Genomic DNA, 70,677 nt, shown 5'->3' with positions numbered 1-70,677 from the left:
TGTAATCCTGGCACTGGGAGGCTGAGGCCAGAAGATCACTTGAGCTCAGTAGTTCAAGACCACCCTGAGCTAAACCAAAGGAAGCTCGTCTCTACAAAAAAATAGAAAAATTAGCCGGGTGTGGTGGCACACCTGTAGTCTTAGCTACTTGGAAGGCTGAGGCAAGAGGATCGCTTGAGCCCAGGAGTTTTAGGTTGCAATGAGCTGTGATGGTGCCACTGCACTCTACCCAGGGTAACAGAGGGTGACTCTGTGTCAAAAAACAAAAAGACAAAAGAAAAAGACAAGAAAAGAAATTGGTAAGAGATACAGAAGTTATTCTGAAGTTACTGTCCCTTTAGGGCTTATAAAGTGTGTATGAAAACCTTTCTCTCCAAATCAGGCTGGACCCAAGACTTTTCTAACCCTCATCCTGTGGAATACACTACCTGTCAATAAAACCTCCAGAACATTCTGCTCTCTCAGTCTTAATTTTTGTCATGCTATGTACAATGCTAGAAGCCACAGCCATGGAAGGACGGATCTTGGTATCATAACATGATCAAGAAACACACATTTAATGAGCAGATATTATGTGCCAGGAACTAGGGTGTCCAGGCTCTCCTGAGTTCCTGGTCTTTCAGGCTCTGTACACCCCACTACCCAGGACAGGCTAAGGCCTCGGTGAGGTGTGCAGTCTCTCACACCCCCACACGACCCAGAACCCCTGTACACAGAGAGAGTCTCAGAAAGGGCAGCAGAAACCCCATCTCTGACAGAGGACTGAGGGCACCCAGCCGAAGGAAGATGAAAAGGAAGAGTCCCACACACCGCCCCTACCTGCACACATGCACACATCCCCCACCTCAGATTGAGGACAGGTGGCCACCCCATTAAATGAAGAGATGAAAGAAACCAAAGTGTCCCCCACGCAGCTTTCAGACCCAGGGACGGCCCTGGCACAGAAGTCCACCCGCTCCGAGTGTTTGACCCCATGGGTGCTCACCCCCTGCCAGGCACTGAGCAAGCCCTCTCCAGGCACCTCATTTGTCCTCACCACACCCTCCGCTAGGGCCCACTGCAGCCTGACTGCAGTCTGGGGGACAACTTAACAAGGCATCTCTTGTGCTAGTGGATTAGAACAAGGTGTCACCTGGGAGGACATGTGGCTTAGCGATGAGCATGTGGCTTGTGATTTCTATGTTTAAAAAGTGCCCCCGGCTAGGCATGGTGGCTCACGCCTCTAATCCTAGCCCTCTGGGAGGCCAAGGAGGGTGGATTGCTTGAGCTCAGGAGTTCAGAGACCAGCCTGAGCAAGAGCAAGACCCTGTCTCTAAAAATAGCCAGGCATTGTGGCAGGTGCCTACAGTTCCAGCTACTCAGGAAGCTGAGACAAGAGAATCGCTTGAGCCCAAGTGTTGGAGGCTGTGTGAGCTGTGACATCACAGCACTCTGCCCAGTGTAAGACAGTGGGACTGTCTCAAAAAACAAAAGGTGCCCATTGGGCCCCTGGCCTGAGCCGTGAGCAGCACCCTGACTTTGAGGACTCCGTTGCCACCTCACTGAGGTCACAGCTGTTGAGTCAGCAGCTGTGAGATGTGAACCCAGGTCTCCAAAGTGAAGGCTCCTACAAACTGTGCTCTCCAGCCTCCAAATCCACAGGCAGATATGTATTTCCGAGTGTGCAGGGATACTTACACACCAAGCTGGAGGGTGCTCAGGACCTGCCTGGTCTCGTGAGCAGGCTTGACCCTCCCTTGAGGCATCCCCCAATCTGAGAGGGCACATCCCTGCCCACAGGAGCCCCAGAGAGGAGGGCCAGTGTGCCCGCTGAAGCACCAGTCTGAGAGGGGGGTTGAGCCCTGTCCTAAGAGAGCCCAGTCTGAGGGAAAAGACTTGGCCTGGGCGTCAGAGAGCACAATCTGAGGGAGGAGAAAAGGCCCTGTCCTCAGACAGCCAGGTCTGAGAGAGAAGCATGACCCTGTCCTCAGACAGCCAGGTCTGAGAGAGAAGCATGACCCTGTCCTCAGACAGCCAGGTCTGAGCGGACACATGGTCCTGTCCTCAGGGAGCCTAGTCTGAGGGAAAAGACGTGGCCTGGTCATCAGAGAGCACAATCTGAAGGAGGAGCAATGGCCCTGTCCTCAGAGAGCCAGGTCTGAGGGGGAAACATGGCCCTGTCCTCAGGGAGCCAAGTCTGGTGGGGGATGGGGAGGGGGATGTGGTCCTATCCTCTGGGAACCCCGTCTGATGGCCTGTGACTGGGAACTGGACACCACCCTACTCCAGGTTCTCCATTCCGAAGACAGCGATGAGACAAACATGAGGGGAGAGGCCCTGACAGTTAACCTCAGCGCCTCCTCCCCAACAGACTGCAGAAAAAGAGCCCCTGTGCTGCCCAGACTATGGCCAGTCTGCATGTCATCAGCCCTGGAGCCTCAGGAGCGAGAGCCAGGCGGAGGGCGGAGTCAGGAATGGCTGTCACTCCGCTGAGCAGCTCCCCAGGGAACATTTTACAACTTCACCTATTCTGTGTCGCCTGCTTGACGAGCATCCAAAGCAATTTCAGGACTATATTTCATTGTCACATTTATTCACAAGGGGTGTCACTCAGGCTCAGGAGTCGGCTGCTCCTGGCTTTGTGTTACACTCACACACACAGGCACATGCTCCCTGGCACCCACACACACAGAGGACACCCAGAGGCACACAGTCCTGTACATGTCATGGACATGCAGACTTAGGGCCCATGAATCAATGCCACTACATTTCACACCTCCATGGACAGCATTCACATCAATTGTTACTCATATATATGGTCATCAGCGTGCACAGAACAAGGTACACAGTGTCCCTTGTTGTACACACACGTGCATACACACACACAGAGGTGTACACCCTCAGTCACACACAGATAGCTGGACAGCCAGAGTCCTCACACCAAGGCCACCACAAGCAGACCCTGCCCGGGCAGAAGACATCACACTCCTGGGCTCCTGGAGTCCGCAGGCTCAGGGGTCAAGGAGCAGGAGAGCAGGAAGCTTCCAGAAGCTGCTTCTCTCCTGTGAGGTTCTGTGGCTGAGAAGGCCCCACTACCCAACCCAAACACACACACACACACACACACACACACACACACACACATGCGCACGCCCAGTAGGAATCTCTATAGCTGCCGAGTGGAAGCCGAACCATTAGCACTAATTACCACCCTTGCTGGGAGAGGGATTTAATTAACTCTCCACTGGGATGGGAGCGGAGCCAGTGCGCAGGGCGTGGCTGTGGCTGGGCCTCTTCCTCCCTGTGTCTTCTCAGGTGTACCGGGAGAGGGAAGGGTTTTCACTGAGGGAGCAGGAGGGGTCCCAGGTCTGGATTTCTGGATGTTCCCTGACACTTGTCACGCACACTCAGATGTATGCACCCACATACAGAGACACACCAGGAGGCATCCCATATACACGTGACCCCACGCTTACAAACAGGTGATAGACAGATAAGAAAGAGAGAGAGATGGATTTGAGTGGGTGGGTGGGGCCTGGGTTCATGAACCTGCAGTCAAGTGCACAGGGACACACATGGCTGTGTATTACACACGGTCCCACACAGGGACACCTCAGGCTCAGTCTGCACATTCTCTCTCCCTCTCCCTTCCTTCTTCCCTTTCTTTTTCCAGTGAAGGAAAGCTTTATAGACCAGTGGATGACGCCGGGTGCCGTGGCTCACGCCTGTAATCCTATCACTCTGGGAGGCCGTGGTGGGTGGATTGCTTGAGCTCAGGAGACCAGCCTGAGCAAGAGAGAGACTCTAAAAACTAGCCGGGCATTGTGGTGGGTGCCTGTTGTCTCAGCTACTTGGGAGGCTGAGGAAAAGAGAATCTCTTGAGCCCAAGAGTTCGAGGTTGCTGTGAGCTATGATGTCAGAGCACTCAACCCCAGGGTGACTGAGTGAGACTCTGTCTCCCAAAAATAACAAAGAAAGAAAGAAAAGGAAGGAAAGGAAGGAAGTGACTAGTATGTGAGAAGTAACCTTTGGAGTTCAACTGCTTGCATTTGAACAGCTCTGCCAATTTCCCAGCTATGTGAACTTGGACATGTTTCTTAAGCTTTCTGTTCCTAAGTTCATCTACAATAGGAAGAAAATGGTGCCCACATAGAGGGTTGGTGTAAGGAATAAAAGAGATGAAAAGTCTTCAAGATACATGGAAGGTGCTTTTATGCATACTTGGTACATAGTAAAGCCTCCATACACCCCATATCAGTGGTTCTCAACCTTCCTAATGCTTCGACCTTTTAATACAGTTCCTCATGTCCTGGTGACCCCCAACCATAAAATTATTTTCGTTGCTACTTCATAACTGTAATTTTGCTACTGTTATGAATCGTAATGTAAATATCTGATATGCAGATATTTAGGCGACCCCTATGAAATGGTTGTTCGACCCCCAAAGAGGTCTCGACCCACAGGTTCAGAACCGCTGCCCTATATGATGGCCGAGGTGGATATTTCTCCTATGGGGAACAATTTGGAGGTCCCAGAAATATCCAGAAAAGGCACATGTCCCAAGGGAAGGAGCTTCGGACCTCACTTCCCTCCCCAGCACTCCCTAATCTCTCTGTCATATACAGACTCCCTGGAGACCAGGTCCTGCACAGGGTCCCCATGTGGAATGGGAGGTCCCCTGGGAATCCCAGGGAGCCTGGGAATCAGGCAGAGAAACCTGAAGGCGAAGATGGGCTGAGCTGGACCCCCAGGGGTAAGCCTGGGAGAGCCAGCCCCGGGGCCCTGGAGCCCCCAGCTCCAAACAATCATATATGTTTTCAATTTTCTCAAAGATTATATATTTTTTTCCTCCAGACATTCATCTTGTGATTTTTGACAAGGATAAACTGAAAAAATAATAGAATCAAGATGGGAAAGAGATATTCATTCAGCCTGCACAGATGTGGTGCCAGCACCAGCCCTCTATCCCACCCTAACCCCAAGGCGAGGGGAGCTGAGGAACAAGGGTTCAGGCCAGAGCAGGAAGTAGGGATGGGATGGGGGGTGGCTTGAAGGCCCTGGGACACCACAAGGTGGTGTGGGAAGAGCTGGGGTCAAAGCCAGGGCACCATAGCCTTGTCTTCCTATGTGACCTTGGCTGACTTGCATCTCTCCTGGAAACTCATTTTCTCCACCTGCAAAATGGGGTAATAATTCCTCAGTTGTCTACCCCAAAGTTTGGATGGGAGATTTAAATGAGCTGCACATGGAGGATTCTGTGAGCAGCGACCCCCTCCCACACAAGGCAGCGTCTATAACCTGAGCCGACTCCTCAGGGCTAGGTCTAACCAATGACCTTCTTTATTTCTTCCGCACTTGACTCATGTCTCCCTGACTCCAGCACACCCCACACTTAGGACCTTCAAATTCCACTGGATAGATTTCCACAGCACCAGCACTCTGTCTAGCTTAGAAAAACTGCCAAGACAGTCACTCTTGTTCTGAAAGGCCATCAAAGAAAGCAAAACCACAGACTCCCAATCATCTATTTTAGAGCCCACTGCAATTTATTTGTTTACTCTTGTTGTGGCCCCAGTAAGATCAAGGACTGCTTGACCAAAGACTATTATTTTCCAGTAAACAAAATCTTCTTTTTCCAATGCCCCTTTCACTGAGAGGAAGCTGCCTAATAAATAAAACAGACATTAGCGTCTAGAATTCAAGTACTGGCTCTGTCACTTACTGGCTTGTGGCCTTGAGCAAGTTTCCTAACTTCTCTGAGCCCCAATCTCCACAGGGTTCAGAATCCTCCCTTGCCTGCCTTTGGGCTGCTGCGAGGACAATGTGGAAGCCCTGAATAAACTGAGATAATCCCTGCAGATTTGAGAAATGCCCATCCCCCAGGGGGCACATGGGCAGCTCCAGCCTCCCCACCAAGGGTGAGACTTTATCTCCCAGGAGCAGCCGGGAGGTGATTTGAAGGAGAAGAGAAGAGCTAATTGCTCACTCTCTGCCCAGAGTAATTGGTGGTAATCCCGAAGCCCAGCCTATCACCTCAGTCCCAGCTGTGGGGACGCCATGGCCTCATCATCCGTCATTAGGCGGGCTCTCCTGGCGGCTCAATTGTAGAACATGATTTTAATAACCCTGGCAGGAGGGGATCATTTTTCTTTTGTCACTTTACTCTGATTCTGTTGGAGAGAGACAGAGACACAAAAAGAGAGAAAGACAGGCTGACAGAGCCCCCAGAGACTAACAGTAAAAGAGGAAACCAGGGACAGTCAGGGAAGGGGATTTATCGACACACCCAAAGGAGAAACTCAAAGGAAGGAGAGCGGAGAGCAAGGGAGAAGCAGAATGGGCAGAGAGCAGCTAGGATGGCCTCTCGGCCTGGCATGGGGCAGAAGGGGATGCCGGGTTCCTCTCTTGGCCCAGTGGTTCCCACCACCACTCCCCCGTTGTGGCCTCATCCTCCACACCGCTGGCAGATGTGAAAAATGTCCCAAGGTTGGGATGGAAGAGGGTTCCAGATTTGGGACTCTGCCTAAGAAGAGTAATGCCTCCAGGACATGGCTACAGTCCAGTGCAGGGGTTAAGAACTTACTTGTGAGTCAAACAGACATGGGCTACAGAGTGACCTTGCTGGCCTTCCTTGACCTGGTGTTCTCATCTGTACAATGGGTACCTACTTCATATGGTTGTTAGAGAGCACATGACCTGATGGCTGTGCCGCACCCAACACAAAGCACAGCACTAGAAATAAATAGGAACTGAAATGTCCAAAACAGAAAACAGACAGCCTGAGCAGTCAAGAGGACTCTCCGGGTAGCAAGGGACCAGGACAAGGGACGCGCTATGAATTTGTGTTCAGACTTCTCAAGGCCTGGCTCTGCCAGCTCTGGGAGGCACCCTACTGCATCAGATACCACCGGCAGAAAGAGGACCACAGAGGGACCTTGGCAGAACCCTCGGGGACTGCAGCCCAGCCCCCAGCACCGGCAAAGCAGAATTGCAGAGACAGCCCCTGAGGAGGGCAAAGCTGGGGCACAGCGCCACCTGCTGGCCATTGGCGGGGACGAGACAAGACACCTGCAGGAACTGTGGTTTCTCAGCTCTGGAAAGGACCAGCTTTGGGGCGCTTGCCCAGGAAGGAACCCCACTGGGTCTTGAGGAGTTCGGGGAGGAGGGGGGCATCCGTAAAGAAGGAGAGAAGGCCAGTCCAAGACTTAGAAAGGCTTTATTAGCAGAGTAAGGAGAGTAAAAGCAGAGTAGAGTCTGACCAGCTCAGCTCTCACAGTTTCAAGAGGCTTTTATTACCCCTTATCAGTAGGATTGAATGTGAGAGGGGATTCCCAGAAGGAGTCATTCCTTCTGCAGAGGGACTAATTTTTGCACTCAGGACAAATGTAGGAGTTACTCCCTTAATTGGCCACCAGTGGGGACCAGAGTAAAAGTTACTGTTCTGTTATTTCCCTTGAAGCATGGAGGGCGGTAGGCAGTGAAGATGGGGTTTGCTGTGATCATGCAGTTTGGTTTCTGACCTGCTCCTTCCCACCAGCTGTCTCCCAAAATGGCTGCACTCCTGTTGGGGTGGTGAGGATTTCTTTCCCACAGGTCCCTGGGTCCTTCTCCCTGCCTCAGCACTCACAAAAACCTCCTGGACAGGACCAGGGGAAGGTGGGAACCAAGCTCATAGGGCAAGTCACAGCTCTCCACGGCTGTGAGTCTCTCTCACAGTTCTTCCTTTCAAGCCCCAGGGTGTGAGCCTGTCACTGGAAAAAGAACATCTTCAACTCACATCTAGAAGATCTTTCTGTGGATTGGGGTCCCATAGAAGAGGGATTACCAGTTACTTTTTTTTTTTTTTGAGACAGTCTTATTATGTCACCCTCAGTAGAGTGCCATGGCATCACAGCTCACAGCAATATCAAACTCTTGGGCTCAAGCGATTCTCTTGCCTCAGCCTCCCAAGTAGCTGGGACTAGCCTGGCTATTTTTGTTGTTGTTATTGTTGTTGTTGTTCAGCAGGCCCTGGCCAGGTTCAAACCCACCAGCCTCAGGGTATGTGGCTGGTGCCCTAACCACTAAGCTATGGGCACCAAGCCAAGGATTACCCAGTTTCTGTCATGGGAGATCCACAGTCTGGTTGGGGAGAAGAGGCTGAATGAAGACAAGAGTTGGGGCAGGTGGTGTTGTGAGGTCCAAGGGCCCAGAGCACAAAGCAAAGGTCCACCAGTGAGGAAGAGCCTGGGCCGTGAGGCAGCACATGGGGCAGCTGTAGTGCCACAGGGAAGAGGAACCCCATCACGAGTCATTCACTCAGGAAGACTCAGTTCCTCTGAAGAACTGTGGACCTGTGGACGGGGTTGTTCCCAGCACTATCTGTGACTGTAAATGTCACCCCCTCTCTAGGCTTCGGTGTTTCCTAATCTGTGAAATGGATGTGATAGCATGAGGTGGAGGCCCAGGTTTGTATCCTGAGCCTGGGGCTTTGTAGCCCAATAGTCCACCACTGAATTCTGCTTTCTCATGTCCAGGAGGAAGCCGAGCCATTCTGAGACCTGCTGGTAATTCCTCTTTCCCAGGAATGGTGGGCAAGCCCAGAAGGAAGCTCAGAACCTGGGCTTGGGGATGTGGCAGCACAAGAGCAGGTGCTGATGACCATCAGAGCCAGGGCTTGGTCAGTGGGAAGGAGCAGACCAACACGTCACGCGTCAGAAAGGAAAGGCTCAGGGCCTGCAGACCAGTGGGCTCTAGTCCCCATGACTGAGGCGCATAAATGATCCTACTCTGTTAGACTGGGTAGGGTGTCCCAAAGCTCTAGCAAGTGTTTAGGACCAGCCCAATGGATGGCATGTGGCCAACTAATGCCTCTGTCCTCAGACTCAGGCTAGTGGGAGGTCTCATCCCTATCAGACTGGGCCCCAGAGCCCCACAGGCTCACCCACACCCATCCCCCTTGTATGGGGACAGTCTGACACCCAGGAGAGAATAGGAGGCAACTTTTGCCCCCCAATTGTCCCAACCCAGAACCTGCTCATTCAGCCTCTCCTGGGAACCTTACCATCCTTTTCTACCCAGGGAAAAGAAAATATGTCCCATGCCATGGGCCTCTGGTCACAATCAGTATACATATCCATGTCCTGTTGATTCTCTCTCCTCTCTCTCTCTTTTTTTTTTTTTTTGAGACGGAGTCTCACTATGTCACCTTCAGTAGAGTGCCATAGTATCACAGCTCACAGCAACCTCAAACTCTTGGACTTAAGCAATCCTCTTGCCTCAGCTTACCAAGTCCCTGGGACTACTGGCACCCTCCACAACGCCCAGCTATTTTTTTTGTTGCAGTGTCATTGTTGTTTGGCAGACCCAGGCTGGGTTCGAACCCCCAGCCCCAGTGTATGTGGCTGGTGCCCTAGCTGCTGAGCAACAGGTGCCAAGCCTCTCTCATCTCTTAAATCTATGTTTTTCTCCTATCCCTGTGGCCTGGGCCACCCACAATAGCCTCCCCATGGTGTCCTCTGCTTCCCTCCACACCACTAGAAAGGTACCCTCCAACTTCTGTGCCCCTTTCCAGCCACAAAGGACAACTCCAGGAGCTCCTCTGTCACCTATCCCAGGCCACCAGGTCCCTATAGTCCCACTAGGGTTTAGGGTATCCTGGAGTATCGCACACTCATGGTGTGTTTGCAAGGCAAGGCCAGCACCCGCACTAGGGAGCTGGGAGCAGGCTGCCCCAACAAGACAGCCCGGACATGGCGCTGGGTTGGTCCACTAGTCCCGCATCGAACAGCCCAAGAGCCATGCCCTGCTATGGACCCGCTGTGAGGAATCAGGCCCGAGAGTCCCAGCCCAGGATCCAGCCCCGACCCCTGTTCTCCCCACTGGCTTCTCCTCCAGTTTCTCCCACGTTGGCCACAGACTCGTTTACCTGCCGATCCTTCCTTGCTTTTCCTTACTCTATGCAGCCAGGGCTGTGGTCTTCTGGCTGGATTTGGCCAGTAAGAGGCACTGGCAGGAGCTGGGAGGATGGGAGGAAGGGAGGAGCCAGGGCGTTTCTCAGCCCACCTCAGGCAGCACCTCCAGCACCCACTGTGTCTTCCTATCAGGCCCCCATGCGCCTGACGCCCTTGCATTCAGTTCCGGTTCCAGGGGTTCCAGAAGCCCAGCCCTCTCCCTGTGTACCTCCTGCTGAGAATGGCAGTTCTTAGCTGTTCATGGCCTCTGGGCTTGCCTCACAGTCCCCAAGTTGGCTTATCAGCCTCGTCTATTACCAGCATAGCCAATTCTCTGCATTAAATCCGTCTGTTGAAATACTCTGATGGTCTCCATCATCCTGGATGGCTCTTCCCTCTGTAGGGCTGCCCCACACAAAACCTGCTTCTGCTGTTTTTCTCACAAAAATACTTAAAAGAGAGAATTTAAAGGACCATCAGAGACCCCCACACACACTGTTCCCACTCCTCCCAACATGCTATGTACCCGTGCGCACACACACACACATGCACACGCACACACACTCACTCCCAGAGTCCTGAGGAGACCCTTCATCCTGGTCCCCTCCACAGAGAAGAAGGAATATCCTTTCATCTGCTGACTTGCCAGTACCACCCACACCCCCAGGATAGGCGAAGGGGCTTTGGAAAAAGAGGGGAAAATGCTCTCACCCCGTTACACTCACTGCGAGTAAAATCTAGCACCTTGCAAGGAACACTGGCTACACTTCCCACAGGCCCCTAGAGGGCAGAGGGACAAGTGCAGCCTGGATGCCACTGTTCCTGTTCTCAGCTGACTCTTCCCAGGACAATCACTGCCGCCTGAAAAAGAGGACTTGGCAGTGTGACCCCTCTCCCCAGAGGCCATGGGAAAGAGCGAAACCCTGGTGGGCTGATTTGACTCCCTCATCTGGAAGGTTTTCTTCCACACCCTCCACTGTGAGAAAAGACCCTTCCCTACCAGGTGTGAGTTCCCTCATTTTCCCAGGCCACCTGCTCGGTAATTCTGCTCAGAAGGGTTAAGACCAGCACCATAGGCAGGAAGGGCCCGGCATAAGAAGTCCCTGCTCCCATGGCACAGTCCTGACTCTCGCTGGCCTCCTGCTCCATTAGGGGCTGGGGTCACAAGCTCAAGTTTTATCTAGGGGTGCCCCCATTGTCAATCACAATGGGCCCCATCCACCCTGAGCTACACAGGGGCACGTGCTCATCCCCTGGGCAGTCTGTCACTTTTCCTGAGGCTTGCCCCAAGCTTCCCTGCTCCCCCTCTACCTGCCCCTTGAACACAGGTAAAATCCCAAGTCCCCCTACCATGAGGTAAGGGGCAGTTTCCAGTGCCGAGCTGCTTTATGCTTCCTGGGCAGCCCCAGGTTCATTGTCAACACTCATTGTCCTTCTTGCAGTGACTGGCATCACCTTGTCCCATTGAGATTGTAACAAAGCACCCTCGAAGACAACTAGCTCAGTCCCTTTACTGACCTCTGAGGGTGGCAGTCTGGCTAACCCACTCCACACTGAATGATGGATGGCAACAGCCCCCAGGAGTGGCAGAATAGTACAGAAGGTAGGAGCTCAAACCTTACAGCTGCCTGGGTGCTAATCCTGGCTCAGTCACTTATTTACCGTAACCTCGAGTCTGTCCTGAAGCTCTCTAGCTCATCTGTAAGCAGGGATGCCGCTAGTAGCTGCTTCACAGCCTGTTACAAGAGTAAATGAGTCAATACAAGACAAGCCCCTAGTTGGAATAGTGAAAGCACATAGCAAGCACTATGTGAACATTACCTAAATCAAAAAGGTTGCACATTGGTTCCACCATCCATTTATCCAGATTCCATTAAATTCCCCCCATTGACACATGTGCCTTCCCTCTGAATAAAACCCTCACAACCCAGCCTCCCTTGCAGCTAGATCTGCCCATGTCACCATGCCCCTGGCTGTGAGTGTTTTGTGGCAATTTCTGAGGCCTTACTTAAAAGAAATCTGGAGCCTGCCTTTTACACCCCTTCTGCATCCTGTCTTCCAACCTGTTTCCTAGAACAAGGACTTGCATTCTAGGCCAGTCCTAGAAGAGGCCACCCCCTGAGGATGAGGAGTCTGTGAATACTCCAGAGCCCCTCACCAGCCCTGGACTGTTTGTTATAGACTTCTGCAGGACAGAGAAAGAAGATTTTATGTTGTTTAAGCCAAAAAAAAGATTTCCCAGCTTCCTCATAGACAGAAATAGTGGCCTTGGACTTGGGCATTCCAGCTGGCAAAGTATTTCTCACAGTCAACAATCTTCAAAATTCTCCCAGTTCAGGTCAAGGCCAGCAGGGAACCCACCTGCTGAAGAGTGACTCACTCATATCACTGGGACCACTGGTGATGCTTTCTTTCCCCTGTAGGGCAAGCCCGGGCATTGTAGGCAAGTGGTCTGTCCAAGTGGTTTTGATTCTCACAGACAAAAAATGGAAGTAGATGAACTTGCAAGGCTCACGCTCTCAAAGGATCTCAGGTGTTTCTCATGTGGGCCTCTTCCATTAGAAGCCAGGTTCCTTCCCATTTGTATTTGACATCCTCAGCCACCTGAGACCAGAAAAACAGAGGCTGAATGAACTAGCTGGAGTTCTGTCCCTCTTCAGATGGTCAAAGTCATCTTGTAGAACTTGTAAAGTCAAAAGGACAGTATTTGAGGGTAACCCCAGTGTTCCCATCACCTTCAGCAGTTTGTCATTAATGATTTTATCTCCCCATTGCTCACGACATGGCAGTGACCTTAGGAGGGCCCTCCCTTTGATCTGCACTCTCAAACAGGTCCCTCCTTGACCTGCCTCGGGACAGAGGTAAGGATGAGGGGCCTGGAACCATGTGAGCAGTTGCTGTATGGCCACCCCTGAAACTCTCACCCTTTCAAGAGGTCCATTTACGCTGGTGATCCCGTGAGGGTCTATGAACAAGGCCAGCAGGACAGGGCAGCTGCATCTCCATTCCTGCACCTATTCTGGTATTTTTTAAAGCCCAGGAACATGCTGGACTTAAGAGCTAAACTAGTTCCAGGGTTCCCAGCACATGATGGGACAGCCCTCTTCTGTGTTGTGAGACCTTGCCCACCCATCCTTCCAGTCCTCACTTGAATGGAAACTTCTCAGTCGACTTGTGTCAAGTCCCTTCTTCTTAAGTGGTTTAGACTCCCCAGAGGACAGTCCCAGCGGTGCTGCCGAGATACTCATACCCTAAGGATATCAGTGGCCACTCAGCAGGCCAACTGTGAGGGAGGAGCTCTGTGTCCATCACGGGTGCCAGGCTGCTAGCACACCTGAAGCAGGTGAGAGGCTGGAGGCCTCTGTTACCTGGACCCATCCAAATGACCATGAACGAGCCAGACGCAGTGGCGCTGGCTGAGTCACAGCTACTCGGGAGGCTGAGACAGGAGGATCACTTGAGTCCAGGAGTTCTGGGCTGTAGTGCACTATGCCGATCAGGTGCCCACACTAAATTCGGCATCATGTGCTGACCTCACGGGAGCGGGGGAGCCACCAGGTTGCCTAAGGAGGGTGAACCGGCCCAGGTCGGAAATGGAGCAGGTCAAATGACCATGAACGTGCAAAGTCTTGCTGCAGCTCTTTATCCTGCCCATTAATATCCCCAACCTCCTCACCTGTGTCAGGCAGGGTCTTTGATCACTAGAAGACGGGGGCAGGGAACGGGGATGGCACTATTCATGCTGTGCTAGGGGTTGGGAGTGGACTAATTAGGATGATGGCTGGGAGCCTGAGAGATGGTCCATGCTCTCAACTGGAACCGTGGGAAAGGATACAGTTTGTGGCAGGAGATGCAACCGCCTAGTGACTCAAGGGTTTACACGGGGTGGGTCGGGCTACTGTCCCCATAATCCTACCCAGGAATCTAATGGGAAGTCATGAAAAGTGAACTACAAGCTCTCTCCTGCCAGTGAGTCCCCCTAAAACAGGCGATCTCATTTCTGGATAACAAAGAAACTTCTGTCATATAAACTCAGAGTTGGCCCAGTAGAGAGACCCCAGTACCAAGACCCACCCTCGAATAAATCATTTCCCCTGTCTCCCCTCCCATGACGTTTCCTCCTACATTCCCTCCTAATATGACAGACTTTGGGGGGGATGTGGAAGGTATTTTCTTTTTTCTCCTTCACCTCCCAGTCTGTTGCTTGTCTTTAAACTCTGTTGATGGTATCATTCTTCATATTGAACACTTTTATTTTTATGAGGTCAAGACCAATAGTGCTTTCCTTTATGGTTTCTGAGTTTTGTGCCTTGTTTAGAAAGGCCTTCTCCGACCCAAGGAGACATTTTTCAAGAAGCATCATTCCGGGTCCAGAGGAGGCATTTGAACCCTGTCTGGGGCAGACAGGCTCCCACGACAGTACAGGGGGGCTGCCGCAGGACCTTCTGGAGGCTGAGGGGACATCTCAGGCAGCCAGCAGTGATGATTTAGTGATTGTAGCAAAGTGACTATGCATTTTTCCTTTCAAGGAATGTTTTATTGTGGAAAAATCCCAGATAGAAGGGTAGCAAGAGGGTCCTGAGCTCTTGTTTTCCCTGCCCCCACAATTCTCTGGGTGGATCTGGGGCTGACGTCCTCTTTAGTTGCACACCCTGCCCCACGTCCCCCCCAGGCCTTTCTGCGGTGCAGCAGCTCACAATTGCCTTGCTGCTCACATCCACTCTGACACCCAGCTCCTTTTCTCCTCCCTTTGTGTCCCACCCTAGAGAACCCAGTCTCTGCCCCCCCACAAGGACCTTTCTGATTGTTCTGTTTCTCACGTGTCACCTGTTGGAAAAATTCTGCCTTCTCAGCACCACGGTTGGGCCCAGAGAGACTCCTGCCCCAATGCTTGATGTCTCAAAGTCTCTCCACCCCCGGTGCTGCCAGACAGAGCAGTGTCTGCTGCTGGTTTTCCTGGACACCCCCACCATCAGACCATGAGGAGCTCACAGCACCGGGGGGCCATCGGAAGACTTGGGCGTGGAAGTGAGCACCTCTGGCTGTCCCAGCAGGCAATGGCAATACAGTGGGGCTGAGGACTCTTGAAGCAGGAGCAGAAAGACACGGGCCCGGCCCTCTCTATCAGTCCTCACCCCCCCACCCCAATGCCAGTGATCCTTCTCAATGAGCCAGCTGTGGGTTCCCAGTCCTCCATCTCGAGGCTGGGCCAGGGTTGCAAGGGACCTACTCTGGGCTACATGTTTGAGGGGAAAGGGGCTGCTTGGGGCCACATCTCAAACTGCCCTTGAAACAAATCAGTAGTCCCTAGCACCCACAGCTTCGCTGTTCCCTCTGAGCACAGCACGCACCATTCCCCATGTCTTCTCCCACCTCTGAAATCACCTCCACCAGAAGCTTCTCTACCAAAAGCCAGCTCTGCCCCAAATCCTCTGGACACCTAGGGACTTAGCCTATGGCACCTGATGCTTGATTTCCCCTGAAACTGAGGACCCAATGAGACTGTAGGCTGCCCCCAAGGACAGAGGCTGTCTTCCACTTTTCTATGTTTCTGCTCCCTCAACTACACCCCCTCCACCATCACCCCCATATATCTTAGCCACACCAAACAAGCCATTGGTGCAGCCACAGGAAAACCAAACCCAAGACAAGATGAGGGGTGTCTCTGGGAAGGGTTCCATCAGTAGGAACCCCTTCCTCCCCTAGAAAGACTGGCTCACAGGAGGGCTGATGGGCACAGGCTAGGAGGGGCAACTCCCTGCACTTTGTCTACCAAGAACCCCAGACCTCTTCCTCCCTGTTTCCCCTCCCTCCCCTGCCTCGAGAAGTCAGCACCTGTGGCCCCAGATTCCACCCCCTAATGGGCCCAGAAATAGCTCCTGCCTAGGTCACCTGCTCCTGACCAAAGGCTTCCTCTTCATTTTTATCCTCCTTGGCTTCTCTTCAGAATTCTATGAACTTACTTTACAAAGTAAAGAAGAGGCTGAAACTAGTCACCAGTTCCCTGGTACATTAGCTGAAGAGTTGGGGTTCCACTAGACACATGCATGAGAGCCCTAAGTAAGCAGGTAGAACTGGGGTCTACATAAGGCAGTTTGGGTCCAGAACCCCAGCTCTCACCACCATCCCACAAGGCCTCAATTAACCACGCCATTGTCATGGTTTAGAAAGCCATCTGTGCTTCATCTTTTTCCCAAAAGGACATGAGATACTTTTATAATAGGAAAGATTAATTCATTCAATAAATTCTTATTGCTCAAGAGAGAAAAAAAAAAGCAATCTTAAGGGTTGCCATAGATGCTGTGATTGATCCTGAAATCTGAGCTTCCTGGCAGCCAGGGCAAAAAATGAAACACTAAGTTCTGAAACTTTTACTATCAGAAAAGAGGAAACAAGATCATTTCCTCCACAGGGACAAATATTTCCAGGAACCAATTCTGAAAGAGGCTTCTCATATGGGGCCTCATGTTGGGATGGTGTGACATAATAAAATCTAAATCTTCTCAACAATTTGACAGCAAGAGCAGATGGAGGGTTACTAGTGTAAGAAGAAAGCAGGTACCATGTCATGAAATCTTGGAGACAACAGACTTGGAGGCCCCAGCATGTAGATTGCTTATTGGCTGGGATTCAGAAAAGCTAGAATTTTCCCCACATGTCCCAGCTGTTGGATGGATTTTGTCTTTTGAGGACAGACAACTGTAGTCGATCTTCCAACAGGTTTCAGAGTTCTGCAGCATAAGGGTATGACAGCCCACTAAGCAACAGAAGGGCAGTTCTGTTCTGAAAGTTGAAATTTCCAGGATGCATTCATTTATCAGGTATCTGTAAGTGTCATTTTTGTGCCAGGCCTTGCACCAGGTGGAGTGAGGACCAATAAGATAAATTACACAGGGTTCCTAACCTCAAAGAATTCAATCAGCAACAGGGATGGAAAGAAATAGATTTTTCTGAGCACCTACTATGTGTCAAGCACTGAGCTGAGTGCTGTGCATCTAGCATCTCATTTAATTTTTTTTTTCTTTTTGAGACAAAGTCTCACTCTGTCACCCAGGCTAGAGTGCTACGGCATCAGTCTAGCTAACAGCAACCTCAAACTCCTGAGTTCAAGTGATCCTCCTAAGAAGCTAGGACTTGGCACCCACCACCATACCCAACTAATTTTTCTATTTTTAGTAGAGATAGGATTGCACTCTTGCTCAAGTGGTTTTGAACTCCTGACCTCAAGTCATCCTCCCACCTCAGCCTCCCAGAGTGCTAGGATTACAGGCATGAGCCACCACACCCAGCCCTCATTTAATGTGTTTAACTAACCTATATAATAAGTATTATTAATGCTAACCAGAGCATAAGACCAGGCAGCAAATGAATCCTTTCTAGAGGACAGCACCCCCAACTTAGGCACTCAGGATTCCCAAAGAATGTACAATCTTCCTTGGTGTCTATGGAGGGTTCATTCAAGACCCCCTTAGGATAGCAAATCTAAAGATGCTCAAGACCCTGATATAAAATGGCATAGTATTTAACCTACACACTCCTTCCTATATACTTTAAATAATCCCCAGACTATTTGCAACACCTAATAGAATGTCTACACATCCCTTTATTTGCATCAAACCAGTATTTGGCAAGCAGCAAATTCAAGTTTTGCATTTTGGAATTTTTTTCCCTAAAAATTTTCTCCCATCCAAGTACTAACCAGGCCCGACTCTGCTTAGCTTCCGAGATCAGACGAGATCGGGCGCATTCAGGGTGGTATGGCCGTAGACTCTCTGAAAATTTTCTACCTACAGTTGGTTGAATCCTTGAATCCAAAAGTCACAGATACAGAGGACCAACTGTACATATAAACCCATAATTTAAAAAAAATAACATCACTCCTCAGCCTTTTGGCTAAGATCAAGTGTAAAAAAAAAATAGCCAGGCATAGTGGCATGCTATAGTCCTAGCTGTGGTCCTAGCTGCTCAGAAGGCTGAGGCAGGAGGATTGCCTGGGCCAAGGAGCTCAAGGTTATAGTGAGTTATGGTCGTGCCACTGCACTGTAGCCTGGTAACATAGTGAGACCCCCATCTCTAAAAAAGAAATGTTTTTAAATCATCAGGTCAAACATACCAGGAGGTCACTGCAGCAGAAAGAACAAACAATAGATTTAGATCCCTAAGGATGTCAAAAATTATAATTATTATAATTACAGTATGTGAAATAACGATAGTTGAACATTTTAAAGAAATAAAAAAATGAAATCACAAAAGTGATTATGTAACAAGAGATTAAAAAAAAGACTAGACAGATGTGAAAAAGAACAACATACAACTTTTAAAAATGAAAATAACAGTTGAAACTGAAAATTCAACAAATGGGTTAAACAGCATACTAGACACAATTGATAATACAGAGTGAGCTGGAAGATCGATCTGAAAAAAATTACACACATTTCAGCACAGAGACAAGCAAATGGAAAACAAGAAAGACAGGTTAGGAGCTGTGGTGAATAAAATCAAAGTCCCAGAAAGAAGATAGAGAGAGGAAGAGGGAGAGGCGATATTTGAAAAGATAATGACTAAGAATTTTCCAGAACTGATGAAAGGCACAACTTCATAGACACTGGAAGCATAATATATATTTAGCAAGGTAAATAAAAGGAAATCCATAATTAGTCAGCATGTTGAAACTGCATAACGCCAAAGACAAAGATCTTAAAAGCAGCCACATAGGAAAGACATAACACCCACAAAGGAAGGGTAATTAGATGCCAGCCTACCTCTCAAAAACGACAGTGAAAGCTAGAAAACAGGGAATATCTTCAAAGTTCTGAGAGAGAATAATTGTCAGCCCAGAACTGTGAACTTAGCAAAACTGTCTTCCAAGGCTGATGGTGAAATGGCAATATCTAGATTTTTTTCAGATCAAGAAAAACAAAAAGTATTTGCCAACAACAAGTCATTACTAAAGGAACAGCTGAAGAACGTGTTCTAAGGAAAAGGGAAATTATCCTCGAAGGCAGGACTGGTATGCAAGAAAGAATAAATAAGCAAAGAAACTAATAAACCGGTAAATAAATCTACACGAAATTGTATAAAATAATGACAACGTGGGGGGACAGAAAGGAAAGAACCCAAATACTGCTCCAAAAAAAAGTGTGTAAATCTGTCGAAGATCAAAGTTAAGGGTTCAAAGGCCCTTATCTTATTTGGGAGACCTTAGACTTCTTTAGGTACACAGGATAGAATTTCAAAAGCAAACATCGGAAATAGAGAAGTAAGGTGTGTAAATTCCAAATCAATAAAGGAGGCAGGAAAGGAGAGAGTAAGAAAATAGACAAACTCAATAAATCCAAAGGGAAGAAGAGCAAGTAAGTAGAAGAATAGGAGGAAAAATGGGATAGGAAAGATAATAAAAATAAGTCACGATGTATCCATCATCACAATACACTTTAAAGGTCTAACTGTGCCATTTGCAAGGCATATGGTGAGATTGGATTCTTTTTAAATCTAACTCATCACTGTAACACATTTAAAACATAAGGAAATAGGTTAAAAGACCATACAAACCCTAACCAAAAAAAAAGCTGGGGTTGGGCACCGTGGGTTATACTTGTACTCCCAGCACTTTGGGAGACTGAGGCAAGAAGATCATTTGAATCCAGGAATTTGAGATTAGCTTTGGAAACATAGTGAGACCCCATCATTACAAAAAATTAAAATTAAAAAATTGGCCAGGCGATTATTAGCTACGAAGATGGCAGCCGAGTAACAGCTTCCTTGCATCTGGGCACCGTGAGTCTGGGGAGATAGGACTCCAGGCATCTCTGGCTGGTGGGATCTGCCTATCATCACCCCGAGAGGATACAGGGAGTCAGCAAGAGACTTCTGGACCCCAAGAGGAGGTCTAAAACAGTGGAAAACCGGCAAGTGGTCACGTGTGTTCAATCCATCTAAACCCGCCGGCAACTGTAAGTTCAGTAGCAGCGAGACTGCAAACCAGAAAGGCCTTACCTGTGAACTGTTTTGGTGTCTTTGGACTTGGCACTCAGCTGAACTGCCTTGGGGAGAGCCTGAGCGGGAGGGCGGAGAACTTTGGCCTTTGTCTAGGGCCCCAGTCTGAGCCACTGAGCCAGACGGAGCTAATAGTGTTTGGCTCTGGGTCACAGGCAGCCATTGTGAGTGATCTTCCCCAGCAAGCTCCGCCCTCAGGGTCGCAGAGCTGGAATTGGGTGGGAGCTGGTAACCCAGCGACCAAGTAGTCTAAGGGCAGGATCTGAGCCACCTTGCAGCCCTAACCCTCGGGGGCAGAGGGAGACCAGTTTTGCCACACAGGGTAAGTGGATAGCCACTTCAGCAGTGATTCCAGCGACAAGCACTTCCCTAGGAAAGCTTCTGCTCAGCAAGTGAACAAGCTCAAAGTGCCTTTTAAGTGGGCTGAAGAGAGATTTAGGGTGTCTACCTGCTGGGGTTTGAGAAACTAGCAGCCTCCAGTCGTATCAGAACTGTGATTAACATCTCATACCTCAGAAGACCACGTGTTGCCCAGACAATATTCAATAACATATACATACTGCTTTGTTTTTGGTTGTGGTTATTTTTTTTTTTTTTTTGGTTTGGTTGTTTTTTTGTTTATTTTGTTGTTGTTGATTTTTGTTTTGTTTTTTAAGTTCAACCTTTTCCATACAGATCCTTTTTCTTTCTCAATTTTTCTAGTTTAATTATAATTTCCCATTGCTGCCTATTTCAATAATTAGAACTTCATTTTTGTTAGTGTTTCTACCGCTATTATTTGGTTTTTCCAGCCAATTTTATCCCGTAAAGTTTTCTGTTTGCTTGTTTTGGTTTGATTTATAGCATTTTTGTCTTTCCTCTCTACTTGGTGGAGGTGGGGTACTGTGTCTGATCAGGTTAGCAAAGAGCTGCTGACCTCAAGGGAACCACCCAACTGGGCACCCCCAGAAGGTGGTTTTTTTTTTAAGGTTATATCAAAGTACACCTACTGTACACCTATATTGCTCTGTCTCCCTCTTTCTGTGCCTCTCTTCTTTTTGTCAATATTCCTTTTACCCATCCCCTCTCCTTTCTCTATTTTTCTTTTATTTTTTCTTATCACTCGGTCCTCCTTTCTTTCATCCCTTTTTTGCTCTTCAACCTTCTCACCCTTCTGGTCCTGTAACCCTTAGTCCACAGGCACGAGAACTTAAAGAGCAAGAGGAAGTAAAAGGAAAATTAGGGCAAGGAAACAGATAAACGAAATCACTCATGAGGAAGAATCAGCAGAAAACTTCAGGCAACATGAAGAACCAGTCCAGAACAACCCCGCCAAGGGACCATGAGGTAGCTACTGCAGAGGATTCCACCTATACAGAAATGTTAGGAATGACAGAAAGGGAATTTAGAATACACATGTTCAAAACAATGAAAGAAATGATGGAAACAATGAAGGAAACTGCTAATAAAGTGGAAAATAACCAAAAGGAAATTCAAAAACAGAATCAAATAAGAGATGAACGATATGAAGAATATAAAAAGGATATAGCAGAGCTGAAGGAAATGAAACAGTCAATCAGGGAAATTAAAGATGCAATGGAAAGTATCAGCAACAGGTTAGACCATGCAGAAGAAAGAATTTCAGAGGTAGAAGACAAAGTTTTTGAGATAACTCAGATAGTAAAAGAGGCAGAAAAGAAGAGAGAGAAAGCAGAACGTTCACTGTCAGAATTATGGGACTTTATGAAGCGTTCCAACATACGAGTTATAGGAATTCCAGAAGGGGAAGAAGAATGCCCCAGAGGAATGGAAGCCATACTAGAGAATATTATAAAAGAAAATTTCCCAAATATCACCAAAGATTCTGACACACTGCTTTCAGAGAGCTATCGGACCCCGGATCGCTTCAACTCTAACCGAACTTCTCCAAAACACATTGTGATGAACCTGTCCAAAGTCAAGACAAAAGAAAAGATTCTGCAAGCTGCCAGGAGTAAGCGCCAGTTGACCTACAGGGGCAAAGCAATCAGAGTGACCACAGACTTCTCTAATGAAACTTTCCAAGCAAGAAGACAATCGTCATCTACCTTTAATCTACTTAAACAGAACAATTTCCAGCCCAGAATTCTGTACCCTGCTAAGCTAAGCTTAAAAATTGACGGAGAAATCAAATCATTTACGGATATACAAACATTGAGGAAATTCGCCACAACAAGACCAGCTCTACAGGAAATACTTCAACCTGTTCTGCACACTGACCACCACAATGGATCAGCAGCAAAGTAAGAACTCAGAAATTAAAGGACAGAACCTAACCTCCACACTGATGCAAAAGATAAAACTAAGCAATGGACTCTCACCAAATAAGACGAATAGAATACTACCACACTTATCAATTACCTCAATAAATGTTAATGGCTTGAATTCCCCACTGAAGAGACATAGATTGGTTGACTGGATTAAAAAACACAAGCCATCCATTTGCTGTCTGCAAGAAACACACCTGGCTTCAAAAGACAAATTAAAGCTCCGAGTCAAGGGTTGGAAGACAATTTTTCAGGCAAATGGAATTCAGAAGAAAAGAGGAGTTGCAATCTTATTTTCAGATACATGTGGATTTAAAGCAACTAAAGTCAAAAAAGACAAAGATGGTCACTTTATATTGGTCAAGGGAAAAATACAACAAGAAGACATTTCAATTCTAAATATCTATGCACCCAATTTAAATGCTCCCAGATTCTTCAAACAGACCTTACTCACTCTGAGCAATATGATATCTGATAATACCATAATAACAGGGGACCTTAACACTCCTCTTACAGAGCTGGACAGATCCTCTAAACAGAAATTAAACAATGATATAAGAGATTTAAATGAGACCCTAGAACAACTGTGCTTGATAGACGCATATAGAACACTCCATCCCAAAGATAAAGAATATACATTCTTCTCATCACCCCATGGAACATTCTCCAAAATTGATCATATCCTGGGACACAAAACAAATATCAACAGAATCAAAAGAATTGAAATTTTACCTTGTATCTTCTCAGACCATAAGGCACTAAAGGTGGAACTCAACTCTAACAAAAATGCTCGACCCCACCCAAAGGCATGGAAATTAAACAATCTTCTGTTGAATAACAGATGGGTGAAGGAAGAAATAAAACAGGAAATCATTAACTTCCTTGAGCATAACACCAATGAAGACACAAGCTACCAAAACCTGTGGGATACTGCAAAAGCAGTTTTGAGAGGAAAATTCATCGCTTTAGATGCCTATATTCGAAAAACAGAAAGAGAGCACATCAACAATCTCACAAGAGATCTTATGGAATTGGAAAAAGAAGAACAATCTAAGCCTAAACTCAGTAGAAGAAAAGAAATATCCAAAATCAAATCAGAGATCAATGAAATTGAAAACAAAAGAATCATTCAGAAAATTAATGAAACAGGAGTTGGTTTCTGGAAAAAATAAATAAAATAGATAAACCATTGGCCAGACTAATGAGGAATAGAAAAGTAAAATCTCTAGTAACCTCAATCAGAAATGATAAAGGGGAAATAACAACAGATCCCACAGAGATACAAGAGATCATCTCTGAATACTACCAGAAACTCTATGCCCAGAAATTTGACAATGTGAAAGAAATGGATCAATATTTGGAATCACACCCTCTCCCTAGACTCAGCCAGGAAGAAATAGAGCTCCTGAACAGACCAATTTCAAGCACTGAGATCAAAGAAACAATAAAAAAGCTTCCAACCAAAAAATGCCCTGGTCCAGATGGCTTCACTCCAGAATTCTATCAAACCTTCAAGGAAGAGCTTCTTCCTGTACTGCAGAAATTATTCCAAAAAATTGAGGAAGAAGGAATCTTCCCCAACACATTCTATGAAGCAAACATCACCCTGATACCAAAACCAGGAAAAGACCCAAACAAAAAGGAGAATTTCAGACCAATCTCACTCATGAATATAGACGCAAAAATTCTCAACAAAATCCTAGCCAATAGATTACAGCTTATCATCAAAAAAGTCATTCATCATAATCAAGTAGGCTTCATCCCAGGGATGCAAGTCTGGTTTTACATACGCAAGTCTATAAACGTTATCCACCATATTAACAGAGGCAAAAATAAAGATCACATGATCCTTTCAATAGATGCAGAAAAAGCATTTCATAAAATCCAAGCATCCTTTTCTAATTAGAACACTGAAGAGTATAGGCATAGGTTGCACATTTCTAAAACTGATTGAAGCTATCTATGACAAACCCACAGCCAATATTTTACTGAATGGAGTAAAACTGAAAGCTTTTCCTCTTAGAACTGGAACCAGACAAGGTTGTCCTCTGTCACCTTTACTATTCAACGTAGTGCTGGAAGTTCTAGCCAATACAATTAGGCAAGACAAGGAAATAAAGGGAATCCAAATGGGAGCAGAGGAGGTCAAACTCTCCCTCTTTGCTGATGACATGATCTTAGAGAACCCCAAAGACTCAACCACAAGACTCCTAGAAGTCATCAAAAAATACAGTAATGTTTCAGGATATAAAATCAACGTCCACAAGTCAGTAGCCTTTGTGTACACCAATAACAGTCAAGATGAGAAGCTAATTAAGGACACAACTCCCTTCACCATAGTCTCAAAGAAAATGAAATACCTAGGAATATACCTAACGAAGGAGGTGAAGGACCTCTATAAAGAAAACTATGAAATCCTCAGAAAGGAAATAGCAGAGGATATTAACAAATGGAAGAACATACCATGCTCATGGATGGGAAGAATCAACATTGTTAAAATGTCTATACTTCCCAAAGCAATCTACCTATTCAATGCCATTCCTATCAAAATACCAACATCGTACTTTCAAGATTTGGAAAAAATGATTCTGCATTTTGTATGGAACCGGAAAAAACCCCGTATAGCTAAGGCAGTTCTCTGTAACAAAAATAAAGCGGGGGCATCAGCATACCTGATTTTAGTCTGTACTACAAAGCCATAGTGCTCAAGACAGCATGGTACTGGCACAAAAACAGAGACATAGACACTTGGAATCGAATTGAAAACCAAGAAATGAAACTAACATTTTACAACCACCTAATCTTTGATAAATCAAACAAGAACATACCTTGGGGGAAAGACTCCCTATTCAATAAATGGTGTTGGGAGAACTGGATGTCTACATGTAAAAGACTGAAACTGGACCCACACCTTTCCCCACTCACAAAAATTGATTCAAGATGGATAAAGGACTTAAACTTAAGGCATGAAACAATAAAAATCCTCCAAGAAAGCATAGGAAAAACACTGGAAGATATTGGCCTGGGGAAAGACTTCATGAAGAAGACTGCCATGGCAATTGCAACAACAACAAAAATAAACAAATGGGACTTCATTAAACTGAAAAGCTTCTGTACAGCTAAGGAGACAACAACCAAAGCAAAGAGACAACCTACACAATGGGAAAGGATATTGGCATATTTTCAATCAGACAAAAGCTTGATAACTAGGATCTATAGAGAACTCAAATTAATCCACATGAAAAAAGCCAACAATCCCTTATACCAATGGGCAAGAGACATGAATAGAACTTTCTCTAAAGACGACAGACGAATGGCTAACAAACACATGAAAAAATGTTCATCATCTCTATATATTAGAGAAATGCGAATCAAAACCACCCTGAGATATCATCTAACCCCAGTGAGAATGGCCCACATCACAAAATTTCAAAACTGCAGATGCTGGCGTGGATGTGGAGAGAAGGGAACACTTTTACACTGCTGGTGGGACTGCAAACTAGTACAACCTTTCTGGAAGGAAGTATGGAGAAACCTCAAAGCACTCAAGCTAGACCTCCCATTTGATCCTGCAATCCCATTACTGGGCATCTACCCAGAAGGAAAGAAATCCTTTTATCATAAGGACACTTGTATTAGACTGTTTATTGCAGCTCAATTTACAATCGCCAAAATGTGGAAACAGCCTAAATGCCCACCACCCAGGAATGGATTAACAAGCTGTGGTATATGTATACCATGGAATACTATTCAGCCATTAAAAAAAATGGAGACTTTACATCCTTCGTATTAACCTGGATGGACGTGAAAGACATTATTCTTAGTAAAGCATCACAAGAATGGAGAAGCATGAATCCTATGCACTCAAATTTGATATGAGGACAATTAATGACAATTATGGTTATGGGGGGGGAAACAGAAAGAGGGAAGGAGGGAGGTGGGTGGGGCCTTGGTGTGTGTCACACTTAATGGGGGCAAGACATGATTGCAAGAGGGACTTTACCTAACAATTGCAATCAGTGTAACCTGGCTTATTGTACCCTCAATGAATCCCCAACAATAAAAAAAAAAAAAAAAATTGGCCAGGCACCATGAAAAGCACCCCAGCTATTCAGAGGTTGAGGCAGGAGGATTACTCAAGTCCAGGTGTTCCAGGCTGTAGTGAATTATGATTGCACCACCGCACTTCAGCCTTGGGGAGACAGAATGAGATCTGTGTCAGAAAGAAAAGGAAGAAAAAAAGACAGAGAGAGTGAGGGAGAGAGAGAGAAAAGAAGAACTCTACAATAAACCCAAAGGTAGTAATGATAAAGCTAAGAAGAGAAATTCATTAAATCACAGCAAAGGGGTGGTTAAAAAGACACATATCACAGAATCAAAAACTGGTTTCTTAAAAAGGCTAATAAAGGCAAACCTCTGGCAAGATGGATTAAAAAATAAGAGAAGTCAAAAAAAAGAGAAGTCACCAGAAACATATTAAAAACAATTTTAAGGAACAAATTTATAGATCCAGAAGACATTAGAAAGATAGAAAATATCCTTGCTCCTGGTTGTCCTAAAAAAGAAAATAAAGAATAAATAAATAAATAAATAGAAAGAAAGCAAATACCACTAACAACTCTATGTCAAGAAACAGATCATTCCAATTTGCAAGAACTCTCTGACAGAATAGAAAAAGCCCATTTCAGGAGGACAGTATAACCTCGACTCCCAAACCTAACAAGGAGAGTATGACAAAGGCAAATGATAGGCCCATTTTACCCAAGAGCGTAAACCCAAAAGCCCTAAAAGGCAATAGCAGCCTGAATCCAGCAGCACATAAAAATGATAACACGTTATGTCCCAGTTAGGTGTATACTAAAACTGCAAGGTTTTCTTTTTATATTTGTTATTTTTTTACTTTACAACTCACAACACGTAATGCAAAGAAGTTTTAGTACAGTATTATGAATCTATAAATGTATTCATTATATTAACTAATTGAGGAAAACTAAATTACATTTTTCTTTTTTTTAAATGTTTTCTGTTTTAGTATAAATTGACGTTTTATAATTGAAGGTGTTTATGAGGCACCAACTGATGTTGTGACTTATAAATGCAATGTGAAATAATTAAATCAAGCTAATTAACATATCCATCACCTCAAATGCATATCGTTTCTTGTGGCGAAAACGTTTCTCAGCAATTTTGAAATGGGCAATACACTATCACTATCTTTTTGATAGACACAGAAGGAGTATTTAACATGATTTAACATTTATGCACTATTTAAAAAAAAAAACTCTTGGGGTTCAGCACCCATAGCACAGTGGTTACAGCTCTGGCCACATACACGGAGGCTGGCGAGTTCGAACCCAGCCTGGGCCAGCTAAACATCAATGACAACTGCAACAACAACAAAAAAAAATAGTCGGGCATTGTGGCAGGTGCCTGTAGTCCCAGCTGCTTGGGAGGCTGAGGCAAGAGAATTCCTTAAGCCCAACAGTTTGAGGTTGCTGTGAGCTGTGATGCCATGGCACTCTACCAAGGGCGACATAGTGAGACTCTGTCTCAAAAAAAAAAAACAAAAAACTCTTGGCAAACTAAGAATAAAAGGGAAATTTCTTTTTTCTGAGACAAACCTCACTCTGTTGCCCAGGCTAGAGTGCCGTGGTCTCAGCTTAGCTCATAGCAACCTCAAACTCCTAGGCTCAAACAATTCTGCCTCAGCCTCCCAAGTAACCAGGATTACAGGGGCCTGCCACCACATCCAGCTAATTTTTCTATTTTCAGTATAGATGGGGCTCTTGCTTTTCTCAGCCTGGTCTCAAACTCCTGACCTCAACCAATCCTTCTGCTTTGTCCTCCCAGAGTGCTAGGATCACAGGTGTGAACCACCATGCATGCCCTGAAAATTTCTTAAATAGCAAGTTATTTACCTTAAGTCTATAGGAACTTATTTTTTTTTTTTTTGCAGTTTTTTTTTTTGGCTGGGGCTGGGTTTGAACCTGCCACGTCCGGCATATGGGGCTGGCACCCTACTCCTTTGAGCCACAGGCACCAACAAGCCTATAGGAACTTTATTCTTAATGGGAAAGATTAATAGTCCCTTTAAAATAATGAAAAAACAAAGATGCTCACTACTACTGGTTATCTTCAAAGCCAAACTGGCAGTCCCAGCCAGTGCAGTAAGATAAGAAAATGAAATGAGGCTCGGCACCTGTAGCTCAGCGGCTAGGGCGCCCACCACATACACCGGAGCCTAATCCAGTGGGTTCAAATCCAGCGCAGGCCTGCCAAACAACAATGACAACTGTAACCAAAAAATAGTCAGGCATTGTGGCAGGCGCCTGTAGTCGCAGCTACTTGGGAGGCTGAGGCAAGAGAATCACTTAAGTCCAAGAGTTTGAGGTTGAGGTGGCTGTATGCTGTGACACCACAGCACTCTACCGAGGGGAACATAGTAAGACTCTGTCTCCCCCAACCAAAAAAAAAAGAAAAGAAAAGAAAAATGAAACATACAAAGATTGGAAGGGAAGAAATATGCATCATTCATGAATTTTACATTTATTTACCTAGAAAACCCTCAAATATACAAATAAAATGTTAGAATAAGAAACAAAGCTGCTGTATTTTTTTTTTTTTTTTATTGTTGGGGATTCATTGAGGGTACAAAGCTGCTGTATTTTAAAAACAATATATGAGGGAAAGAGAAATGTCTTTTCTAATGGAGGAAAAAATGCAATTAAATTTAGAAGACATGATTTTAAAATACATATTATCTATAATTGTAACAAAAAAATAAAATATCTGGGGCGGCATCTGTGGCTCAGTGAGTAGGGCGCTGGCCCCATATACCAACGGTGGTGGGTTCAAACCCAGCCCTGGCCAAAGTGCAACATAAAATAGCTGGGCATTGTGGCGGGCGCCTGTAGTCCCAGCTACTTGGGAGGCTGAGGCAAGAGAATCGCCTAAGCCCAGAAGCTGGAGGTTGCTGTGAGCTGTGTGACAACATAGCACTCTACTGAGGGTGATAAAGTGAGACTCTGTCTCTAAAAAAAAATAAATAAATAAAAATAAAATAAAATAAAATATCCATTCACCACTATACTACATATAATTCATCCCTGTGACAAAAATCATTTGTGCCCCTAAATCTATCAAACACAAAAAATTGTTTTTTTGAGACAGAGTCACCTGAACTAAAGTGCTATGGCATCAGCCTGGCTCACAGCAACCTGAAACTCTTGGGCTCAAGGGATCCTGCTGCCTCCGCCTCCTGAGAAGCTGAGACTACAGGTGCCCACCACAGCAGCTGAGTAATTTTTCTATTTCTATTTTCAGTAGAGATTGGGGTCTTATTCTTGCTAAGGCTGGTCTTGAATTCCTGAGCTCAAGGGATCCTCCTACCAGTCTCCCAGATTACAGGTGTGAGCCACCTTGCCCAGCTGGATAATGTAATTTTCAGTGAGTAATGTAAAGTAAGTTTCATGAGTGAAACTTTCCCTGGAATTAACATGGCCAAAAGACAACTTTAATAAAAAGGAAAAGCCTGTGCATATGGTGAAGCTGGAGCAGAAATAAAGTGTCAGACACTGTACAACATTGAAGCCTTAAGTCTTCACTCCACTTACCAAGGAGAAGAATTATCATTAGAAACATATCGGTCATTAGAGAGTATTAGCATATATAAATGCATTTTCAGTTTAAATCAACAGAATCAATTGGATAGAGACACTTTTCCAATATTCCAGGAAGTTTTATAAGAGGTTTGAGAGGGAGCTGGTAAATATCACTCAGTGAAAAGCCAACTTATGGAATGCGAGGAACTATTTTAAAGCATGTGCCTGATAAAGACTTCATATACAAAATACATAAGGAACTCACACAACTCAAAAGCAAATATAATAATAAAAAATCCTATCTAAAAAAAATAAGATGCCCAAGAATAAGTCTGAAAAAGATATGTAAGAACTGAATGGAAAGAATCATAAACCTTAAAGACTGCAAATACCATCTTAAAAAAAAACAACTTTTGAGACCAGCCTGAGCAAGAGTGAGACTCCCAAAACAGGAAAATCAGCCAGGTGTCATGGCAGGGTGGGCGCCTGTAGTCCCAGCTACTCTGGAGGCTGAGGCAGGAGGATCACTTGAACCTAAGATTTTGAGGTTGCTGTGAGCTAAAATGACGCACTGCAGTCAAGATGACAGAACAAGACTCTGTCTTAAAAATAAAAATTCCCGGCTTAAGGCAGTAGTCGACGCGAAAGAATCACATGCTCCCAAAAACGTAAATTCGAAAGTTAAAAGAATAAAGCTTTACTTGAAAACTGAAAAAAAAATAAATAAATAAAAAATAAAAAATCCCTCATGAATAGAAAGACTCAGTATTTAAAGTATCGATTCTCCTCTAAACTGATCTATATAACCAGTGGAACAGAATAAAAAGCCTCAAAATTAGATATTATTTTATCTAATTTTTTATATTAGAAAAAAATTGGATCTTTTCCCCAAACCATAAATGATATCTATTCCAGATGGATTAAAGACTTAATTAAATATGTCCTTTATGGGCTGGTCTACTAAGAAAAAGCAATTTAAAGTTTTTACTTTTTTTTTTTTGGCTGGGGCAGGGTTTGAACCCACCACCTCCGGCATATGGGACCGGCGCCCTACTGCTTGAGCCACAGGCGCCGCCCCCAATTTAAAGTTTTTAATTCATAGAAGAAAATCTAGGAAAACATCTTTATGACCTCAGATTAAAAAGCATCAACCATAAGTAAAATATTTTATAAATTCAATTACATTAAAATTAAGAACTTTGGCCAGGCGCAGTGGCTCATACCTATAATCCCAGCACTCTGGAAGGCCAAGGTGGGTGAATTGTCTAAGCTCAGGGGTTCAAGACCAGCCTGAGCTAGAGTGAGAACCCATCTCTAAAAAATAACTGGGTGTCCTGGTGGGCACATGTAGTCCCAGCTACTTGGAAGGCTGAGGCAAGAGGATTGCTTGAGCCCAGGAATTTGAGGTTGCTGTGAACTATAACACCATGACACTCTACTGAGGGCAACAAAATGAGACTCTGTCTCAAAAGAAAGAAAAGGAAAAGAAAGGAAAAGAAGGGAAGGGAAGGGAAGGGAGAAAGAAAGAGAAAAGGCAAGCCAATAACTGGGCAAAGTTATTTGCAACATACACAACTGACAGCCAACCTGAGAACATGAGCAAAAGACAGTGACAGTCATTTCTCAGAAGTGGAACATGACAGACCAATAAACACATGAAAAGACGATCATCTCCATTAACAATCAGAAAAATGGGCCCAAGTACAGTGACTCACGCCTTTGGGAGGCCGAAGCAGCTGGATCGTCTGAGCTCAGGAGTTCAAGACCAGCCTGAGCGAGAGCAAGACTCTGTCTCTAAAAGATAGCTGAGTGATAATCTATCACTCAGTGATCTAACACAGAGTGATGTGGTAAGTGCCTGTAATCCCAGCTCGTTGGGAGGCTGAGGCAAAAGAGGATCTCTTGAGCTTAAAAGTTTGAGGTTGCTGTGAGCTATGCTGATGCCAGGGCACTCTACCCAGGGTAACAAAGTGAGACTCTGTCTAAAAAGAAAAAGAAATCAGGAAAATGGAAATTAACATAACATTAGATATAATTTTACACCCACTAGGTTGGTGAGGTTGAAGAAGACCGACACCACCAAGAGTTTGTAAGGTTCTGGATGGATAAGAACTTCTACACTAGGTTAATGAGGACATAAATTAGTGCAAGGCCTTTGGAAAACAAGATGGTACCATTTGTAAGTTTGAATGTTTGCATAACCTACTGCCCCAACAATTCTTCTTCTAAAGAAATACATAAAAAGAAAGAAAGAAATTCATGAACATATGTACCAGAGATGACGTACAAGGATGTCCCTAGCAGCAAGAAACGGAAACCATCCCAACAGCCATTAACAAGAAATGGATTAAAATTTTTTGATTTACCTACACAATGAACTATAAATATAATTTTAAAAAGTGGAGAAAGGAGTAAGTTTCAATCACCCAATCACAAAATGGCAGAAATACAATGTGGAATGGAAAAAGCAAGTTGCAAAAGGCTGTTGTTCAAAAGCACATGTGATAGCTATATTTTGAAATAGAAAGAATGATAAACACAAATCTCAAGATAGTTGTTACCTCCAGGAGCCGAGGAAACAGGGAAGTAGTTAGGAAGGGGTTTACAAGTGAACAAAAGATTTGGGTGGTAGCCAGGTATCACATGTGGATACTTTTATGTAAATTTAAATTAATTAAAATTAAATAAAATTTAAAATTCAGTTCCTCAATCACCCTGGCCATTTCTTTCTTTCTTCCTTTCTTTTTTTTTTTTGAGACAGAGTTTCACTATGTCGCCCTCGGTAGAGTACCATGGCATCACAGCTCACAGCAACTCAAACTCTTGGGCTCAAGCGTTATCTTGCCTCAGCCTCCCAAGTAGCTGGGACTACAGGCGCCTGCCACAACACCCAGCTATTTTTTGTTGCAGTTGTCATTGTTGTTAAGTGGCCTAGGCTGAGTTTGAACGTGGGTTCAAATGGCCTCGGTGTATGTGGCTGGTGCCATAGCCACTGTGCTACGGTTGCCGAGCCAGCCCCAGCCACATTTCAAGTGCTAAATAATCACATGTGTCCAGTGTCTACTACTATATTGGACAGATTTAGAGAACATTTTCATCATCACAGAAAGTTCTACTGGACACCTCTGCTCTAGACCAGAGTGTGGCAAACTTTTTATAAAGGCCCAGGTGATAAACTTTTTTACTTTGTGGAACATAATGTTTCCATCACAAATTCTCAACTCTGCTGTTGTATGTATCTCCAAAGTGGCTGTAGACAAGATGTAAATGAATATGTGACTGTTGAGCTGGGTTTCGGCTATAGACCATAGTTCGTTGACCTTGTTCTAGATCTTACGTTGGGTGATTGGTTGACAGATGATCATTTTATTATTATAGTTCATAATTTTTAAGTATTCTTATATATCAAGTATTACATAACCCATTTTTTGTTTTTTTGAGACAGAGTCTCACTATGTCACCCTCAGTAGAGTGCCATGGCATCACAGCTCATAGCAACCTCAAACTCTTGGGATTAAGTGATTCTCTTGCCTCAGCCTCCCAAGTAGCTGGGACTACAGGCGCCCGCCACAACGCCCGGCTATTTTTGTTGTTGCTGTTGTTATTGCAGTTGTCAATGTTGTTTAGCTGGCCTGGGCTGGGTTCGAACTCACCACCTTCAGTATACGTGGCTGGCACCGTAATCACTGTGCTACAGGTGCTGAGGCATACATAACCCATTTTTAAATAAAAATATGGGACTGCCTCCCATACCAACGATACCACACCACTGCCCTGCAGCCCCAGTAACTGGGGGAAGCTCCTTTTCCCAAGCTCCAGGTATGACAGGAGCCACAAAGGAGGTTGGATTTCCTCTTTTTTTTAAAAGAGTCACTTTGTCATCCTCGGTAACGTGCCATGGTGTCATAGCTCACAGCAACCTCAAACTCTTGGGCTCAAGTGCTCCTCTTATCTCAGCCTCCCAAGTAGCTGAGACCACAGGTGCCAGCCAACAATGCCTAGCTATTTTTAGAGATGGGGGTCTCACTCTTGCTCAGGCTGGTCTTGAACTCGTGAACTTGTGATCCACCTGCCTTGGCCTCCCAAAGTTCTAGGATCACAGGCGTGAGCACCACACCCGGCCTTAAATAAATTTTTAAATATATACATAGCACAATCTGAATAAGATCCAAAATCTGAATAAAATCTATATTAGATAATAATATTGAGGCAGTGTCAATTTGCTAATTTTATCATTTAACTGTGGTAATATGTAAGAATAATGTCCCTGATTTTTGGGAAACACAGAATGGAAGTATTTGGGGTAAAGGAAGATCACACGTACAACTTACTCTCAAAGAGTTCCCAAAACATCCATATGTATGCATGTATATACATACACACACGCAAAAAAAGAGAGAGAAAGAAAGCAAATTTGGTAAAATGAAGATGACATTTTAAAGATTTGGGTGAAGGGGATACATATGAGAGTTTTTGTACTATTCCTACAACTTTTCTTTCCTTTTCTTTTTATTCCTGCAACTTTTCTACAAGTCTCAAATTATGTTAAAATTAAGAGCTTTGGCTTGACGCCCATAGCACAGTGGTTACGGCACTGGCCACATGCACTGAGGCTGGCTGGTTCAAACCCAACCTGGGCCAGCTAAACAACAATGACAACGGCGACAAAAAATAGCTGGCATTGTGGCAGCCACCTATAGTCCCAGCTACTCAGGTGGCTAAGGCAAGAGAATCACTTAAGTCCAAGAGTTCGAGGTTGCTGTGAGCTATGACAGCATGGTACTCTACCCAGGGTGACAGAGTGAGACTCTGTCTCAAAAAAAAAAGAGGAAATCCAACCTCCTTTCTGGCTCCTATCATACCTGGAGCTTGGGGAAAGGAGCTGCCTCCATTTGCTGGGGCTTCAGGGCAGTGCTGTGGTGTCCTTGGGTATGGGAGGCAGTCAGAGGTCCTGTGAAGAGGTTGGGGGTATGGAAAGTTCACTTGTCACAGATCATAACATCTGGGGTTTTATTCACACACTACCCTTGGGTCCAAGTACAGGAACTGGTTCGTAGTAGATGCTCAAAAATATTTACTGGATTAATAAGTGGGTGGGTGGAGGGGTGAGTACAAGTTTAGTGGATAGAAGAATGAGTGGTTGGGTATGATGGATAGATGGGTGGAGGGGAGGATGGATGAGTGAGTGGATAGATGGATGGCGGATGGATGGATGATTGGTTGGGTATGATGGATAGATGGGTGGAGGGGAGGATGGATGAGTGAGTGGATAGATGGATGGCGGATGGATGGATGATTGGTTGGGTATGATGGATAGATGGGTGGAGGGGAGGATGGATGAGTGAGTGGATAGATGAATGGCGGATGGATGGATGATTGGATGGGTATGAAAATATGGGTGGATGAATGGATGGATAAGTGGATAGGTGCATGGATGGTGAGTGGATGGATGATTGGATGAGTGTGGTGGATAGACAGGTGGATGAACGGATGAGTAGATGGACAGATGAGTGAATTGGTGGATAGATGCATGAGTGGTTGGATGGGTGAGTGGGAGGATGAATGGAAGGAAGAGTGAGAAGGTGGGGCAGAAGGTGGGGCATGGGAGTGAGTAAATAAATGAATTGAATAAAATGGCCCTTCCAAGAAACACAGGAAAACTGCACAGGAGGCCAGAAAGGTAACCGAGATAACACATGTGGCTTTGCCCAGCAGTCTAGACCCCTCATAAGAACAGCTAAAAGCGCAAGGAGGTTGCAAAAGACCCCATCCTTCTGTCCCTTATGCTAGCAGCCCAAAGGCTTATCTGTGGGCAGGAGCCCCCACCTGGGCCCAGGCTGTGACAGCACAGGACACGGGACCAAGGGAGCAGACCAGCTACCTCTGGGAACCCCTCTTCCCTCTCAGGATCAAGGTCATACTCCCCAGGAGGCAGAGGAGAATGCAAAGCCCCCGGCTCTGATTCCAGGAGCTCTGGGCTTGCCTTCGCCAGTCTCTGCCCAACAGGTCATTTAACTTCTCCTGGCCACTCTTCCCAGCGAGACTCTTCCCTTTGCCTGGTTCCTCCCAATCCTGTCCACCAGCCACTAGGGTTTCCTCCAAGCTGAGATAAGCATCTGAGCTTTTATCTCCCTTCAGCTTCTGATTCCTCATCACTCCCACCACCAGGACCATGCCCCTCCTTGGCCACAGGGCAGGCCAGGCAGAGATAAGGCCCTCCTAGCCAGCAGACCACAAGTGGGGGATAAGAGGGAGGGGAGGTCTTCCCTTCTGCCCAACTCAGAGCTACAATTCTGCTTCCTTCCCTAGAGGCAGGCCCCCAAGAGAGCATCTGGGCAGCTGGTCGAGCCTCCTTGAAGCCTGGGGCCCTGCATTTTGCCCACCAGCATTCAGAATCAATGATGTCCTGATTAATTCACTTCTCATTTTAGGGATACCAATCAAAGGCAGAAAATCCTGCCAGTCTGAGCACCAGGGAAGCAGGAGAATGCAGTGCTGGCCACCTGGTGGAGGAGACTCCTTCAGACCTCTCGGCTGATAACTGAATGGCCACAGGCCTGAAGACCCCACCAGGTCCAATATCCAAATCATACAGCAACCAACCTTTCATGGACGACTTCTCCATGTCAGGCCCCAAGCTCAGCACCAGGGCCACAGATCCATCCCTGCCTTCACCAAGTACCTGGGAGCCCGGGTAGGCAACACCTAGCCTAGCCTGGGATATCTAGGAAGGCTTCGCAGGGGACCTGACATGCCAGCTGGGTTTTGAGGGATGAAAGGGATTTCTTCAGACATAGAAATAAGGGGAAGAAAGGGAACTGTGGGGCGGTGCCTGTGGCTCAATGGGTAGGGCACCAGCCCCATATACCAAGGGTGACGGGTTCGAACACGGCCCCAGCCAGCTAAAACAGCAGTGGCAACTCCAACAAAAATAGCTGGGCATTGTGGCAGGCACCTGTAGTCCCAGGTACTCTGGAGGCTGAGGCAAGAGAATCGCCCTAGCCCAAGAGCTGGAGATTGCTGGGAGCTGTGATGCCACAGCACTCTACAAGGGTGACAAGTGAAACTCTGTCTCAAAAAAAAAGGGAACTGTGAGGGAAAAGGCCTGGGGCTGTGAAAAGAGCGTGATCAGACATGATTGATGGTGAATGGAATGGTCAGGCTCCTGAGAAAGAAGAGGAAATCAGGAAAGGGAATATTAAGAGATGAGGCTTGGGGAGAAGGGCAGAATTAGGGGCCTGGTCTTAAAGGCCCTCAACGGCTATGGGGAAGACTTAGAACTTTATCCCATGGACAGTGAGGAACCAATGGAAGGTTTTCAGTCGGGCAGTGCCGGGCGGAATTCCCAATTTGGAAGAAGCCCTCCGACTGAGTATAGCAAGGCATATAGCCCTGCAACAAGGGCAGGGAGAGCAGAAGACACTGTTGGAGTCAAATGACACTGTGGCTGGATTCCTGCAGGGGCCATAAGGTGGGTGAGAAGGAACAGAACACACAGAGGGAGTGACAGGCCAGAGGTGGGGATGAGGGGCAGGGAGGCCAGGACCAGCCCAGGGGTCTACGTGCCTTTCACCAGGACAGAAGAGCAGGGTTTTCAAGAGAAAATGTGGAGGAGCCCAGTTGGCCGCATGTTTAGTTTGGGGTATGTGGGGTATGACTCTGAGGTGCTGCCCAAGGTCATTCACAGTCAATGTCATCTCTGTATTTAGAATGCCACCTCCCTGCCCACCATTCACAGGCCGTGTGCTCCCCTCTGTCAAGGCCCCCCACATACACTGTCCCCATTCCAGCCCCCGTGACTGCCCAGCACACCCTTCCCTGTGCTGTATAAATCCCACACTTCCCTCAAGTTGTAGCTTGAGTTCCATTTCAACCCAGGGGTTAGAAAAGACTCCAGGTCAGGGGTGGATTGGGGTCTGAAAGAGAGGGGCTGAGTAAGGCAGAAAGTCTAGAGGCCTGGGCCAGGCGAGGTGGCTCACGCCTGTAATCCTAGCACTCTAGAAGCCCAAGGCAGGTGGGTCTCCTGAGCTCACAGGTTCGAGACCAGCCTTAGCCAGGGTGAGACCCTGTCTCTAAAAACAGCCAGGAGTTGTGGCAGGTGCCTGTAGTCCCAGCTACTCGGGAGGCTGCAGCAAGAGAATCACTTGAGCCCAAGAGTTTAAGGTTGCTGTGAGCTGCGATGCCACAGCACTTTACCAAGGGTGACAAAATGAAACTCTGTCTCAAAAACAAAAAAAAAAGTAAAATAAAAAAGTACAGAGGTCTGACCTAGAGCCCAGCCTTGCCTCAAGCTGGCTGTGTGACATAGGCAGGTCACTTTGCTTCTCTGGGCCTCACTTTCCTAACTTTTCAGAGGTGACTAAGGTAAGATCCTTGAACTCAGGGAGCTTACAGTCTTAAGAGCCACAGATAAAACAAGGCCAGGACGTAACTACATATCAAATGTCTTGATTATGCAGATGAGGGGAATGTTTATGAAGAAAGACTTAGTGGCATTTTCTCTGAACCTTGACAAACGGGTTAAACTTCAGCAAGTTGAAGTGGAGGGGGACAGCATCCAGGTGGAGGGGACAGCCTGAGCAAAGGCTGGAAGGCAGAACGAACGTTCAGGGTGTGCTCAGGGAAGAACGAGTGTCCAAATTCTGGTTTCTTTCTAAGTCAATAACTCAAGTGCTTTTCTGTAAGCAGCCTCCAGTAAACACCTGTTTGCACAATTGAGGTCACACAGAGGCGTGTTTGCACAATGACCTGTTTGCACAATCTCAGCCGACTGCTGTATTCCAGCCAACCCAGGCCCTGGCAGATGAGCACAGCCTCCACTTCCGGACACTCACCTTGGCTATCCCACCCAGCCCCTGCCCGGCCCCCCTGCAATAAGCTGTTCCTTGACACCCCCACACAGAGACATCACAGACAATAACAGAAACAGAAATGACCCAGCCCTCAGAGGCCGGGCTGCCAAGAATAGGGTTCCCTCCCCGGGGCTCCCCTACCAGGGTTTCCAGCACACAGGAAGCTTGTCTGATGGAGGAGGGGCAGGAGACAAGACGGATGGAGGAGGAAGTGTCTGTCCACAGAGCAGACATTGGGTGCAGGTGGAGGGGATGACTCCCCATCTGGGTTGTGCTCTTCCACTCACCAGAGACATTTATTAAGCATTTACTGCATGCCTGGCTCTGTTCCACTTACATTCACTGATTTCTCTCAAGGATCCTATGAAGCAGATAGTATCTCCATTTTAAAGATGACAAAACCAAGTCTCAGGGAGGTTAAACACTTGTCCAGGCTCACACAGGTAGTAAGAGGCAAAACCAAGCAGTCTGACTCCTCAAGCCATGCTTTTAACCTCTGCACACTAAATGCCCCTTCCCTGAGAAAAGTTCTTCCTTAAATTGAACTTTCATTTCCTTAAATCTTCTACTTCAGCTGCTACAGCTCCATTTCCTAGTGAGGTCCTCAACAGAGACTGGAACACACATGGGATCAGTAAGATCTTTCTTACTCCAAAATATTGAATTGTGCAGAGGAAAGCAGATTTAATGAAGCTCAGGGTCATGCTTCTGACAGGGCATTTCATTCTCACAAAACTCACAGAAGGAGTTGTTATCCTTGTGACAGATAAGGAAACAGAGCCTCCCAGCCCCGGTAACATAGAAGATCCCACCTCTAAAATAATTTTTAGTTCATGCCTATAATCCTAGCCCTTTAGGAGGCTGAGGCAGGAGAATCACTTAAGCCCAGCAGTTTGAGGTTGCAATGAGCTATGATGATGCCACTGTACTCTAGCCTGGGTAATAGAGCAAGACCCTGTCTCAAAAGTTTTTTTTTTCTTAAATTAGCCTGACATGATGGCACACACCTGTAGTCCCAGCTACTAAGGAAGCTGAGTAAGGAGGATCACTTGAGTCCAAGAGGTCTAGGTTACAGTGAGCTATGATCACACCACTACATTTTCCAACATGTTACCTGCCTAGATGACAGAACAAGACTGTATCTCTTTTAAAGAATTGTTTTTAATTTTTTTAATTAAAAAAAAAGAGGTTTGGAGTTCAATCAGTAGGAGGAGCAGAGAGCAGACCCCCGCGAGCCCTGAGCAGCCGTACCGCTGCCATCAGCCTACTTACCATCACACATTGGGAGGACTCACAGCTGCCGTGGCCGCCCCAGTCACATGACCGCAATCAAGAGCAGCAAGGCCAAGACCCAGCAGCCACCCGTCGCCCCTGCCCTCAGCGCTGCCAACACCAAGCCTGGCACCACCGGCAGCGGCACAGGGAGCAGTGCTCACATCGGTTGTGCCTGCCGGCAGGGACAAAAAGATAATCACAAGGAAGGTTTTGGGAACAGTAAAACGGTTCAATGTAAGAATCTGATATGGCTTCATCAACAGGAATGACACCAAAGAAGATGTATTTGTACACCAGGAAGTCACTTCGCAGTGAAGCAGATGGAGGGACTGTGGAGTTTGATGTTGTTGAAGGAGAAAAGGGTGCCGGGGCAGCAAATGTTACAGGCCCTGGTGGAATTTCAGTTCAATGCAGTAAATACACAGCAGATTGTAAACATTATGGGCACTATCCGCGTCACAGGGGTCCTCCATGCAATTACCAGCAGAATTACCAGAATAGTGAGAGCAGGGAAAAGAACGAGCGGTCAGAGCACTCTGAAGGTCAGGCCCAACAACACTGGCCCTACTGCAGAAGGTTCCCACCTTCCTCCATGCAGAGACCCTATGGTCATTGACCACAGTATTCCAACCCTCCTGTGCAGGGAGACGTGATGGGGGGTTCTGACAACCAGGGAGCAGGAGAACAAGGTAGACCAGTAAGACGGAATATATATGTATTCTGTCTTACTGGTCTACCTTACTGACCTTACTGGTGTCTCTCTCTCTCTCTCTCTCTCTCTCTCTCTCTCTCTCTCTCTCTCTCTATATATATATATATATATATATATATATATATATATATATATATATATATATATATATATATATATTCTGGGTTATAGACCACAATTCTATAGGAGCCCTTCTTGCCAAAGACAGAGACAGCCCAGAGAGGATGGCGATCAAGAAGATAAAGAGAATCAAGGAGATGAGACCCAAGTTCAGCAGCTGCCTCAACAGTACCATCACAACTTCAATTACTGACACAGATGCCCAGAAAACCCTAAACCACAAGACGGCAAAGAGACAAAAGCAGCCGATCCACCAGCTGAGAATTCATCAGCTCCCAAGGCTGAGCAGGGTGGAGCTGAGTAAATCCCACTTACCATCCTCTACCATCATCTGCTTGAGTCATCCAACAAGAAGAAACGAATACGAAATCCCAGCAATAAGAAAGGAACAAAAGGCTTGGCGCCCGTAGCACAGTGGTTGCGGCGCCAGCCACATACACCAAAGTTGCCGGGTTCAAACCTACCCCGGGACAGCTAACCAACAATGACAACTGCAACAACAACAAAAATAGCTAGGCATTATGGCGGGTGCCTGTAGTCCCAGCTACTTGGAAGGCTGAGGCAAGAGAATTACTTGAGCCCAAGAGTTTGAGATTGCTGTGAGCTGTGACATCACAGCACTCTTCCAAGGGTGACAGGGTGAAACTGTCAAAAGGAACAAAAGATTGAAGCCGAAGACCTTAAGTGCTTGCTTTTTGCCCATTGACCAGATAACTAGAACTATCTGCATTATCTATGCAGCATGGGTTTTTATTTTTTTTACCTAAAGACATCTTTTGGGGTAATAACAAACATGTTTTGTTTTGTTTTTTAAGCCTGGTTTTTCTCAATACGCCTTTAAAAGTTTTTAAATTTTTTATATCTGGTCAAGTTGAGATTTTTAAGAACTTCCTTTTTAATTTGTAATAAATGTTTACAACTTGACTTTTTTCTTTTTTCAAAAAGTCAACAAACTGCAAGCACCTGTTAACAAAGGTCTTAAATAATTAAAAAAAAAAAGAGAGAGAGAGAGAGAGACTTGGAGAGGGCAAACAACTTCTCCAAGATTCTATAACCCAATAGATTATGCATTGATATGGCCACGTGCCGGACACCGTGTGGAGGCTGGAAGGTAGACGTGGAAATACAATTGCTGCCCACAAAGAGTTCAGTCGGAGGGAAGAGGCAGTCAGCCAGAAGCCCACTTCAGCATTACAGGATCCCAGCGTGGCTAAGGCACAGAAGCCCAGAGGGATGTTCAGCATAGGCTGGAGGCCTAGGGTAGGTCAGGAATAAGACTGGGGCAGGAGGAGGTGACAGGGGATTGGCAAGGGCAAAGGCACAGAGCTGTTTCAGAGCTGGGGCAGGCAGGGCAATACTGGCTCATTCAGCTTCACTAGAGCACGAAGCAGTGCATCTAGGGAAGCAGAGCCCAGCAGCAGGAGACAGGTGAGGGGGCATCTTGACTGTCCAGTAAAGGGGTAAGGATGTGACGACAGCCTTCTGAAAAACAGCAGGGAGAGGAGGATCGCAGGCCTGTTGACAAGACTGAGGTGGGAGCTCCATAAAGGCAAGAAATAAGGCTGCTTCTTGCTCACCCCTGTGCCCCGCACCTGCTCCAGGAGCGCATTTGTTGAAAGATGAACAAAAGGCCCATTCTCCCTCAGAAACAACCGATTGGAGGTGGCAGCGTGGAGAAGAGGTTGTGGTGATGATTCCTGAGTCCCTAGGCTGTGTGACTTGGGGAAGGGAGGATGGTGGTTAATTCACCAAGATGAAGCACTTGAGGATTGGAGACAGATTTGGTGATATGGAGGAAAGATTCAGCCATTCAATTGTCCAGTGTTGTAGACACTGGAGATAAAAGTTTTGAACAAACAGACAAAAAGCATTGCCCTTGTGAAACTTCCACTCTATCCAGGGTGGAGACAGCCAATATCAGGTGTTGAAAAGGGATACAGGGGAAGGAGATATAGGGCGTGGGGGAGAGGCTTACAATTTTTTAAAAGAATTGTCAGAGAGAAGGCCACCACAGGAAGGCGACATTTGAGCAAAGGCATGAAGAAGGGGAGGGAGTGATCTATGTACCTATGGAGGGAGGGGAGTCCAGGCCAACAACAAAAAAAAAAAAAAAAAAGGGCAAGTGCAAAGGCCCTGTGGCAGGAAGCAACCTAACAAGTTTAAGAAACAAGGAAAACGGCTGAGCACGGTGGCTCACACCTGTAATTCTAGCACTGTGGGAGGCTGAGGAGGGTGGATTGCTTAGGTTCATGAGTTTGAGACCAGCCTGAGCAAAAGCGAGACCCCATTTCTACTAAAAAATAGAAAAACTGAGGCAAGAGGATCACTTAAGCCCAAGAGTTAGCAGTTGCCGTGAGCTATGATGCCCTGGCATTCTACCCAGGACAATAGCTTGAGACTCTGTCTCATAAAAACAAACAAAAATACAAAAAAGCCTTGTGCCTCTAGCTCAGTGGTTAGGGCACTGGCCACATACACTGGGGCTGGTGGGTTCAAACCTGGCCTGGGCCTGCTAAACAACAATGACAATGACAGCTACAACGAAAAAGTATCTGGGCATTGTGGCGGGCCCATGTAGTCCCAGCTACTTGGGAGACTGAGGCAAGACGATCGCTTAAGCCCAAGAGTTAGAGGTTGCTGTGAGCTGTGACATCACGGTACTCTACTGAGGGCAACATAGTGAGACTCTGTCTCAAAAAAAACAAAGAAAGAAAGAAAAGACTCAGGTGGTGCTTGTGGCTCAGTGAGTAGGGCGCCGGCCCCATATACCAAGGGTGGCAGGTTTGAACCCGGCTCCAGCCAAACTGCAACCAAAACAAACAAAAAAAAAAAGCCGGGCATTGTGGTTGGCGCCTGTAGTCCCAGCTACTCAGGAGGCTGAGGCAAGATAATCGCCTAAGCCCAAGAGCTGGAGGTTGCTGTGAGCTGTGACACCATTGCACTCTACTGAGGGCAACAAAGTGAGACTCTGTAAAAAAAAAAAAAGAAAGAAAAGACTCAGGGTAACAGAACCATTGTGAGTAAACATTACTAATTTTTAATAAACATATGAAGACCCGTGTCTCAAAACGTTACTAACTTTGAGTGAACATATGAAGTCCCTTTGAGTGAACATATGAACATCCCCCCACCTTGTCCCTAGAGTCCCCATTTCCCTGTTGGTCTAGATCAGCAGTTCTCAACCTGTCACGACCCATAGGAACTATATTAAAGGGCCTCGGCATTAGGAAGGTTGAGAACCACTGGTCTAGATGGTAGGAAATATGTAGCAAAGAGGGAACAGTGCGTATTGTGTTATAAAATTCCCTGGAACCTGGACAATGCCCTCCTCAGTACTGTGAGGATGAGGGCCCCAAGATGAGTACCAACAGGAGGCTTGGGGCTGAGTGAGCCTTTGAGCCAGGTTCTGTCTCCAAGTGATGCTCCCCAGGGCAGGGGGCATGGGGGTGGCACCCAGCCAGGTTGGAGCCTGGGCCCTGCCCAGCCTCAAAACTTTGAGCTCAGGAAATCCGGAGGCAGGGGAGGGGGACTTCATTGCCACATTCCCCAGCCTTTTAAGACCCCCCAAGGCAGGAAGGCTGCCTGGGCCTCACCAGTTTCCCTTGCAGGCTCTTTCCTGGGAGGAAGGGGCTGCCTGTGCCCACGAAGGCACAAGAGAGGGCAGGAGGGAGGCTGCGAAGGTGTTGCAATCCCCAGCCCTGGGGCCTGTCAGAGGCTGAGCCATTAACGACAGGCTCAAGGACACCAGACTGCAGCCAGTTTCAGGAACTTGCCTTGAAGAGGAGAGGAGAGCGCGGGGAGGTCAGGCAGGACAGAGGCCCCAGCGTGAGTAGGGGATCCCCAGGGAAGGGCTGAGCCTTGGGCTTGATGGAGAGCTGGAGTCCCAGGTCCGTTCCCCTCAGTTCTGCCGAGTACCCGTGTCCTGGGGCCTGGGCCTGGGGCCAGGGATGCGTCCTTTGGAACCAGGAGTCCTGGACACTGAGTCTCTTTTCCTGGCATGCTTCCACATTTCTTTTTTGGGGTGGGAAGGAGTTGCATCACGGAAATATTAAACAGCCAAGTATCCCCTTGGGGGACCCCAGTTTGGGCTCAGGGACAAGCACAATCGTTCTCCTCCCCATGCTCTGTCTCTCAGAACCTGTGTCTGTGCGGTCCAGTCTCCATTCCACTCTCGTCTGGCCCTTCCTCCTCAGGCCCCTCTGCCTTACTTTCTCTTTGGGTTTCTGTCTGTCTCAGAGTCTGGCTCTGGCTCTCTCTTTATCTCCCACATTTCTCTTTGCCTCTTGAATCTTAAACGTGGTATCCAAGCTCTTCAGTCTCTGGTCCAATAGACTGGTCTCTTGGGTTCTTTTTCTCTGTCAACATCTCTCCTCCCTCAATTTTATCTCTGTGAGTCTCTGTCATTTCAGCCTGGGTGCGTAACTCAGTCTCTACCTCGCTCTGTTACTCTCTCTCTCTCTCTGTCTCTCTCTCTTTAAACCACATCTAGAATGTCCCTCCTGTTTATTGCCAGCCCCTTCCTCCCCACCCTACCCACAGAAAGAATCTCAGGGGCGAGTAGAAAGAACAGGGGAGACGGGTATGAACTGGAGGGAGAGTGCAGGGAGAAGGCTGAGTGTGACCAGAGGGGAAAGCAGAAAGTGGGGGGTGGAGGCAAGCCCAGGAGGCATGAGCCAGAGGAGGCATCCGGGGTGACCAGAGGGACAGGCACCAAGGAGCTAGAAGGAAGGGATCCAGCAAGGGGGCTTTGAACCTGTGCAGTGTGAGATACACACCAAGGTAGCAGTCCTAGAAGGCTATGACCACGGAGCCTGTAAGGGAGGCGGGGAGGGGGTAGGATAAACCCAGCTGGGTTCCGTGAGATGCACCCTGCTGTCTGGTTCATGAAAACAACCTGGGCTACTGCGAGGTCTCTCCACTCAGAGCACAGTGCTAAATGCTATTATGATCATCTCATTTCATCCTCACAACAGTCCTGAGAAGTGGGTGATATTACTATCCCTTTTTTCACAGATGGGGAAACTGAGGTTTGGAAAGGTGAAGTAACTTGTCCAAAGTCACAAAACTGGTAAGTGGTAGACCTGGAGTTTGGGTCAGGTGATCTGAATCCAACCTGGGCTCCAAACCTCTCTGCATACTGACACCCCCAGAGAGTGAGACCATGCTCCAACAGACCTGATCCCACCCAAGCAAGTGGGGTACGTCCAGGGCTGCTATGGGAGACCAGGGACTGATGCCAAGCCAACACCCAAGGGGAGGATACCTGAGCCTCTCAGGCTTTGGTTGCTCACTGTTGATAGGAGCCAGAGGAGAGGGATAAGGTGGCGCCTCAGTAGGCATAAGCTGGGCTTGAAGGTGACCTTTGCTAGGGCAACATGGCTGGGGTGGGATCAAAAATCCATGGCGATGGGAACCAGTGTCCCAAAATCTGGGCCTATGAGGCTGTATCTTTCCCAACCAGTGTGTATGGGGGATAATCAAACTGTGTACTGATTGGCAGATGGGGTGCCCTGGGCAGTTGCACAGGTTTCTCACTGCACAAAGCTCCCCAGCTGAGATGCAACTGGAGAGTGAAATCCAGCCTGTTCTCTAGTTGCCAGGACCTGGTGTGAGGCCACATCTGTCTAAAGAAAGAGGTACTTTTGCTCTGACTTGCACAGAGATGTTTGCAGGCTAGAAATCACCAGGTACCCTGAAACTGTAATATATAGAAATAGAATGTGGATTTGGGTAAGGCCCCTGCAGGTAGGAGCAGCCTTGGGTATCTGAGTAGTTCCTATTCATAACTCTGCCTGGGAGGGAGAGAAAAAATTCTCCTAACTTTATCTCTGCTGAGCACAGGAGATCTGCTGGGACACTGCCCACATGTATGTTAACCATAAAAATACATGCAGCCTGGTCAGTGATTCCCAGCTAGCACTGGAGGACCAGGTGTCGACCCCAAAGACCTCAATGGGGGCAGGGTGGAGAGTTAGCCTGGACACCCACGGCAGTGGTAAAAACTTTCATATATTTCCTAAGACTGCAGCCAGTGCTCCCTCCACCCAGGCACTATGGCCATGACCACATGATGCCTGACCCCAGAAGGCCTCTAGAAGCCCGGAATTGGGAGCATATTGGACCCATTGAGTACTCCACTTGATATTCCCCTCAGCCCACTCTTCTGGCATCACTGAGGCAGCCGGCTTCCTGTGTACCCAGACAGCCCTTAGCTCAGCTGCTCTGTGGAGTTTTCCCTGTCTTCCAGGGAACATTCCTGATACTCCCGGCATGGCCTGGGCTGCTCGTGCACACACCACCTGGATGTGCCAGGGAGCTAATACCCCATGGGACATACTTTGATCCATGGGGGACAGGGGCAGGAGTCAGTGAGTAAACGTTCCCAATCCCCCTCCTATCCAAGAGATTAACTTTCTTTTGGGTAGACAGTTCTGAAGAGTGTTCTACATGACTCATTGGAAGGTTCTGACAGGATAGAGCCCAAGTCATCCAGTTTGACAACACAAAACCTTGCACTGGCTTTCCCTCCTTCCCAGATCCATTTCCCCACTCTCTCTCCTGCTCTTGGGATCTTCCCAAGATAAACTCCCTGCGTGTAAGCCCTGTCTCAGGTTCTGCCTTCTGGGGGAAGCCCAGCTTAAACAGGAGAGACAGGAGTTTGAGGTTGTAGTGAGCTATGATGACACCACTGCACTCTAGCCAGGCGACAGAGTAAGACTCTGTCTCAAACAAAAGAAGACCAGGCATGGTGGCTCACGCCTGTAATCCTAGCACTATGGGAGGTCAAGGCAAGTAGATTGCTTGAGCTCAAGATTCCAGACCAGCCTGAGCAAGAGCAAGACCCTGTCTCTACCAAAAATGGAAAAGCTGAGGCAAGAAAGATCACTTGAGTGTAAGAACTTCAGGTATGTTGCTGTGAGCTATGATGCCATGGCACTCTAGTCAGGGAGCCAGAGACTCTGTCTCAAAACAAACAAACAAACAAAAACCAGTAGCCCTCACTTATAGAGTCATTTTCTATATGCCAGGCACTTGCATCATTTAGAGTCTTCCTCCCAAAGCCTGTGATCTTAACCAACCCCTTCTGCCTCCAGGTGAGCATCACATTGGTGCTATGGCAAGGCCAGAGACCTGCAGCCCAATTACAGCTGCCCTGATCATCCTGCTGCTCCCGGGAAGTAAGTGTGGCCAGAGGTGGGGGTGCTCTGGGGAGAGGGGAGTTAAGGGAGAGATATTCGGGGTGGGAGGTGAATTGCTTCTGTGCACTGCCACATGGCTACTGGGATTTCCAGAGAATCCCAAGAGACTCAAGACTGAGCCATAGATGTGGGGTAGTTAGGATCCCACCACAGCCCTCCACAGGCAAACCACTGCCCAAGAGGAACCAGGGCTGGTCAGCCTGCAGAAGGACAGTGGCTTCCAGGTCTTGTCTTTACATCTCTGCTGGGCTATAAGAAGGAATTTCTGAGTGGGCAGTAAAAGGATCAAGGTGGAAGCCACAAGGAGATAGGTTTCAACCCAAAATAAGGAAGCCCTAGCAGTACTCTCTGACTATGGAAACTCTGCTTTGAGAGGTGAAGAGCTTCTCATCTCCAGTGGTATACAAGCTGAGACCAGGATTGACAAGGATGCTACACAGCAGGAGTTGGCGAACGTTGACAGTAACATTTAGGCTTCACAAGCCACATACTGTCTCTTTTGCATATTCTTACTTGTTTTCAACCCTTTAAATGTAAAAACCATTCTTAGCTGGCAGGCCATATAAAAACAGGCCATCCAAGCCCTGCTGTGAAGGACACAGCATCAAGAGGAGCTTTGAGTAAACAGATTTGTAAAGTTCCTTCCAGCCTGAAAGTCTGTGTCTGTGAAGCAGTAGGAGCTCCATGCTGAGAATCCTGAACTTGCTCTGTGGCCCTGGGCCACATCCTCCTCTTAGGGCTTCAGCATCCCATCAGGAAAACGAGCCTAAGTACACCTGAGAGAGGAGAGACGGCATTGTGGGCACAGTGCATGCTTACTCGTTTATTTATTCAAAAAAATATCCACCAGGGTCCCACTCTGTCCCTGGAATACAGCAATGAGCAAAGCAGCCGAGATCTCTACAGACAAGAAATAAGACTCTATAACGATGAAGGATAATAAGCGCTTTGGGGAAGTACTGGGGGGTTGGTCTGATCTGGTTCTCTTAAGATGCCTAAGCATCAACCAGGTAAAAGAGGTGGGAGACTGGAAGAAAAACACCTCAAAAGGGTGCAGCACAAAGATCTAAAGATTGGAGACATCGTGGAGTTTTCAAAGAACAGCAGGGGCAAGTTAGAATGGCTGGAACTGAGAGAATGGTCTGAGCTGGAACTGAGAGGGTTATGCAGGGGCCAGGCCAGAAGGGCTGTATGAAGGAGGTAGATCTTTATCCTAATGATGGCAGCAAATACCTGCATGTCAGGCTCTGTTTTAAGTGACTTACATATGTATTTTATCACTTCTTTTTTTTTTGTAGAGACAGAGTCTCACTTTATGGCCCTTGGTAGAGTGCCGTGGCCTCACGCAGCTCACAGCAACCTCCAACTCCTGGGCTTAAGGGATTCTCTTGCCTCAGCCTCCCGAGTAGCTGGGACTACAGGCGCCCGCCTCAATGCCCAGCTATTTTTTGGTTGCAGTTTGGCCAGGGCCGGGTATTTTATCACTTCTAATCCTCCCAGCAACACTAAAGAAAGGAGTATTTTTATCCCCATTTTATAGATGCAACAACTGAGGCACAGAAAGTCTCAGTAACATGCCAGGGGCATAGAATTCATATGCAACAGAATCAGGATTTGGGGAGCATATATTCAGGGAAACTTGAGTCTATACTCCTGGGTTACCATCTTCAAACTTAGCCCAAATAAACTCTCTACTTATATTTATTATATTAAAGAAAAGAACCAAGAGTTAAACCTTGCACTGTCCAGTTCCAATGTCCGTGCTCTTTGCTGTCAAACACACTGCCTTTCAGGGCAATGATACGCCACTGAAGTGCTGTAATCCAGATGGGGTAACACAAACAGATTTAAATTGTGAAAAGATTGCTGTGGCTGCAGGCATCTTATCATTCTAATCGTTGCTTTCACCATCCTTGGGGAGAGCACTGGAGAGGAGAGTGAGCTCTATCTGGTGACCTACTGGAGCCAGTTCACAAGAGCTGACTGTACACATTTCTTTCTAACCCTATAGTCAATGATGTCACTTTAGTAGCCATGGTGGGAGTATTTACACCACAGGAAGCAGCACAGGGTCTGTTTTGTTTCTTTTTAATTTCAGATTGATATGAGGGTACAGATGTTAAAGTTACATTGTTTTCATTTCTAAGGTAAAGTTCAAGTTGTAGTTGAGCCCTTCATCAAGGGGGTGTGCTGAACACCCTCACACTGTGCCCATTAGGTGAGATCCCACCAATCACTTTCCCTCTTTCCCCTCCCTCTCCCTCATCTCCCCTCACCCTCCAGGACTATACTTGTGTTTTTCATTCATGGGTTTTTTTCTAAATAGAACCAGTTGATAAACATTTGCCGGCACGTCAGCATCTCTGTCTCACTCCCATGGCCTCTGACCATCTCCATACACATCCTCCCCATTTCAGCCCTCATGTCTTAAAGGGTGAGACAGGAAGGTGAAGACGCTGACTCTGGGGGTTCAAAGGCCTAGATTATAGCCCAGCTCTGCCAGACGGAGGAGTCACCAACCCATGGGCCATTCTCTTCCACCCCAGGCCTAGAGGAGTGCGGGCATATCAGCCTCTCAGCCCCCATTGTCCACCTGGGGGATTCTGTCACGGCCTCCTGCATCATCAACAAGAATTGCAGCCATGTGGGCCTAGAGTCACCAATTCTGTGGAGACTGGGAACAGAGCTTCAACCTGGGGGACAGCAACGGCGCCTACCTGATGGGTCCCAGGAATCTACCCTCACCCTGCCCCACTTCAACCACACTCAGGCCTTTCTTTCCTGCTGCATAAACTGGGGCAACAGCCTGCAGATCCTGGACCAGGCTGAGCTGCGAGCAGGCTGTAAGTCCCTCCAGACAGCCAACCACCCTGTCTCCATGCCCCCCTGCCAGTAAATAGTAACAGCCATTACCTTTTGACCTCTTGCTCAATAAGTACTCTATGGGCATATCGGGTCATAGTAATGCCAGTGGGTCCTATTATTTAGCCCCATTTTGCAGATGAAGAAACTGAGGGTAGGGAAGGGTAAATGACTTGCTGAAGGCCACATTCTAATAAGGATGGAGCCAGATCCATAGCTGGCACAGGGGCTCTAAAGCCAGGGTGGAAACCACTCCTCTATGTGGCTGCCAAACAAGTCCAAGTTCTCGGCCATAGGAGGGTGTCTCCAGAAAAGACATTCTCTACCAGGTGGGCTTGCTCCCAGCTCCTCCCTTATCCCAGTCTTAGCTTTTTTTTTTTTGAGACGGAGTCTCATTCTGTGGCCCTCAGTACAGTGCCATGACGTCACAGCTCACAGCAACCTCAAACCTTGGACTTAAGCAATTCTCTTTCCTCAGTCTCCCAAATAGCTGGGACTACAGGCACCCGCCACAACGCCTGGCTACTTTTTTGTTATTGTTGTCATTGTTGTTTTAGCAGGCCCAGGCCAGGTTTAAACCCACCTGCCTCTGTGTATGTAGCTGACACCCTACCCACTGAGATACGGGTGCTGAGCCAAAGACCAAGTTTCTTATTTGTTTGAAGCAATAATAGGCTGAGCATGATGGCTCATGCCTGTAATCCTATTACTCTGGGAGGCCAAGGCAGAAGGATCCCTTGAGTTCAGGAGTTTGAGACCAGCCTGAGTAAGAGGGAGACCCTGTCTCTACTAACATAGAAAAATTAGATGTTGTAGCAAGCACCTATAATCCCAACTGCTGAGACTCAGGAGGCTGAGGCAAGAGGATTACTTGAACCCTATAGTCTGTGGTTGCTGTGAGCAAGGCTTAAACTGTGGCACTGTAGCCTAGGCAACAAAGTGAGACTCTGTTAAAAAGAAGAAGAAGAAGAAAAAGAAGCAATAATAGCAGCAGTTTACACTTACATAACACTTAATATATGCCAGGCACTGTTCTGAACACTTCATGTGTAGTAAGTCATTCAGCCTTCACAGAAACCCTCGGAGGGGTAGGTATATCACCATTTTCCCCTTTTTCCACATGAGGATATTGAAGCACAGAGCAGTAAAGTCATTTCATGATCACAGGGCCGATGAATGGCAGAACCAGGATGAAAAACCCACACACTGTCCTGTCACTGACAGAGGGGCCTGGAATTGGGAGGGCTGGAGGTGGGGGGACCACAGGGCTACTGGCAGTCTATGATGCTCATCCCTGTACACACTTCCCCCAGGGCTGCCCTTCTAGGGTGACTCTGTATGGAGACAGGAGGATGGACCTGGTAACCCCAGAGGGACCCACACAGGGCAAGGAAACAAGGCCAACTGGTCCCAGTGGGGGCTTTTAGAGTGGCCCCTCCCAAAGAGCTCACATTATTTCTATCCCACGTGCAGACCCCCCCACCATACCCAGCAACCTCTCCTGCCTCATGAATCTCACGACCTACAACCTCACCTGCCAGTGGGAGCCAGGACCTGACACCCACCTGCCTACCAGCTTCACCCTAAAGAGTTTCAAGTGAGTAGGGGCCCTGCCCCAGACCCCTTCCTTTGGGTCCTCAACTGGAGCATGGATAGGACTACAGGGATAAAGGGAGCCAGAGGCAAAGAGGGGAGGGAAAAGGGAGCTTTGCCTTCTTCCTCTGCTTGGCACCCAAGCCTGCCCCATTGACAGGAGCCGGGGAAGCTGTCAGACCCAAGAGGACTCCATCCCAGACTGCGTAGCCAAGGACGGGCAGAGCCACTGCTCCATCCCACGCAAACACCTGCTCTTATACCAGAATATGGGCATCTGGGTTCTGGCAGAGAATGCACTGGGGACCAGCATGTCCTCACAGCTGTGCCTTAATCCCATGGACGTTGGTTGGTGATGCTGGGTGTGGGGGAAGAGAGAGAACCCCAAAATGGGCCGTCCTCGAGAAAGACAGGGAGAGAAATATAGGCCCAGCTACTGACAAGGAGAAACCGGGAAGACTGCACTGGTAGGAGTAAAGAAGAGAGAGGGACAAAGAGGGAAGCAGCCAGAGACAGAGAAATAGGAACACAGACCGATGGGCGGCGCCTGTGGCTCAATCGGTAGGGCGCCGGCCCCATATACCGAGGGTGGCGGGTTCAAACCCGGCCCCGGCCAAACTGCAACCAAAAAATAGCCGGGCGTTGTGGCGGGCACCTGTAGTCCCAGCTGCTCAGGAGGCTGAGGCAAGAGAATCGCTTAAGCCCAGGAGTTGGAGGTTGCTGTGAGCTGCAAGGAACACAGACCGAGAGACACAGAAGAGGCACAGAGGCAAGAAGACATATTCATTCACTCTGTGACAAATTTCTTGAAGTGCCCCCTGTGTCCTACGTGCTGTTCTAGGTACTGGAGACACAGCAGAACATCAGAAATCCTGCCCTTGCACACTTACAACTTTGACTTAAAATGTACAAAAGCAAATTATGTAGCCAAAAGATGTGCACTCCTACAATATTCTGAAATTTTTTTAAAATCCTGCCCTCAGGCTCAGCACCTATAGCTCAAGCGGCTAGGGCGCCAGCCACATACACCGGAGCTGGCGGGTTCGAATCCAGCCCAGGCCTGCCAAACAACGATAACAACTACAACCAAAAAATAGCCAGGTGTTGTGACAGGCACTTGTAGTCCCAGCTGCTTGGGAGGCTAAGGCAAGAGAATTGCATAAGCAATTCTAAGGAGTTGGAGATTGCTGTGAACTGTCATGCCACAGCACTCTACCCAGGGTGACAGCTTGAGATTCTGTCTCAAAAAAAAAAAATCTGGACGGCGCCTGTGGCTCAAGGAGTAGGGTGCCGGTCCCATATGTCGGAGGTGGCGAGTTCAAACCCAGCCCTGGCCAAAAACCAAAAAAAAAAAAGAAAAAAAAAATCCTGCCCTCAAAAAAGATGGAGTGGGGGACAGTTCCTATTTCTTTTTTTTTTTTTTTTTGTAGAGACAGAGTCTCACTTTATGGCCCTCAGTAGAGTGCCGTGGCCTCACACAGCTCACAGCAACCTCCAACTCCTGGGCTTACGCGATTCTCCTGCCTAAGCCTCCCGAGTAGCTGGGACTACAGGCGCCTGCCACAACGCCCGGCTATTTTTCGGTTGCAGTTCAGCCGGGGCCGGGTTTGAACCCGCCACCCTCAGTATATGGGGCCGGCGCCTTACCGACTGAGCCACAGGCGCCACCCATTATTTCTTTTTTTTTGAGACAGAGTCTCACTTTGTCATCCCCGGTAGAATGCCACGGCATCACAGCTTATAGCAACCTCAAACTCCTGGGCTTAGGTGATTCTCTTCTCTCAGCCTCCCAAGCAGCTGGGACTACAGGCACCCGCCACAACACCCTGCAATTTTTAGAGATGAGATCTCACACTGACTCAGGCTGGTCTTGAACTCCTGAGCTCAAGCAATCCACCTGCCTCAGCCTCCCAGAGTGCTGGGATTACAGGCATGAGAACTGTTAGGCGCCCAGCTAACAGTTCTTATTTCAATAGATTGGTCAGGTTGGCCTCATTAGAAGGTGACCATTGAAAAGATCTTTGGGGGAAATGAGGGAGCAAACCACACATTCACAGAAACATGTCCATGGGGGCATAGTCAGAGATGAAAAGAGGAAGAGTGGAGGGAAGGAGGGAAAGAGGAAGAGACGGAGGCAGAGAGAAAGAGAGACCACATGGATGGAGGCCCAGGGAAGAAAATAGAACCACAGGCAGGGGACAGAGGGAGCTAAGGCAGAGCTCTATACGGTGGGGCAGGGGAGGTTCTAACAAGCCCACTCCTTGCAGTGAAACTGGAGCCCCCTATGCTGTGGGTCGAGGAGCCCAGCCCTGAGGCGGCCTCACCCCAGCCAGGCTGCCTGTGGGTGCGCTGGGAACCTTGGAAGCCCAGTCTGCACATAAATCAGAAGTGTGAGCTGCGCCACCAGCGGCAGCCCGGAGAAACCACCTGGACACTGGTGAGGCAAAGGGCAACCTCAGGAGCCTGAAAGGGAGGGGTTGAGGGGAGGGTAAGTCGGGCTTGAGGTGGCCCTGAAGAGCCCAGAGACCCAGACTCAGAGTCGCGCCTCCCCACCAGGAGGGTCCGCTGCCCCCTGAGACCCTTCAGTACGAGCTCTGCGGGCTCCTCCCAGCTACAGCCTACATGCTACAGATGCGCTGCATCCGCTGGCCCCTGCCTGGCTACTGGAGCAACTGGAGTCCCGGACTGGAGCTGAGAACCGCCAAACAGAGTAAGTGGGTGATGAGGGGCTGGGAGCAGCCACCAGCACCTGGTCCAAGCCCTGGGACCTCCTTGACCGGCAGCCTCTCCTCTCCCTCCTCCACAGTCCTCAAGGTCAGGTTGTACACGTGGTCACGGCGGAGACTGTTAGACAACAGGACAGTGGACGTGCAACTGTTCTGGAAGGTGACTCCCTCTGAAGGCCATTCCTTCACCCCTGAGAACTCCTTCAACCAACATAGACCCTTGCAAGCCGGGGCTCAGACTCCACCAGGTCTGAGAAGCTTGAACACATTTATATGTGATTTGCATGCACTTTGGGTGTGCCTAGAAAGCTGAGTAGCAACTGTTCAGAGAGATTACAATCAGATCAGTTTGGTGAATAGTTAAGTGGCCGCCGTGTACACAACTTGCTTCTTCTTGCCCTCCCTCTTGGAACCAGAACAAGGGACAGAGGGAAAGCAGAGGGGAGGGGAGAAGCCTGACTCCCAGCTTGGGGCAGTTCCATTCCTATGATCCGTCCACCCCACCTAGAGGACCTACCCCCAGTCAAGATGAGCTATAAATCCCTTTCTCTTTTCCCTCCTATGCCTGCCATAGCCAATGACCCTGGAGAAAAACAATGGACAGATCCAAGGGTACCTGGTCTCTTGGAGACCCTCGGGCCAGGCTGAGGAAGCCCTGCCCCTATGCAACACCACGGCGTTAGGCTGTACCTTCCACCTGCCTTTGGATGCCCAGGAGGTGGCCCTTGTGGCCTATAACTCAACTGGGGCCTCTCCTCCCACTCCAGTGGTCTTCTCAGACAACAGAGGTAAGGGGCCTGGCAGCCAGAAAAGCACAGTAGTTAAGCATGTAAATTCAGAGGCTAGACTGCCTGGGTTCAAATCTAGTCCTGTAACTTGCTAACAATGTGTCCTGGGCAGGTTACTTCCCCTCCCTGGCCTCTGTGTACACATCCAGTAAATGGGGATAATAACACCACCTATGGAAGGTCGTTGTGATGACTACATGAGTAAATACAAGAGGCTGGCATGAAGTAACCGCTCGGTACAGGTTAGCTACTCCCAGTATCATTAGCTAGAACCAGGTTAATCTGCTGATGGTATCTATACACACACACACATACACACCACAGTCCATTCTGCCAAGGAAGCTGAAAGAAAAAGCCCTAAGCTTTTCCAGCTGGAACATGGCTCATAATTGTTCATTCTCAGGGGATCAGCCACCACCACCACCACCCTCAGCTTCCCCTAAACACGGACCCTTACAAGGTGACACTAATAATCACAATAACAATTATAATAGCTAATATTCCCACTATTAGCTGTGTGACCTTAGATAAGTGACTCAACCTTTCTGTATCTGTCAGTTTTCTCATTGATAAAACTGAGACAACAGTACTACCTCTGGGGTGTGACAGAGGACTCGATGAATTACCATACATCAGGGACTATGTGTGGCACATACCAAGAACTACACGATGTTGGTATCATTATCAAAGCCTATGCTATGCTAGGCTTGTTCTGTTCATCAACTCATTTAATCTGCACCATGACCCCATGAAGTGGGAACTTTTATCATCATTTCCACTTTACAGATGAGGAAACTGAGGCTCAGACGTTGACCTACCCCAGGTCACCAAGGCTGTAAGTAGCAAAGCCAGGGCATATAACTGAACCCAGGCTTCTGGCTCCAGGGCCTGCCCTCTTTTCACCTTCATTCCACTGTTTCCCACTCTGTCTCCAGGCTCAGCCCTGACCAGACTCTATGCCATGGCCCGAGACCCTCACAGCCTCTGGGTGGGTTGGGAGTGCCCCAACCCAGAGCCTCAAGGCTATGTGATTGAGTGGAACCTCAGTCCCCCCAAACCCAGCAACAGCAACAAAACCTGGAGGATGGAGCATAATGGAAGCATCGCAGGGACTCTACTGAAGGGTGAGGCCAGCCTGGAGGGCTGGGCAGGTGGGCAGGGCTGGGAGAGAGGGTGGCGGTACTTGTCTGACAGTAGGCAAGAGGCAAGCAGGATGCCCTAGAGAAGCAGATTACCTGGCCTTTCCTGATTTTTCACTGTTCTCATTTCTCATTCCCAATAATCAGGAAGTTCTTCCTACCGTCTAATCTGATCCTCTCTACAGCCCCAACCTTGCCACCTTTCTAGCTCTCTCTTCCACTTTTCTTCCCTAACCCCTATCAAATGATCTAAAGAGGAGATTGCAGAGGGTAGCCCAGACTAGAGATCAAAGGCTGGCTCCTAATCAGCAGAAGTGAGCCCCAACTGAGCCCCTACCCCATTTCCTCCCTACAGAGAACATCAGGCCCTTTCAGCTCTATGAGATTGCAGTGACTCCCCTATATCCGGACACCATGGGACTCTCCCAGCACATCTATGCCTATTCCCAAGAGATGGGTTTGTTAGCCACCATGCCTCTTTTTAGAACCCTCTTTTCTCCCTCCCAAGGCTGCCTGGCCCCCAGCAATCAAGAATATGGGGGAACATGTCCCTCTTCCTATACTTCTGGCCCTAGAGAAGGGTCCTTCCAAATCCTAAGATTCCTTGTTTACATTGGACCCTACAGCTAAATAGAAACCAGGTGGTGTGGTGATAGATACTGAGCAATGAGTTTGGCAGAATTCAGGGAATAAATATTGCAAATATCAATCAATTGCCCTGACCAAAATAAGGTGCCAGGAGTGATAAAAATTGGGCAGAAAATCTGGCATAAATTCAGAGAGTGAGTGGCAGAAATCAGATAGTGAGTCAGACAAAACCATGTCTGGTAGAAATCAGGGAGTAAGGCTTTAGAGTCAAACAGCACCGGGTTCAAATCCTGGCTCAGCTGCTTCCTAGCAGGAGGTGAAATGCAGATTAAATCCCTGGGAAAATGAGGCTTGGACATGGTCCATGGTCCCCTTGGACTCTCTTTTCTTGCCTACCCCACAGTGTGTCTGGATGGCCACCCTGTACCTCTCTTTTCCTGCAGCCCCATCCCATGCTCCAGAGCTGCATCTAAAACACATTGGGAAGACCTGGGCACAACTGGAGTGGGTACCCAACCCCACTGAGCTGGGGAAGAGCCCCCTTACCCACTACACCATCTTCTGGACCAATGCTCAGAACCAGTCCTTCTGTGAGTCTATCCTTAGCTCTCCCCTCCCCCAACCCCAGGGCCCAGGAAAGGTGCTCAGCAGCCAGAATGAGGCTGTAACTATATGTCCCTACTCCCAGCCACTATCTTGAATGCCTCCTCCTATGGCTTCATTCTCCGTGACCTGGAGCCCGCCAGTTTGTATCACGTCCACCTCATGGCTGCCAGCAAGTGGGGGACCATCAATGGTACAGGCCTCACCCTGATGACCTTGGCCCTAGGTAAGGGGTAGGAGGGTTCAGCAGAGATGGCTGTTGGGAGGGTACCTTGCCTGTGGATCCCAGGCTGAGGGAGGAACCCAGCCATGCCCCCTCCTGAGGTTGAGGGAGGGAGGGACCCGCACTCTCCCCATGGGCCCCAGACTGAAGGAGGGACCCAGCCTTCCTTCTAAGCACTCTAACCACTTCTGGCTCTTCCCTCACCCCAGAAGGCTCTGAGCTACACATCCTTCTGAGCCTGTTCACTCTCCTGCTCTTGATTATCTGCCTCTGTGGGATGGCCTGGCTCTGCTGCAACCCCAGGTGAGTCCTTTAAAGAGATCTGACACCCAGCCAGCCCGAACCCCAGGAACTAGGGGCCCAAGTGGGTCCATCTACATCCCTTCCAGCCTTCTCATACCTTGGTTTGGGGCCCATGTCCGTGAGTCCCAGCCCTCTACCTTCTTCTCTCTACACTAAGGGCCACCTGCTCCTCTTCAGCTGCTGGGGTGAGTGGGACAAAGGATGGGAAGATGGGAGGGTATGCATGACCCAGCCTCCACCTGCCCCCTTCTCCAGCAGAAAGAATCCTCTCTGGCCAAGTGTCCCAGACCCAGCGCACAGCAGCCTGGGCTCCTGGGTGCCCACCATCATGGAGGAGGTGAGTATCCTGGTGGGAGAGGGAAATGGGCCTGGGATGTCAGCCCAGGCTCAAAGTGAAAGGATACCCTTCTGAGGATGAGCACAAGGACTCGGGCCTTCCCATCACTTTCACCAAGATCCCCTCCCTTTGGAATGAAGCAGACTCAGGCCTGAATCCCAGCAATGCCCTTGGGAGATTCACTAGGCTGAGTCTGAATGGCATGTGACATGTGCCAGGCATGTTTCAGGAACATACTGTATTTTGCAAAGTGTCACAACAGACACAAGCAGTGATGTCCCTACAACTACCCCAGTTCAGGAAGGGATAGTGGCTGGGGCAGATATCTGAAATGAATCATGTCCTTGTGTCCAGGAGAACTTCCAGCTGCCCAGCCCTCAGGACTCTGGCATGTCACCCATCACCAAGATCACGGTGATAGAAGAGGAAGAAAAGAAGCCAGGGCCCTGGGAGTCCAGTGACAGCTCAGAAACATGTGGCCTCCCCACCCTCGTCCAGACCTATGTGCTCCAACAGGCCACAAAAGCACAGGCACAGTCCCACTCTAGCACAAGCGATCAGGTCCTTTATGGACAGGTTCTGGGCAGCTCCACAAGCCCAGGGCTAGGGCACTACCTCCGCTGTGACTCTACACAGCCCCTTTTGGGGGGCCTCACCCCTAGCCCCAAGTGCTACGAGAACCTCTGGTTCCAGACTAGCCCCCTGAGGTCCCCCATACCTTCACCCCCAAGTCAAGAAGATGACTGTGTCTTTGGGCCACTACTCGACTTTCCCCTCCTACAGGGGCTCCGGGTCCATGGTGTGGAGGGGCTAGGGGGCATCTAAGACTTCCTGGGACTCTCCACCTGGGTCCACCTCTTGAAATGCCTGAGCTATCCAGAGGAGATGGTCAGTAAGCCTACCACTAAAAACTACGCCAGCCCTAGCAAAGACAGAAAGGCTTCCAGTTTCTCCTTGCCTGTGATCCCCAGTACCCTCGCCTTGGCACTTGGACATAGTCTGGGCCTCCCTGGCAACCTGCATACTGTAAGACTTAAACAATGCTCTGTCCAGCACCACCCACTGGCCTTTTGTGCTTGTTTCCTATAATTACAAGTCTCTTAAATGATTTTTGGTTTGAGATTTTTGTTTTTAGAAACTCTTGTCTATTAAAAAAAAAAAAGGAAGTAAGAAACTCTTGGTCTCTGTTCTTTTTCTTTCCAGGGCCCTAGCAGTTAGGGGAATACTTCTCAGAATTGTTCTTTTGTTTATTCATTCAAGCAGCTCTCACTGAGCATCTAGGATCTAGGCCCTGTGATGGAAGCAAAGATTTTAAAAATGACTCAGCACAGTCTGAAGCAAAGATTTTAAAATGACTCAGCACAGTCCACCCTCAGAGAGCTCCCATTCTTGGTGGTGAGAACTTGAGAACTGATGATTAGGGCACAGTGGCAAGGGTTACATGAAGGGAGTCACAGAGGATGGTGGGACATAGTAAAGAGACCTCAGAATAGACCCTATTATGGAAATATAATTTAAAACAAAATCTCCTGCTAATCCAGAAAACTAACTCCACAAGGGTAGAAAAGAAAGAAGAAAGAAAACAGTTTCGAGTAGCATTAAAGGAGAATGTGATATGCATCACAAGCAATCCACTAGAGATTACAAAGACAGAAATCTTACCCTCTTTTTTTTTTTTCTGAGGCACAGTCTCACTCTGTTGTTTTGGGTAGAGTGCCATGGCATCATCATAGCTCATGCCAACCTCAATCTCTTGCCTCAGCCTCCCCAGTAGATGGGGAGTATAGGCAACTGACAGGATGCCCAGCTAGTTTTTCTATTTTTAGTAGAGATAGGGTTTCACTCTTGCTCAGGCTGGTCTCAAACACCAGAGCTCAAGTAATCCACACACCTCGGTCTCCCAAAGTACTAGGATTATAGGCATGAACCACCGTGCCTGGACAATCTGACCTTTTTATAAAGCCAAGCTTATATAACTTGCTGCATACATTTTCTCAAGATAAACAATAATTCATCCTCAAGTAAGAGTTGACAGCACCCTTTGTTACACACAGTTCATCATAAATTCACCTGTGTCTGCTAATTGCCTTTATCCAAAGAAAAAAACAGACTTCTCTTATCTTTAGGACAGGAGGTAGGTTTGCAACTTGGAACTAGGTATCAGCTGAAGTTAGGCTCCTACACGCCCACAGAAACCAAGTGATAGGGCACCATCATCCTTAATTATTACATTTCAAAGAGATGGCTCCCTGATCCTTGAGGAAAACATCTGGAGCTGTGAAACTGGCAAGAGGTTTATTTAGCTTTTAAAAAAATTCACACTCATCTCAAAACGATAGAAAATGAATTCACAACTACAAGTTTTCTAAAGTACATGCTTGAAGGGGAGGAGTCTTTTCCCTTTTTACACCAGGAAGAATTAAAAATTATTTTTCCAGCCTTTAATCTGTAGTCACCCATACACACACCCTCATTTCACAAATAATATCACAGCTGATATTTATTCAATGCTTACTATATACCAGGGGCTTTACATACAATTGCCTCAGTTAAATCTCTCAACAACCTAAAATCAGATAGTTATTACTATCCCCATCTGATAGATGAGTACCCTGGGGCCCAGAAAGATTAAGTCACTTCTTGCCCACAAGATCACACGTTGACTAGATCGGTGAGTTAGAATTCCAGCCCAAGCTTGTCCGATTCCAAAATCAGCGTCCTTAGTCTTCAACCTACAAGGTCCCAGAGACAAGGCTGAAACCCAGTAAATGTTACAGGGCCCCATCCACAGAGCAAAAGATGGGGTGGAAAACACTGGGGGGAGAGGAGGCACGAAAGACCCAAAATAACCACGGCCCCAAGCCAGGAACATACAGTGGAATTAAGGATGCTATGCAAGCCCAAGAAAAGTTGGCATTTTAGAATTAATACAGCACCGCACACCACTAACTACAGGGCACACAAGCACCCCGCTAGCTCTAGCGCAGCCGTTACCCAGACTTCTCCTCCGCGTCCTAGCAGAGTCCCGCCCGCCAATCCATTCTCTCGGTCCTCGTCCGCTCCGTTATCGCAACTGCCTCGATTGGTCGAGCCTGAGTCAGCATGGCGGCGCCCGTGTAACCCTGTCCGTACGCGAAAGAGACAGCGGTCGAGGCTCGAGTCCTGGGGTTGGGAGTCAGAGTCACAATGCTGAGGACCGTGTGGAGGGCGCTGAGTTCGATTCGAACTCAGGCCCCAGTCCTTGGGCTGCTGGGCAGAGAAAGCGCCAGGCTTCCGTCCAGCCAGTGGGGCCTGCAGCCTCGAAGTGAGGAGCTGGGAAATGGGACGGCGAGGGTAGGGAAATGGGATTCGGCAAGAATAGAGCATACTAGGGGACCAGGTAGGAGACTAGCAGGATAAGGGGAAAGGAATCCCGGCACCGGGGCTCACCCCTGTAATCCTAGCACTCTGGGGAGGCTGAGGTGGGAAGATCGCTTGAGGCCTGGAGTTCGAGAGTAGCCTGAGCAACCTCGTCTGTACAAAAAATACAAAAACAGCCTGTAGTTCCAGGAGGATCCCTTGAACCCACCAGGAGATTGAGGTCGCAGTGAGCTGTGATGACGCCCCTGCACCTTAGCTAGGGCGACAAAGCGAGACTCTGCCCCCGTATCAAAAAGGGGAGGAAAGGATGGAGAAAGGGTGGTTGGGAAAGAAGTGAGAGGAGATGTGAAACACAATGTGGGCCGGCGGCTAGGCACAGAAGTACATAGATCCCTGAAGAAGGGTAATATAAGGGGCAAAAAAAAGAAGTTGAGAGTGGGCTATTTAAGGACATGGGCCTCAGCCCTGCCCTCTCTTTTTCTGCTTAGGTCTCCTCCTCCAGGCCGCCCGCGGACACGCCATCCAGAAACCAGGTAGGAGTTCCTAAGGTGGGACTTGAGGCGGAAGAGAGAAGGCTGGTGGCTAAAAGTGGGCAAAGGAGTCGGACAGAGGTCCTGAGCAGAAAACCCCCCCCACGTGCACCTCACACAAAGCCCTGAAACCTGCTTGGGGGAAGGAGTATAGAGGGAAGGGAGCAGGAGCTTTCCCAGTGATTGAAAATAAGCTAACCAGAGGGAATTTGTGGCTGGCACTACCCAGGCCTTGTTGGAGTACAGCACTTTGTGTCTGCCATTCTGAGTTGGAGGATTGGAGTTTCCCGTTCTAAGTCAGTTTGCATAGCGGTTAAAATCCCTTTTATTAGGTAAGTGATATGGAGCAAATTACTTCCCCTCTTGGAGCCTTATTTCTAAAATGAGTGTAAAAATGTCCTTTTGAGAGGATTGTTAGGATTCAGTAATAACACATGAAAAGCATCCTTAGCACTGTGCTCAGCTGGATATAGTATATATTATTATTAATATTTATTGCTGGCCAGGCGCAGTGGCTCATGCCTGTAATCCTAGCACTCAAGGAGGCTGAGGCAAGTGGATTGCTTGAGGTCAGGAGTTTGAGACCATCCTGAGCAAGAGCAAGACTCCCGTCTCTAAAAATAGCCAGGCATTGTGGCAGGCATCTGTAGTCCTAGCTTCTTGGGAGGCTGAGGCAAGAGAATCACTTGAGCCCAAGAGTTTGAGGTTGCTGTGAGGTAAGAGGCCAGAGCAATCTACTGAGGGTGACCAGGTCATACTCTTGTCACAAAAAATATATATATTTATTGCTATTAATATTATTTGCATGGCAGCAGAGCAGGGTCTAACTGGAGAGAATAAGTTTCTCATGCCTCTCCCTTACCTCCAAGGAACAGTGGGAAGGCACACACCAAAGACTGAGGTTTTCCTGTGGTTTCTGCTTTGTAGTTACAGTTCAGGCATCCTAAAGCTAACTGCCCCTTCTCAACCCCCTTACTTCATTCATGCAGACAGCCAGAAATGTTTGTTGAGTGCCTGTTCTAGGCTAGGCCATGGACCACAATGTGGTAGGACAAATCCTAGTGTGAGATCTGATAACTGTGGAGTTAGACAGGTATATAAAAGGTACAGCCACAGTACAAGGTCTTGAGAAAAGCCATCTAGTCCCAGAGTGAATATCAAGGCAGATATCCACAGGGTTTGCACAGGAGAAACTGAGCCCAGAGATACCGTGCCTTGCTTGAGACCCTAAATGTCTCTTAGAGAGTTGGAGAGGGGTGAAAAGAGCCAGATCTGGCAGGATAGGCACTGACAATTGACTCTGGGTATTTTTTATCCCTATACTTAATAGTCCAGCCCAGCCAAGAGGATGACCCTGCCCCTTCCACACTGCTCAAAGACTACCAGAACGTCCCTGGAATTGAGAAGTAAGCAAGAAGAAACCTACCTGAGGAGTCGGGGAGCCCTGGGAGGATGGCAGGGAGCGGGGAAAGATGGTGGCTTTGAGGTTTGGTCGGTTTTATCTGACACTTGGTTATAGAATGAGGCAGAGAGCTGTAGAGGCCCAGGCATGGTGAGGGTGAATGGGCAGCAAGGGCAGATGGCATTTGTGGAGTAACTATCAACTCCTTGTTTTTTTTTTTTTTGTACTCTGGGTGAAGACCCTATACAGTGAGTACTGGATACCACGTCACTGACACACTTCATCTCTCAATCTTCTATCTCTCATCTTTTGATCTTCAAAAGAAAGCCTTATGAGAGAAGAAATAGTGTCCCCATTTATAGATTATCAAGCTGCTCAGTGTCATACAGGAGCAGTCTAGCCCAGCTAGGGGCAAAGCCAGGGTTTGAATCCAGTGCTGACTGACAACAAAGCCAGGGTCCTTCTGCTCAGTTCCTACCCTGTGTGGTAGAAGCTGGGCAGTCCCTCCCATTGTGCAGTTTGACTTGAAATGTCTCAAGGCAGACTGAACCATGTTCTAGCTAAAATGGAAATTCTCCCTTTGCCCTTTCTGTGATGAGACCGGAACACTTGAGCTCACAGCCCCAATTTTCTATAGTTTTCAGTCCAGCAAGCCAGATCCATACTGATATTTAAACCCCAGGAAATGACTCTCCATCTCCAGAGAGACTTATTTGCTAGAGATGGAATTTTCAATCATCTTTGCTTTCTAAACCAAAATGAAAACAGTATTGCTTCCCCTTCCCTCCCCCAAACCTATTTTTCAATGTTGTGATTTTTCCACAGCGTTGATGATGTCGTGAAAAGACTGTTATCTTTGGAAATGGCCAACAAGGTGAGCGGCTTGTGTCAGATTTGGGCCATGGCCTTCCTCAGTCCTCTCCTCTGGGATTTCCACCTATCCTGGTTAGCTTCTCTATCCTAAGCTTCTAGGATAGAAGTGTGTTCCTAAGTTACAACACTTAGCCCACTTTCACTCTGGGTCCCCTTATCAGTACCCCTAGACTGAGCATCTTAAGGGCAGACACACTTGTGTTCCCCCATTATACCCCTAGCACCTGACAAACAGTATGTGCTCAATAAACATCTGATACGGGCGGCGCCTGTGGCTCAGCGGGTAGGGCGCCGGTCCCATATGCCGGAGGTGGCGGGTTCAAACCCAGCCCCGGCCAAATTAAAAAATAAAAAAAAAAAATAAACATCTGATACATGAAAGAATGAGCAAGCTTTGGGGACATTACTCCAACAAGCCATTTCTCCTAAGTGGCCTTAGGCTTGAATAGCTAGCTACACATGACTAGCTGTGTGATTGGCTGAGGCCATGGTGAGTAAAGTCAGTCTCTGAGCCTTATGAGCCTTCTTGCTGTAACTGCATTCATGGCCTCAATGGTAGGAGGGCTAGCTATTAGTGGGTGGCAGGCTGCACCGATTTTTTCTTTTTCTGTCTTCAACAGAAGGAGAAGCTAAAAATCAAGCAAGAACAGTTGATGAAAAAGGTCGGGGCAAACCCTGAAGACACCAGATCTCTGGAGGCTCGAAGTTGGTTGGCAATCCTTGGGCAGTGATGGTGGAAGGGAATCTGCTAGCTGGGACCCGATCTGGGGCTCCTCTCTACAAGCATACTCAGATGTTTCTTGGGAAAGGAGAGACATGAAGGTTGTCATCAGGCAGTGATGCTGAGCTCTGATACTGGTCTGTTGCCCAGGTCCTGCCTTCTGCCTCTGTGAGCTTGAGCAAGTCCCCAGTCCTGTCTTGGAGACTCTGCTTCCAAGTCTAGAAATGGGGGGTTGGGAACAGGCAGGGCAGAGGTAATGTTATCTACCTCATGGCAGGATCGTGAGGAACTGGAGGATGTAAACACACCTTAGAAACTAAAGCTCATGCTCTGTGATAACCTTCATATGTTAGACACTGTGGAGCATTCCCAAAGGGAATATATAATGTTCCTACTTTGGTTTTGAGCTGGAACTGGCAGCAGCCCTCATAGATGTGAGTGAAAAGCCCACCACTTCACCCTTACTTTGGATACAGTTTATCTTCATTGACTGCTGAGAGCAAGTGAGGATGACCAGTGGACCTGCACGGGGTCTGCACATTTTTTCCCCTTGGCCACCTCCTCCTTCTCCACCACTGTCATGCCTTCATTCTTTTCTTCCCCTCTGTCTGGGATTAAAGTCTTTAGTGAGTTCATCTTGGACACTAAACCCCCATAGAGAAGGTCTGAAGGCATTCAAATGGGTCCTCCATAGCCCCATTTGAGAAAATAAGTTTCAGCTTCCCTTGGCCCACTGAAACCCTGCCCTGGGGACTGTCCTCATCCACAGAAGGGCTGCCTATCTCGCCACACCTGTTTCTGCATTATCATTACTGAAATTTCCTGGGTTGGCAAGAACAGATGGCCTGTTTGCCAAGACACCAGCACCAGAGGAGTCCTCTTTAAGCACAAGTATCTAAAAAGGAGTAAATAACTGGCTAAAAGCCAGTTGCTTCTAGCATAGTGTCTGCTCTAGAGAATCCCTCAGGAAGCAAAACTCATCTCACTGTGTTGTTACACTGTGCAGCTAAGGTGGCGTAAGGGGCCATGTGGTCAGGGGCATGCTCTGCAGTGCTCCTGAACTCAGTGTGTATTAGGAAGGGCCTCTTGTCATGACAGCCTCTTTGAGGCCTGCTTCTGTTTCTGCCCCTTTGTTTGTAATACAGGTGGGAATCAAATGAGAGGATGCCTGAAGGAAGGATGTTCCAGGGCCTTGGGAGACAAGTGGGAGCTGATAATTCTGAAAACTCATTAGTAAAAGCACAGATAAGGGTGGCAACTAGAAGGGGAGAGGCAGGGAATAGACCCCTTCACAATTTAGGAATCTTATTGCATTGCCTAGGACCACTAGTACAGTATTGAATTGCTAACCACAATAGCGTGCATTCTAGTCTTAATTCCTGAATTTAATGGGAATGCTCTAAAGTTTTGCCATTTAAAAGGCTATTTGCTATGATTTTTGAATGATATCCTATATAAGATTAAGGAATTTCCCTTCATTGGCTTTGCTTTCTGAAGGAAAGATAATACAAAGTCTTTTGAGATCTCAAATTCAGAGTGCATTGGGGTTTATAGAGAGCTATACAGAGCAATAGTGGTTGTTACTCCTTGAGTTCTTAAAACATAACCCAGGCCTGGGCCCTTCCTTCCTCTGTGCCCAACTCTCATCTTCTGCGGTTTGTGGTTTCAGTTGTTGCCTTGACCGTCAAGATACGCAATTATGAAGAACATATGCAGAAACATCGAAAGGTAAACCCTGGACATCATTCAGAATTAACAACAGCACCCCAGAGGAGAGAAGTCTGGGCGGTGAAGGGATCTGGGTCGGGAGAAGCAGCTTGAGAAGTCAGGTGGCTACACCATCAAATTGCCCACCCCTCAGCTACAGTGGGAAAAACACTTCTCTCCTGCCTCCAGAGAAGTGGGAGCTTTACAAGGCTATGCTGAGTATCACCAGTAGTTAAGAACACAAACTTTAGAGCATGGTTACTGTCTGGCACAAACTGGGTGCTCAGTAAATATTTATTGAATGCATGAATGGAATCAGAATGTCCTGAATTCAAATGCCAGCTCTGCCACTTCCACCTAACTAGCTGTGTGACTTTACAGGTCTGACCTTCAGTTTTCTTACCTATAAGATAAGAATCGTAGGAATACTTGCTGATAGGATTACAGGATTAGGTGACATAATCACAGTAGCCAACATGATGTATATAAAGTCTGTAGGTCCTATGCTAAATACTGTCTTTCTCATTTTACAGAGGAATAATCTAGTCATAGAGTGATTAAGTTACTCCTTAAGGCACACCAGTGGGAAGTGATGTGCTAAGATTAGAAATGAGAGAATCTTGCTCCATTGCCCATATTCTCGACCATCATGCCATGTCTCTGCACAGTGTCTAGGATAGAGCTGCTATAATTAGGCAATTGCAGTTTTTTTTAACAAACACATGGTTCTGGGCTAGGCACAGTGGCTCATGCCGGTAATTCCAACATTTTAGGAGGCCAAGGCAGGAGGATTGCTTGAGCCCAAGAGTTCAAGATCAGCCTGGGCAACATAGTGGACACCTTTTCTACAAAAAAAAAATAAAAAATGAACACATAGTTGTGAATACAGACTATCTGGTCCAGTGCCATCCCTGGCACCTCAGTGCTCCTTGGAGCTATCACAGTTTTGTTCAGGTGGAGTGTAGAACTCCAGCCTCACTGCAGAGGTCCCTCACAGGGCAGTGCCCAGCTGTAAGGGGGAAGTCTCCAGGAAGAGCACAAGGCCTTTCCTCCTCTCTACCCCAGCTGATAGTTTGCTAAGGTGTGGAAAGACTGGGGAAGGGGAGTAAAGGGGAAAAAACATGAGATCTGGAGTTAGAGCAGTAGACCTATATTCAAGGCCCAACCTCACCACCCACACTTCTAAAGACATTTTTGTTTCTGATAACATCTTTGAACCTTTATTTTCCCATCCGTAAAATGGGAATAACACCACCTCCCTCAGAATTGTACTAATATTTGTGTAAGATAATTGCGAAATGTCGATGAAATAATGAAATGACCCTCCTTAGTTACCATGAACGATAGTAACATTTTTATAATAGCAAAAGTAATACAGAGTCTCTTACAGGACAAAACTCACAAACGCTATTTGCTGATGGGCATCGACCAGAGAAAAAAGATGCTCAAAAACCTCCGTAAAACCAACTATGATGTCTTTGAGAAGACATGCAGGGAGCTGGGAATTGAGTACACTTTTCCCCCTCTGTATTACCGAAGAGCCCATCGCCGATTCGTGACCAAGAAGGCTCTGTGCATTCGGGTAGGAATCAGAATAACTGCTTTGGTTGGCCCTACAATGGGATGGGATGGAATGGCCCTAGGGCCTGGGAGGCCACAGCCCACCAACTCCATGGAAAAAGGCTGGGGTTAGGCTCAGCACCTGTAGTTCAGTGGTTAGGACGCCAGCCACATGGACCAGGGCTGGTGGGTTCAAACCTGGCCAGGGCTTGCTAAACAGTAATGACGATAACAACAAAAAAATAGCCAGGCATTGTGATGGGCACCTGTAGTCCAGATACTGGAAGGCTGAGGCAAGAGAATTGCTTAAGCCCAAGAGTTTGAGGTTGCTGTGAGCTATGATGTCACGGCACTCTACTGAGGACAACATAGTAAGACTCTGTCTCAAAAAAAGAAAGAAAAAAGGCTGGGGTTACCATCAGAGAAGATAGTTCCTATCCCACCTGCTTTGCATGTTTTACAAGGTCTTTTCCTACCCCTTCTCATGCCCAGGTTTTCCAGGAGGCTCAAAAGCTGAAGAAACAAAAAAAGGCTTTAAAAGCTGCAAAAGCAGCAGCTCGAAAACAAGATCAGAGGAACCTAGAGAGCCCTCCCCAAGCCTTCCCAGAGGCACTCAAAGAAAACCAATAAATTCTGAGCCAGGTGCAGCGACTCAACATATGTAATCCTAGCACCTTGGGAGACTAAGGCAGGAGGGTTACTTGAAGCCAGGAGTCTGAGACCAGCCTGGCCAAATAGCAAGACTCCATCTCTACAAAAAAATTTTTTATTAGTTGAGTTTGGTGGCACATACCTATAATCCCAGCTATTTTGGAGGCTGAACCAGGAGGATTGCTTGAACCCAGGAGTTCAAGGCTACAGTAAGCAATGCTCATGCCACTGCACTCTAAGTGACAGAGCAAGACTCTATCTCAAAAATAAAAGAAAACAAATAAATTCTGTTAAAATTATTTCCTTCTTTCTGACTTGCAGAATGATAGGAGGGAAGATGGGGCTCTCATTGGCCTGAGGAAGAGAAGGAATTTATTCTTTCATTCAGCTCTGGGATCCCAGTGTTGGCAGAGGCAGATTCCATGCCCTTGCCCACCATAGGACACTCCTGACATGCCTCACACATACATATCACCTGTGATCCAGGTGTCATGTGATTCAGTGGAGGTGAGACAGACTGCGGAGCACATGGCAGCACAGTGGAAGGATGGTTGGCTGGGAAGACCAGCCATAGCAGCTGCCTTCTCTGGACTAGCTTGTAAGGAATGAGTAGGAATTCACTGGGCAGAGATAAGGAGAAAAGGCAGAAGGAATTGCAAGTATAAAAGCAAAGAAGTCGGGCGGCGCCTGTGGCTCAGTGAGTAGGGCGCTGGCCCCATATGCCGAGGGTGGCGGGTTCAAACCCAGCCCCGGCCAAACT

General features: G+C 47.5%; 2 protein-coding genes and 1 pseudogene across 6 annotated transcripts; all 3 read left to right on the top strand.

Annotated features, from left to right (window-relative positions):
* Positions 1 to 36,338: 36,338 nt before the first annotated feature.
* LOC128574683 (Y-box-binding protein 1-like) lies at positions 36,339 to 41,056 on the top strand (annotated as a pseudogene).
* A 3,076-nt stretch (positions 41,057 to 44,132) lies between these two features.
* CSF3R (colony stimulating factor 3 receptor) lies at positions 44,133 to 60,273 on the top strand. 4 transcript variants are annotated; one of them, XM_053576813.1, is made up of 17 exons: positions 44,133 to 44,577; positions 45,766 to 45,820; positions 47,847 to 47,930; positions 50,498 to 50,794; positions 52,287 to 52,410; positions 52,567 to 52,754; positions 54,674 to 54,843; positions 54,963 to 55,116; positions 55,213 to 55,292; positions 55,707 to 55,920; positions 56,856 to 57,044; positions 57,415 to 57,516; positions 58,091 to 58,237; positions 58,336 to 58,476; positions 58,683 to 58,776; positions 59,032 to 59,113; positions 59,468 to 60,273. In XM_053576813.1, exons 3-17 carry the CDS (start codon positions 47,867 to 47,869, stop codon positions 59,936 to 59,938), a joined length of 2,517 nt encoding a protein of 838 aa, XP_053432788.1. In that variant the 5' UTR covers positions 44,133 to 44,577; positions 45,766 to 45,820; positions 47,847 to 47,866; the 3' UTR covers positions 59,939 to 60,273. The 4 variants fall into 4 exon arrangements, with proteins under 4 accessions (XP_053432788.1, XP_053432790.1, XP_053432789.1 ...); XM_053576814.1 differs by having other exon boundaries at positions 44,420 to 44,577; positions 59,035 to 59,113; XM_053576815.1 differs by lacking the exon at positions 57,415 to 57,516 and having other exon boundaries at positions 44,419 to 44,577.
* Positions 60,274 to 62,204: 1,931 nt separating this feature from the next.
* MRPS15 (mitochondrial ribosomal protein S15) lies at positions 62,205 to 70,216 on the top strand. Of its 2 annotated transcripts, none has more exons than XM_053576811.1 (8): positions 62,205 to 62,417; positions 62,962 to 63,006; positions 64,334 to 64,409; positions 65,231 to 65,279; positions 65,899 to 65,983; positions 67,669 to 67,727; positions 69,097 to 69,288; positions 69,759 to 70,216. In XM_053576811.1, exons 1-8 carry the CDS (start codon positions 62,300 to 62,302, stop codon positions 69,894 to 69,896), a joined length of 762 nt encoding a protein of 253 aa, XP_053432786.1. In that variant the 5' UTR covers positions 62,205 to 62,299; the 3' UTR covers positions 69,897 to 70,216. The 2 variants fall into 2 exon arrangements, with proteins under 2 accessions (XP_053432786.1, XP_053432785.1); XM_053576810.1 differs by having other exon boundaries at positions 62,205 to 62,492.
* The last annotated feature ends 461 nt before the right edge of the window (positions 70,217 to 70,677 follow it).

This window comes from Nycticebus coucang, chromosome 22 (assembly GCF_027406575.1).
Source record: "Nycticebus coucang isolate mNycCou1 chromosome 22, mNycCou1.pri, whole genome shotgun sequence".
In the NCBI taxonomy this organism is placed as follows: domain Eukaryota; kingdom Metazoa; phylum Chordata; class Mammalia; order Primates; family Lorisidae; genus Nycticebus; species Nycticebus coucang.
Note: the sequence above shows the minus strand (reverse complement) of the source record. Positions and strands in the feature narration are given on the sequence as shown.

Bases quoted from the DNA above. Each gene is read 5' to 3' on its own strand.
- CSF3R (XM_053576813.1), top strand. From the start codon at position 47,867: ATGGCAAGGCCAGAGACCTGCAGCCCAATTACAGCTGCCCTGATCATC. The intron at 50,795-52,286 runs GTAAGTCCCTCC...TCCCACGTGCAG, and splicing joins GGCTGAGCTGCGAGCAGGCT to ACCCCCCCACCATACCCAGC. The intron at 55,921-56,855 runs GTAAGGGGCCTG...CTCTGTCTCCAG, and splicing joins GGTCTTCTCAGACAACAGAG to GCTCAGCCCTGACCAGACTC.
- MRPS15 (XM_053576810.1), top strand. From the start codon at position 62,300: ATGCTGAGGACCGTGTGGAGGGCGCTGAGTTCGATTCGAACTCAGGCC. The intron at 64,410-65,230 runs GTAAGCAAGAAG...ATTTTTCCACAG, and splicing joins AACGTCCCTGGAATTGAGAA to CGTTGATGATGTCGTGAAAA. The intron at 65,984-67,668 runs GTTGGTTGGCAA...TTGTGGTTTCAG, and splicing joins CAGATCTCTGGAGGCTCGAA to TTGTTGCCTTGACCGTCAAG.